General features: G+C 36.2%; 3 protein-coding genes and 1 pseudogene across 5 annotated transcripts; 1 reads left to right on the plus strand and 3 right to left on the minus strand.

Moving 5' to 3' along the window:
- Positions 1-4,893: 4,893 nt before the first annotated feature.
- LOC124099072 (purine nucleoside phosphorylase LACC1) lies at positions 4,894-16,054 on the minus strand. Of its 3 annotated transcripts, XM_046454044.2 has the most exons (8): positions 15,547-16,050; positions 14,485-14,561; positions 13,757-14,372; positions 12,950-13,128; positions 11,946-12,111; positions 8,844-9,069; positions 7,584-7,744; positions 6,449-6,585 (listed from the first exon to the last, which is right to left on the minus strand). In XM_046454044.2, exons 3-7 carry the CDS (start codon positions 14,316-14,318, stop codon positions 7,585-7,587), a joined length of 1,293 nt encoding a protein of 430 aa, XP_046310000.1. In that variant the 5' UTR covers positions 14,319-14,372; positions 14,485-14,561; positions 15,547-16,050; the 3' UTR covers positions 6,449-6,585; position 7,584. The 3 variants fall into 3 exon arrangements, with proteins under 3 accessions (XP_046310002.1, XP_046310000.1, XP_046310001.1); XM_046454046.2 differs by lacking the exon at positions 7,584-7,744 and having other exon boundaries at positions 4,894-6,585; positions 15,547-16,054; XM_046454045.2 differs by lacking the exon at positions 14,485-14,561.
- A 14,167-nt stretch (positions 16,055-30,221) lies between these two features.
- Positions 30,222-31,021, minus strand: LOC131424535 (phosphatidylinositol-3-phosphatase SAC1-like; annotated as a pseudogene).
- A 344-nt stretch (positions 31,022-31,365) lies between these two features.
- On the plus strand, positions 31,366-45,390 carry LOC124099073 (coiled-coil domain-containing protein 122). The gene is made up of 4 exons (XM_046454049.2): positions 31,366-31,678; positions 38,486-38,884; positions 39,628-39,744; positions 43,284-45,390. The coding sequence occupies exons 1-4, from the start codon at positions 31,676-31,678 to the stop codon at positions 43,431-43,433; spliced, it is 669 nt and encodes a 222-aa protein (XP_046310005.1). The 5' UTR covers positions 31,366-31,675; the 3' UTR covers positions 43,434-45,390.
- A 4,604-nt stretch (positions 45,391-49,994) lies between these two features.
- Positions 49,995-50,384, minus strand: LOC124099074 (centrin-4-like). Its single transcript, XM_046454050.1, has one exon. The coding sequence runs from the start codon at positions 50,382-50,384 to the stop codon at positions 49,995-49,997; it is 390 nt and encodes a 129-aa protein (XP_046310006.1).
- Positions 50,385-72,089: the final 21,705 nt, after the last annotated feature.

Consider the following 72,089-nt stretch of genomic DNA (forward strand, 5'->3'; position numbering starts at 1 on the left):
GCATCACAAATCACAATAGCCAAACTATAGAACCAGGCTAGATGTCCATCAATGGATTAATGGATAAAGAAAATGTGGCATACATACAAAGGAGTTTTAGTCAACAATAAAGAACAATGAAATCATGTCATTTGCAGGAGATGTGCATATACTACATACATATTTTTAAATTTTTTTTTGTAGTTGTAGATGGGCAGAATGCCTTTATTTTATTTGTTTATTTTTACGAGGTGCTGAGGATCAAATCCTGTGCCTCACAGATGCTAGACAAGTGCTCTGCCACTGAGCCTCAGCCCCAGCCCATGCATATACTATATTGACAACTGAATGTTGGCCATATCTCTGTAAGAAACTAGGGACACACACTGTATTCATTCCCTTACATGTTTACATTGTATACACATGTCATTGGTATTAAGATGCTAATTTAGTAGAAAGACTAAGTAAAAGTAATCTTGAACAAAGTCTTGATTTCTAAGTGGTCTTTGAATGAAAACCAACCTCTATGAGGCCTGACCTAGGTTACTGGCCCATATTCTAGGAATTGGAAAAGTACAAAATGACTAGAGTAGATGGTGTAGAAAAGGGAGTGCAAAGTGAAGAAGTAAGCAAGGGTGAGCTCATGACTACATTTGCACATTTTAGTCAGAGTGTTCATTTTGGAGGTGGTGGGAAAACCGTGAAGTAATTTAGAAAAATGTCCTGGGACGATATTTGGATTTCAAAATAATCAATAATGGCAGGGTTAGATGCAATTAGAAAGAAAAAAAAAAAAGGCTTATCTAATGACACAGGTGAGCAATGATGACCTGAATGTCTGGTGGTGAAACAGAAACATAGGAACAGATGGTAGACATACCGAGTCATTAGTGTGAGAAAGGAAGGGGAAAGGAAAGGAAGGCATTCGGAGGAACTCCAGGTCTTCTGGCTGGACAACAAAATGAATAATGGTTGAATTCTTTAAGATAACACAGAGCACCAGAGAGAAGCAGGTTTCAGTGAGATAAAGTTTGGAGGATATTGTATTTAAGGGGCCATAAAATATGGCCAATAAGCAACATAGACAAGAATGGATATGTGTTTAAAAACAGAAAACTCAAAGAATGAAGTTCCCTGTGACTATGAAATATCAAGGATGAAAACAAGGTGATGGAGATAAGAAAACACAACCTTAAAACATGTGATTCAGGAAAGCAGTGGGAAAGCATGGTAAGCTATAACTGAAGCAATGTATGATGCAAAATTTTAATTAAGAAAATGAAGGCTATTATAAACTCCATTGCCACCATCAGCAAATCTGTTTTCTACAAATATTTCTCATGAAATGGGAGTACTCATTTGGTGTATGTCTGGGCCCGGGGGGGTGACTGGTTGAAAAGGAATGTGGTATTTTAAGCTATAGAGACTCGTGGAAAATTTAATCATTTAATAAAAGATGGCAACTGGACACTAAGAATTGTCCTGGACAACTGGACAACTGAGAATTTGATGAAACAAATGAGCCTGCTCCTGGTATACAAGGGACATGGTTCACCTCAGACATCTGGCACAAGCCACAGGTAAAGTGATGTAAGCATTTCTTTCTCTGCAAAGAAAATGTATCCAAATAAAGTATGAAAAAACTGTCTCAACACAGTAGACATGTAATTACTGTGAGTTCAAACTAAATGTGTTAATCTGGAAAAAGCTGTACTGGCAGATTTCTTTTTCCTTCATTAAGCAATGACTTAGCGTAGAACAATGTACTGCTCACAGCAGCTGTCTCATTCTTGAAATCACAAGCAAAGTTTAAAAACACTGTCTATAATGGAAATGTATGTGCCCTAGACCAGGTTACCATAAACACATCCAGTAAGCATACCTGTCATGCTTCCTATTCTTTGCTGCACAATTTATTTTTAAAAAATTTATAGAAAAACCTATGATTTCACTTCAGCTAATGTGTTTGTACATATGAACTGACATTAGGTACAGCAATGAGGCTACACACCACACCTAACACGTGCACATTTCTTGTTTGTACTTCAAACACAGAGACCCATGTATAAAACACACAAAAAACACAGATAACTGAACAACGTTTCTTTAAAAGTGCTGGAATCCATTAATTGGTAGCATTCTCTAAGAGTTTACAAAAAAATTAAGATGGATACATTATAAATGTAAATTTAGGAGCCTGGAACTGGATGCTGGGTTGGAGCCTCAGCAGCACCACATAAAAGTAAATAAACAAAATAGGGCTTTGTGTCCATCTACAACAACAACAACAAAAATCTTTTACATATAAATTTAGGACAACCAAGTAAAAACATCTGAAATCCACTTTGAGATTAAAACAATGTAACTCATATATTACTGTCCTCTTATATTCCAGATTTTGAACTCATCAGTAGCTTCTGTTTTTGTTTTGTAACATAGTATATAAGCTTCTAAATTCCCCCAAAATATCAACTCACATAAAAGTCGTTACTAACAATTGTGCAGAAGATTAAGGGTTCCTAAATGCTTTTATCAACTTCAAGTACAATGTTGTGCCTAAAGTAAGAACAATACACTCAGTCATTTTAAACACCATCCTCTCCTTTTTATTTTTTTTCCCACAAGAAAATTGTAGATAAAATAAGATTGGTTCAATTTCATTCAAAGAAACAGCAGAGGCACTCCTAGAAATTCTGCCACCTATTGCTCAAGCGCTCTTTGCTTTATAAAGCACTGGAGTACAGCCACCATGCAATTCTTCATAAGTTGAAATTATAATTAGATAAAGAGGACAAGGTCATCTTATGTGACCTATTAAACTTCAGTTTGATAATTAGTACTTCCATAAAAGTCATCCCAGGAATTCATTTGATTTACAAATTTAATTCCTCTTACTAATAAAATGGCAACCACACAAGCCTCTGCAGGGCCCAGGTGCACAGAGGGCCTGGTCCACCCCTTTCCGGGCAGGGCAGACACTCGCCAGAGCCTAGCCTCTGGTGCAGGACCACCCCTTATGACCAGCAGACTACCATGGGAGGTCAACCCCAGTGGCCCAGATCTACCCACTCCAACTTATGCAGGTCCCAGATCCAGGATGCAGCAGCATCCACTGAGGGACACCAGCAGGGTCTGGAAGCCCAACATCAAGGTGAGCTACAGACAATTTGTAGGGATACTACAAGAATATAGAGAAGAAACTGTAATATCTCAGATCCACACTGCAAGAAAGGAAAACACATAGACATCATGAAAAAACAAGTGAGAAAAATGTCCCAAACAAACCAGGACACTATAATAACAGAACCCATGGATAGTGGAGAAGGAGTTCAGAAGGTTCATCATTAAATTGATCTGTGAATTAAAGAATGACCTAAAAGAGCAAATACAAGCAAAAATTGATCACTCCAACAATGAGATAACAGAGCAAATACAGGTAGCAAAAGATTACGTCAAGGGAGATTAAAAAAAACAGTCAGAAATCCTTGAAATGAAGGATTTAATGAATACAATAAATCAAAAAACTCAACAGAAGGCATAACCAATAGACTAGATCACTTGGAAGAAAGAATGTCAGATAACGAAGACAAAGTTTACAATCTGGAAAATAAAGCTGATCACACAGTGAAGAAATTATAAATATCAAATAAAATTACACACAGGAAAGAATTAGAAAATTATCAAACTTTCTCAAACAGTAAAATTTTTCCTTGATCTATATTGTTACTATTAAACAAAAGAATATTTTGCATGAGTTTGAAATTTCTATCCTGTGCTTTGTGTTCGATGCCTTCCCTGAACTGGTAAGAAATTAGGTGGTTTTTTTTTTTTTTTTAAACTTCACAGTGGGCTATCGAATGCACAGAAAAATTAAACAAAACAAGGTACCCAGTTGTGGCCACCTCCAAACACAGTATTGAAACTTCTGGTCTATTGACCATCAGTTTTCAGGATATGAAACATTTTGGGGGTTGCAACTATATGTTTTTAACCTATCCTAGTAGTACCTCAACAAAATTTTGACTGAATGTATGAATAAATTTGAACATAAAATTTAGATATTTTTAATTAATGATAAATCTGAATGGAGATTTGGAGACACAAAATATGTGCTCAAATCTGATCTTAGGAGAAACAAACACTTCTGTAATTCAAGTGGCTCAGGAGACTGAGGCAAGGGGGTCACAAGTTCAAGGCCAGCCTCAGCAACTTAGTGAGGCCCTAATCAACCTAGTGAGACCCTGTCTCAAAATTTAACAAACAAAATAAAAATGAAAATAGGTCTGGGAATGTGGCTCAGAGGTAAAAGCCCCTCTGAGTTCAATCTCTTCTACCACACACACACACACACAAAAAATCACAAATTACGTGATTTTGAATTCCACCTCAGTGCAGTTTCCCATCTGAAAAAACAAAGGGCAAACACCTATGTATTTCATAGTAGCTGTAAAGGCAAAATAAAGTAATAAATATGAAAGTCCTTTGTATATATTTTTAAAAAATGATATTTGAGCTGGGTGTGGTGGCCCATGCCTTTAATCCCAGTGGCGTGGGAGGCTGAGGCAGAAGAATTGCGAGTTCAAAGCTAGACACAGCAAAAGCAAGGCACTAAGCAACTCAGTGAGACCCTGTCTCTAAATAAAACATAAAAAGTAGGGCTAGAGAAGTGGCTCAGTGACCCAGTGCCCCTGAGTTCAATACACATACCAAAAAAATAAATAAAAAAAGATATCTGCTGTTATTATACTACATTATATACATGTAGAAATACATGCATGAAATTTACAAAATCTAAAATCTTTTAAGATGCAACATGACAACTTACATTTAAAATATTTCCCCAAATTAAATGAAGCTTAACATTTCTCTTTAGCCTACAAATAAACTCAACCAAAAATGTATATATATATATATATATATATATATATCTTTCTTCAAATGTATATATATATATCTTTCTTCAAGCTTTTTCTCTTCTCAAGCAAATATTGTCAAAGAATGGACGCCTATGCCTCCTCTTCCTCAATGCACCAACATCTGACCTGGCCACCACTGCCTGCAGAACAGCTTCAATACAGCCAAGCCATTAATTTTTCTTCTCAGCTTTTGCTTTATTTTACACCTGAAGATTTCTTTTTCAGCACCTCTCATAACTATGTTGGCTTCTGCAAAACCCTATTTATTTCTATAATTATTTTTTGTAACTGGTTCAGCTTCTTGTTCGTCAAATGCAGGTGTTCTATGAGGTTCCATACTTGTACCTCTAGGTTGCTCACCCTATTTTTTTTCTTAGATGATCAACTTGCTCCAACAGACTCAGGCATCCTCTTGACATAGCCAACTTCTAGATCCATGTGTTTGTCTCAAGGTACCTTCGAAATATTTCCATCTGCATGGTCTTCATTCTGTTTGAAGTGAAATTCACTACCTTTCTCCCTTCTCTAAAACCTCCTCCCTTCCTTTGTTACCACTCATGGTAGTTGGTGGAACAAAAATTCTAGAGTCATCAATGACTTCTCCACTCTTGCACCCTTCTCATTTCCATGATCTATTCACATAATCTATTGATTCCATCTCTGAAGTGTCTCTCTAATGCATCTACTCTTTTCCATTTTAATGTCTACTGTCTTTATTGGGGCTTAGTTATTTCTTTTTTGAAATATTTTCACTGCCTCTTATCTAATCTCTCTGGTTTAAGTCTCTCAAAATTTGAATCCGTCCTGTGAATGGATGACAAGGAAATCAAAACACTCCTCTATTTTTGATGCTTTCACACTATCTGGAAAATAAAGTCCAAACTCTTCGACATGGCATTTGGGATCCTGCTAATCTATTTCCAACCTGTTTTTCCACTCCTAATTCTGGCCACTCTGTTCTCTCTCTAGAACATGTTATAAACTTTCACAATTTCATGCCCTGGATCATGGTGTTCCCTCTACTTGTTATGGTTGTTCTTCATTTTGGGTCTATGTATATGTCATTTTCTCTGTAACACTGTCTGTGATTGCCTTCTTTCTACTGTTATTAAAAGTACATTTTAGTTTCAAAAAGTGTTCATCTCCTCTACTGCAGTAGGCCCAAAGGGAAAAGTCTTACTCATTTTGATTCACTTTGATAGCACAATATCTGACAAAGACAGTATCTACTAAATACTAAACTGAGCAGACCTATTCCTCATTTCAATAGGCTATACCAAAGAATCATTTTCATCTGTAAAACATCATACTTATACTGATTATTTTGTCAGTTTCATTATAATGTCTTTCTTTCTTGAACTGAGGATTGAACCCAGAGGTGATTTAACTATATCCCCAGCCTTTTTATTTTTCATTTTGAGACAGGATCTCACTGAGTTGCTAAGGGCCTCACTTAGTTGCTGAGGCTGACCTTGAACTTGTGCTCCTCCTGTCTCAGCTTCCCAAGTCACTGCAGTTAGCAATAAAGTTCAGTGAAAATCATTTGGCTTTGGTAATAAAAGAGAAAATGTACCCTAAAGATGAATTATCCATTGTAATCCTCTTGGTTTTACATAAATCAAATAGTAGTTTTTCTCTTGCATTCAGTTTGGAAGGACACAGGAAGTCATTAAAAAATCCAGTCAAATGTCTGTAAAATACAAAGAAACATAATATAAGACCTTTACTAGCACTATTAGAATACCAAGGTAGGAATCATAATGCCTATCAATTTTTACATATTAAAAACCTAGAGATATTGTAAAGTCTAAACGTAGTATTACTTCAACGAAAAGTAATCTTAGAGAAATTGCATTTATGCTAAAGGGGCAGTGTTAAATCAATGTCATGAAATATTTTTGTATAACTCTGAAAAAAAATCTAATAAATACTATTTTAATGAAATTACTCTATCACTGTGTGTGATATAGTTTGTCAGCAAACTATATCCTGTGGGCAAAATGTGGTTCCTCACCTGTTTTTTGTTTAAAAAAAAAAGTTTAACTGGCACACAGACACACTCACTTCTGTTCTGTCAGAGTCTGCTTTTGCTCCACATTGGCAAAGGTGAGTAATTTAGATAGAGACTGAATATCACACAAAACATAAAATATTTATTATCCGGCCCTTTAAAGAAAAATCTGGTCAACTCTACTATAGATAGCAGTTGGAAATCTAGCTGAAAACTAATTCAATTTGTATATTGTGGATTTCTTTTTATTCTAGAATTTAGAATCTTTATGCAAAGATATCATTTCAACAATTTTTTTTAAAAAGCATAAAGATGATATGATAGGAATGTATAGATATCAAGTACATAGTAAACACAAAGAACTTACATACAGGATTTTTTAAAAAACTAAATCAGTTAATTGTAGTACTTTTATTATAAGCCTGCCCGATTATTCACTAACTAGGAAAAGGAATGGCTCATTTTTATAATAGAATATGTTACTACTACAGTCTCATTAAAAAAATATTCTTTTTAAAGGAATAAAAGGGTAAAATTATGTATACTTAATTATTTTTTTAAATAAGGGGAGAAAAAGGTTGACAGAGGAAGAAGAAGAGAGGAAAAGAAAGAAGGAAAAAGAGAGGGAGTCAGAGAAAGAGGCAAGAGAGACTGGAAAGGAAGGGAGAACCCAGTACCTCATTCTCTAATTGATATGAAGCCAATCTGTGTGCCAAAATTAAGGCCATCTCGGACATGGGAGAAAAATTTGTCAGGATGGCAAGATGTACAAAGGTTGAGATCCTGGTTCAGGTCGTGAATATTCTGTGGAAGAATTCCTCCTTGTTCTAGAAGAATCCTTAGGATAAAGATTTTTTGAAAGAGAGCAAGCATTTATTTTACCAAATGCCCAAGAAATATGAAAATAGTATGTAAAACAATGTAAAAGAGTTCTATAAAAAATCTGGCAGGAATAATGCAAATTGTTACTTATGTACACAACAAGAACTAGCTAAGAAATGGTAGATTTTTATCACCTAAATTTATAAATGAACTGTATGAACTTCTATACTGTCCTGTAGACATAATCTAGTTACAGAATTTTATAATCAAAATCAAGGGCTAACTTAAGAAGAAATTTTTCAAACTACAAGAGTATTTTTAACCAAGATTTATTTGGTTTATAGAGAGTGTGCTTTTTAGTGATCTAACAGTCTGGTCTCCTTTCCTCTTAATTAGCCGTATTTTTCACTGAAAACATGTTTCCCTATAAAACTTTATGATATGAAATATGAATGAAAATTAGTGATATTATTTGACAAGTCAAATCAAGAATTAATTCCAATTCTTTACACTTAGGTATTAAGTGAGTAAGGTTTTACTGACTGGAATAAAAACACAATTCAAATCATCTATCAATTTCCTTTGTAGAAATAACAAATATTTTTCAAAAGACAATAAAAGCAAAATTTTTTAAATTCAAGATGCATGAGACCACAAAAAAATGAAAAGTGGCTGTGTATTTATATTACTTGATATTGTTTTGAAAACATATATCCTTCTAATTAATTAGAAAATATGAACAATTTTAAAATATTAGCTTTCTAAATGTTTTTGTATTCTAGAGAGTTTACCTAAGGAATAACTGTAATGTCAAATAAATGCCAGTATTTCTATATGAAGTAGAAATTGAATCTTTTTCAAGGCCAGCTGTTTCTTCCTTCATTTTCAAATCAATGAGAGACACCAGATAAGAAATTTAATGTCATTTGAACAGGTTGAGAATAGATTTTATATTTAAAATGAGTTTTTGTGTAGTGTAGTGTGTTGTGTAGTGACTGCAGTGTATATCTGCCACCTGTCTTCTTGGAGTTAGCAGTTGTTCTCTAAAATAATTTTCATTTCAGAAGCAATAAACAATAATCAAACTTGCAGTTCCACAGTGAAATCAAACATACCTGGTGGCTTTACGGATGTCAATATGGGGTCTGGGTGAGTTAAAAAGTCGTACGCATTCAGGATGAAGATTATGAAATGCGTTTGCTGATTCCCTGGGAAGAGTAAAACAGCAAGGTCCTACTGAAGGTCCCAGTACAACAATAATGTCTTCTAAGCTACAGCCATATTCTGCTATCATAGCATTCACTGTAGCCATAGCAACTCCTAATAAAGTACCTTTCCAGCCTGGTAAACAGGAAGAAAAAGAGATAAGGAAGATTACAGCATAAAATTTCAACTCAATTTGTGTCTAACTTAAAAATGAATAGATTCAGTTTCTGGTTCACATAATTATTACACAAAGTACTTTTTCCAAAGTGAGATGTACTATTACAAAATACAATGACACAGAATAGCTATTTAATGAGAGTCACTGTCCTCTTCCTTTAAAATTTTCTATATGCTTCATTTATACCATCTTAGTCTTCTCTCTTTACAAAATATTAATTGTGGTAAGAAACATATAAAATGTACCATTTTAAGTGTACAATTCAGTAGTATTAAGTATATTTACCATGTTGTATAACCAACCTCCAGCAGAACGTTTTCATTCTGCAAATCTGAATCTCTATATCCATTAAATAACTAATTTCTCCCTTCACTTAGTCCCTGGTGTCACAATTCTTCTTTGTTTCTACAAATTTTATTACTCTAGATACTCCTATAACTGAAATCACATAGTTTTTATCTTTTGGGGAGTGGCTTATTTTATTTAGCATAACGATCTCAAGGCTCATTCATGATTTAGTATATGTCAGAATTTCCTACCTTTTTAAGGCTAAATAATATTCTATTGTGGTATACCACAATTTGTTCACTCATTCACCTGTCATTGGATGTTTCCTTTGCTTTCACATCTTAAGTATTATGAATAATGCTGCTATAAACATGGGGCAGTATATGTCTTTTAGACTGTGCTTTCAATTCTTTTAAATGTATATTCAGAAATATAGTTGATAAATCATATGACAATTTTATTTTGAAATTTTAAGGAATTGCCATACTGTTTTCGGAGGTGTGAGTCATTTAACATTGTTCCTTTTTTTTTTCTTTTCCTGAGATTGTTGTAACTATCAGGAGCCCTCTGAGATTCCATTGAAATTTCGAGATGGATTTATTTATGAAAAAGTGCCTTTGGGATTTTGTAATTAATCTGTAGACCACTTCAGGTAATACTGACATCAATAATAAGTCCTCCAATCCATGAACATGGGATTTCTTACCATTTTTTTTGTTTCTTCTTTCATTTCTTTCAGCAATATTTTGTAGTTTTCATTTCTACCTCACTTTCTATATGTAAAACAAGTCTATTTCAATTAACCTTCCCTTTTACAAACTTCCCTTTCTCTTTGTTGGATCCTGTGGAATTCTAAGATTAAACCATTCTCCTTCTCTCATCTATTTCTGGAAGACAAAAACTAAACAATGTTGCTTTTTTCCTTTATTCCCTATATTGGGAGTAAGATTCAGCTGATTTAGCTGGACAGTAAGGAGCCCCCTTACTCCTTCCTTCAACACTCCATATGTATATGCTTCTAAAACTAAGCACTCAGGTGAAGAGACCAATCTTTCCAGATAAAGGAAGGAGATGATGAAAGCAAGAAATATTTAGATGATAAACTTCTCCTGGGAACCCACTAGATATGTGGTTTATGGAAAGAACAGAATGAAATATCAGATTCTAGGTAAGTAAGTGGATTATCAGTGGCCAAAATAGGAAACCAATGTGGTAGAGAAGGCATTAGGAAAAACATATTGCATTTTTAACATGATGATTTTCAGCTACCTCTGAAATTACAGGCAGTGATTTCAGAAGAAAGCAACTATAAAAAAGCATTCTGAGCTAAAAAAGAGATATTGTCAAGGCTTTTAATGGATAAGAGCATCTCTCTTCCTTGGAGGCCTTCCTTAATTATTCACACACATACAATATATTCATCTTCTCTCTATTTGTTTCTTTCCTGAAGGACATGCATATGCAAATATATACATCTGGCTGAAGAATTTTTATTAAATTAATCATATAGAAGAATGTTATACTTTCTCTGATATCTGATAAAATAATTTCAAGGTTAAAAATTATAATGTGAAAGTTCACTTTTATAACTTCATTTTGACTGCTTCATCTGAGACACCTTAAAACTAAACATTTCAAAACATTATTATTAAATAATATTTCCTTTTTAAAACCAAGAACTGAGATTCAAAACTTAAACAACTTTTGACAATGTAATATGATACATGTTACTTCTCAACCAATTCCATTAATTTAGTTAGGTCAAAAGAAAAACATGTCACTTTCTTCTTTATAGTCTAAATATCAAAGTAGTCACAGATTTACAACTAATAGGGAATTCAAAACATCATTTCTCATTCCACATAGAACCATAACCACAGGAAAATCTAAATATTATTTCAATACCTTCACACAAAAAAAATTCTGTAACCTTATAGCATCTGAAAGTACATCTGTGCTCTTCAGCAACAGTTATGGTTAAATACATATAGCTTTTTAAACTAAAAGCAGTTTTCCAAACGTGTCTTGTTTTTTTTAACTCCCTACTTTTACATCTGTTGCTACATCTGCGTGAATTACTTTCTACACCTGCCTGACATTCCTACTCTCTGGTGCCTGGATATCAAGGGTCCCAAACAGAGGCAGCACCATGTCCCTAGGCAGTGCTTAGACAAGCATGGAGGGTTGCTATTTGATTATTGCAATGACTGGGGGTACTAATGGGATTAAGAATTGCAAGGGCCAAAGATACTTTCAAGGGCACAGTAGGATTATCTTACCCCCTAATGTTAATAATATCCTTGCTTGCAAACACTGACACTAAAGGATCCTTAGGAATCTACCTAGAGACCATCTCCTTTGGGAATTCTACTCTGATTCATATCATTTGACTTATATATTCCCTTTATCTGCTCCTATAATAAGAGTATGCCGCCCCACCCCTATCACAAAGTAATATAATTAACTGTCACACCCACTAGAAAAATTTATTTCCCTGTATTAAAAATTTAGGAAAAATCCTAAATGCTTATTTAAGTATACTTACCAGAGTGAGCAACCCCACATGCTTTTTTGACAGGATCTGCGAAAACTATAGGTATGCAGTCAGCACCAGGAGCTGCTATTGTGACTCCTCTCTGGTTCGAAGTTATTCCATCAAAAGATTCAGGCTCCTTCCTTCCCATAATCCAGACTTCATTGGCATGATCAGTCTAATACCAAAGATACATTATAAAAAGGTTTTGAAAACTGGGTTTCTCATATCATAAGCTTTTCTGTAAGTACTTATTTGAGTGCAAAATTACATAACCAGCAAAAATTACTAGAATTCAATAAATCTATCATTTCAATACAAAATACTAAATGCAATATCTCTGCATATTTTATTCAAAGGAAACTAGGTCTTAACACTTAAGAGTTTAATAAAATTCATCGTGAAGACCTTATACTTGAAATGGGTACTAGTCTTCCAAAAAGTAGAAATTTAACATTTTAATGAGGAATTTAATCAACTATCAAATTAATTTTGCAATTATTTTTCCTAGACTCAAATCAAGCTAGAATTTTGTAAGGAACAAGACATTATTCCTTAATTATGATGCTAGGTTTTAGAAAATAATGGCTTTTCTTTCCTACTCTTCAGGAATCTTTCTTCTACAACAAAAAGGGCAGTGTTACTATACTAAGAATTAACCATACTTTTAGAATTGAAGAGCTACAGTGGGTTACCAATGGTAACCTACCAATGGTAACCCACTGAATAAAAAAAGTAATCCATATGTGTGTATGTGTGTGTGTGTGTGTGTGTGTGTGTGTATATATATATATACAATGAGATTTATATAAATATGAGATTTATGTAAATATATATTTATGAGATTTATATATCTTATAAAATTGATCTTTAGGCTATGATATATAAATCTAAGAAAACAACTCCTAAAATTTTAGATAAAACACCAAAAGCAAAAGTGAAATACCTTAATTAAAATTCATTTAGTTACTGGTGTGGTCTAAAAATATGGTTCAAACTACGAAACAAAATTTTACCTTTATTTGATAAAATTTTTCCACATTAAATCCTGCAGTATTTGCCAACCTACGTAGATTTTCTTGAACAACCACCTTGGGATCTCTTCGTTTGGAACTACTGAAGAGATTGAAGGAACTAAGAGTTGGTATATAAGATATCCCACCTGTTCTTGTAGTAAATCCATGTATGAAAATATCTGTTGAAGACAAGTAATGAAGATTAAAAAGATTCTCCCAAAAGACTACAAAGCATTACAAAAGCCAGACTCTCCAGCAGACCTCCCTGATCACTTCAACCAGCTCTTATTTATCTGGCTTCTAATTTTGACAGCACTTTGTACCTCCATATGTTCTTATTACCTACTGCTGTTTACCTTCCATATGGGATTACTGCTCTTCAAAGGGTATCTTCTGTCTCAGACCTGTCTTTTTCATACCAACAGCACACAGCTCACAGTAAATACTGTCTAACCAAGAAGGAAGATTGACTATTTTAAATTTCACTCTTCTGGGAAAGTATTAATGAGTTGATGTTTCAGAATTTCTAAATAAAAGATTTCCAGTGTTATAAATCACATTGTAAGGAAGGGCCGGGAAATTTGCTTAAAGCTAAATTTGTTTAGAACAAATTTGTTTATTTAGTATGGCTTTGAAGGAGTTTTCTCTTTTCACCCCTGACTCACAAGGCCATCCATAACACACATTGCAAATGATGCTAATGACCAGTAAGTGAACAAAAGAAAGGGTGGGGAGAGGTGAGCATCCTCTGAAGACAGACTGGATTTTTCACATATACAGAAAAACAACAGAGAATATTGAAAATACCTGGGATCAAAGGAGATGTGATAATAGTTAATTCTCCTTTCAGTGCTGGCAGACTTCTCAAATATGTTTCTATTTCACTCTGGATTTCTTCTAGTTCATGAGCTGTGATTGTGTTTATCTCAGTGGACTGTTTCAAAAGGCCATCCCTCAAAGTCACATGTAAATCTTCAAACTCAAAATTGTAAACCTCAGTGAAGAGACGATCAATAAAAGCCTTCATTAAGGTTTTCCTGTGTGCAGGTACAATTACCTTAATGCTGCTCAGATGTTTTTCATCTATTTTTTGTTTAATGGTATACAAAGAGGCAGCCATGCTGGGATTTCTAATAATCTCAAATTCTCTCATAAGAGTTAACAATCCATTGCTTGTTTCCAGTTCACAATTATCATGTTCACCATCCCTTTCACAGCTCATTTTCCTGCAATCCATTATGCAAAGAAATTTGGCCTTGGCAGCAAGGTGGTATTGGATGACATTCAATGTCTTCAATAATGTCTCATGGAAGTTTTCCTGACAGGTTAACTTCAAACCAAAGAGATCAATCAAAACTGCTTCTGCCATCCTTCAATAATACACAAAGTTTTTCAAAGAAGACTTCTATGCCAAACGAATTACCTGAAAAAAAGAAAAACTGGCACAAGTAAGAATACAAAATGATATCAATTTTCTTACACTTACAACAGAAATTTGTGGTGAATTAAAAACAAGAAGAATTAATTGTCTTTACCTCAAAAAGTAATCAAAATAGGGTTGTGGCTCAGTGGAAGAGTGCTTGCCTAGCAAGTGTGAGGCATTGGGTTCCATCTACAACACCACATAAAAAATAAAACAATACAGTCATTGTGTCCATCTACAACTAAAAATATATATATATATATTTAAAAGTAACAAATTGTACCTATACCCCTTCCAGAAAAAAAACAGACCACTATTAATCATAAGAGAAACATGACAAAGTCATCTTTTATTCTTTTTGTGAACATGTGGATACATCTTTCCAGAACAATAATTCTTCTTCTTTATTTTCTTTACATAGGAAATTTCAGTAGAAAATTACTTTTTGCCTTAGAAAGTCCTGTTTTTTAATTACAGGGTGTCAATCTACGTGCTCTATCATTGGTTCTGCATAATTGTTAAATTGGGTCACATCCCCTCATATGAAACCTAGAGAGGCCTTAAGTTTAAGAGTTTAACCTGAAAATCGAATTTTTGTGGGATGGAAGCTGAGGGACTAAGGGACTTCCCTCAGTGTGTGCCTTCTGGGCAAGGATCACGGAAGCAGCCGCCACTTGGATCCCAGGCGCTTCCTACCTACCTGGTTATTCTGGTTGGCGCCCAACTCCTCACCTTCACGCGAGGTTAAAAGTCCCCCCTCCCTGGTGACGCTTTGGGTGACCCCTTTGCCCCGACCCTGTTCTCCCTCCGCCCCCTCGTCCTCTCCGCTCCCGCCGAATTTCATTTCGACAGCTGTGAGAGGGTGGCCACCCGCCTTTGATGGACACCAGGGATTCCCACGCGGCATGTCTGTCACCGCGGAGTCCCTGTCCACTGTGCGGCGCTCGGCTCCAGAGCATGGGCGGCAGCTCCGCACCCGCCCGGCTGCTCCACCGACCGCTCCCCGCCCACTTAGGGCTTTGGGACCTGCGGACAGACTCGCAGCAGCGCGGTTCCCCTTCTCGCGCCTCACCCTCGGCTGCCTGGCCTGTCTGCAGGCAGCTCGGCCACGACCCGCAGCCTCCCTCCCGACCCCGAGTCCGCCCGAAACCCGGAAGCAGCGAGCCCCACGCACCTACGTCCCTCACCGCGGCCGCGCGGCTCCGACAGCCTCCACTCCGGCTCCGGGTGGAAACCGGACTGCGGGGGCTCGGGGCCGGGGTTCCCGGGACGAGTCGGCGACGAGGTCCCGCCGCCGCTCAGCAGTTCCGGGTCAGGTCCGCCGCTGAGGTCGCAGGCGCAGGAGCCGCAGCCACAGAAGACCCTCCGGCGGAGCCAGGCGGGTCCCGGGGCCGAGGCGGGCAGGCCGGACCCAGAGAGGGGGCTGCGGGAGCGGGGGCGCCGTGGAGTGGTCGCCAGGAGGGAAAGGCGGGTCCTGTGAGGGCCGGGGCGGCGGGAATGGCGGCCGTCGGGCCGCGAGCGCGCGGGGGGCAGGAGTCCGGGCTGCGGGCGAGTCCTCTGAGCGGGCTGGAAGTCCCCGCACTGGCGCTTCCCGATGACCCGCTGAGCCAGCAGTGGGGCGGGGACACTTGGTTTAAGGAGCCCAGGCCCGATCCTGTCAAGTTAGCTCTTAGCGACTTGTCCCCTCCAGGTTCAAGGAATGGGCCTCTAGGGGGCGGTTGGTTAGTGTAGTTTTTGTTTGCCTTTTGGTGATTCTGCCTTTCTTGAGAACAAGCCAATCCTCATGACAGCTCCCTCACTTTTATTGACTGCACAAAGGTCGCTTATGCCCCTATCCCTTTTTTGCCCTTCTTTAAAAATAGGTGCCTCTAATTGGCAGAAGGCACTGATTCTTAGAATCGTGTTAAAGATACAATTAAGCATGTGTTACATTTCCTCCAAGAATATGATTTAACAAATATTGAGCAGGTAAGGATGGAAGGCATGTGCTTTGTTAAAGGAGAAAAACTTCTGCCAATTACAGTCATTTCCTTTCACTTTCTGGTACTAAATTCATCTGTCATCCCATTACTCTACTTATCCCAGTGGTTTTCAGTCCTGGCTACACATCAGAATTAAAGTGGAACTTTAGAATAATAATAATAATGCAGGAAACCCCACCCCAGATATACATTGAATCAAAATCTTCTAGAGTCAGTCCTGGCATGTTTTGTTTTTCTTTCTTGTTTTTTTCTTTACAGTTGATTTAGATGCATAATTTGTTTTCAAAAAATAACAGCCTTCTTCCCAAGCCATTCAGAAAAAGGCTTTATTTATTTATTTTTTTTTTTTTTTGGATAGGCCACATGACTTAATCTTTTCTTTACATTTGCTGTTTGTTCTACTTAGGACATCCTTCTTTTTGTATGCCTGTTTAACTGTTTGCTCCTTATTCAGTCTTCAAGCTCAAACATAGCCTTCCTTGAATTCCCATCCAAGCTGCAGAATTTGTTTCTTTAGCATTTTGTTCACATACCAGAAACCCTCTTTTGATATAGTCCAGACCTCTATCCAAACAATAAATTGAAAAAGTTGGTTAAACATTGAGTTGTATACTGTATACGGATGAACTTTATGTTATATAAATTATATCTAAGCACAGCTTTTTTAAAATAGAAAAGAGCAGTTAAGCCAGAAAATCATGAAAAAGTGTAAAATTATAAACTTTTATTTTTTACCTAAAACAGCTGTCTGCTCATTTGCCAATCTATTCAGAAAGCCCAGGGTCTTTTCTTTGCACATGGTCTACTGATTGGAGTTCTGTATTTTATCTCTTGCATAAGTCATACAGCTAACCCACTAGTAAGATTTCCCGAGATTTTGTTCTTTTAAGAGGAGAATAAAGGCAATTGTGAATTAATCTGAGTGCAATTTTAATCTTCATAATCTTTAATAGTTATCTTACACAGCTTTATTGGATCTTTCCAAAATATTAAGCATAGTTCTTAAAGAAATGAGGAACTTTATTTCCATGCTATTACATTTATGTATATAATATGTTATAAAAGTACAATATCAAATACAAGTGGCCTAAACAGATTGGGAACAAACACAAGTAACTCATAGGACCCCACATCTGGTAGTGCAGAAACAGGCAGCCTCATTGGAGAGTACTTTGCTAGCCATGAGCATTTAGCATGATATGGGAATTAGCCACTTACGATTTACAAAAGAAATAGGGTTAATTGCTTAGAGGTCAAATGTAGATAGGCTAGGAGAGCATCTACTCTGCTTCTCCATTTTAATTATTTGACTATATGTGTTCTTCCTCATAGAGATTTAGAACATTTATTCTGAAGACAGAGATTGTGCCTTTCTTTTCAGGGGAACTGCTGGGGAAATCCCCAGACATTCTTACCCTAACATGTAAATTTTATAAAAACGTGGAATTTTAAAAACTTGTTAACATTGTTTTTAAGGCATTTGCACAACAGTTTATGGATCTTCTTAAAAGCTTGAACTAGTTTCCTGGGGCTTCCATACCAATTACCACAAACTAGATGGTTTAAAATGACAAAAATTTGTTCCCTCACAGTTGTGGATGTCAAGTTATAAAACAGAGGTGTTGACAGACTTTGTACTCTTTGAAGCTTTCCTTGCCTCTTCCATTTTTTGGTGGCTCCAGACATTTCCAGCCTGGTGACTACATGACATGGGGGTCTGTGCCTCCATCTTCACTTGGTCTTTCTGTGTGTCTGAGTCTCAACTCTCTGTCTACCTTTCTCTTATAAAGAGAGCTTGAAAATAAATGGAAGATCAACCAAATGAGAACAAGCAAAGGCTATTTGTTCAGAGATTGCAAGGAATTCGGCTACCATCTGCATTTTAGCTGAGTCAGAGGCAGGAAGTGGAGTGAGTATGACTTGATTGGAGGTATAGACTTAGGGAAGCTACAGGCAGGCTAATTAGAAGTGAGGCATCCAATGTGATTGATCAGGGGTGTATATTTGATGTTCTCTGGTTGGCCCCAAGTTGGAAGCAGAGATAAGAATTAGGGAAAATATCATCATTAATCAGTAGTGACTATTTGGGGAGTTCTTGTTATATGTGGTTTCCTAGGTTGTGTTACTAGAGATAGTGTTCTGACTTTCTACATGTCTGATTTATAAATAACAAATTGGCTTCCTGGACTGCTTACTGTAGATAGTGAGTCGGTTTCCTGGGTAGGTTGCTGCAGATTGTTTCTCAGAGTTCTGATTCTTTTTTTAATGGTCTGACCATTGTATGTTTACATATTCATTCTTACACCTTCCATTGAATTTAGGGCCCACACAAAATCCCTTAACAAAACCACATCTGCAAAGATTCCTTCTTCTTTTTTCCCCACTTAGGGTCACATTCATGGGTTTTGAGCATTAAGACATGGACGGATGTATCTTGGGAGCAATCATTCAACCCACCAAAAATTCTTCTTGGTTTAGAAATGATGCCTGCTTGTTTAGAGAAAGAAGACAGAAAGAAACAAAAACCTTATCCCTTAGTGTCATAAATAGGCAGGTAGGTTATGACTAGATTTCGCCAAAGACCTATTATTTCTATCACAAAGGCAGGGACATTTTGCAATGGTTGCCTGGGCATTCCTTAAAGCTTGAATTGGAGTTTCAGACCAACCCTTTGGTCTACACTCCCAAATGAGATGTTTTGGTAGGCACTAACAAAACATGTCTATATATTCAGAGAAACTCCACCTTTGGTAGAAAGCTTGAAGCAATGTGGATAACATGAATACTGCCTGCATTATCTTAGAAAGTTAAGGAACAAAACAAACTTATCTAATTTTTTCCGTTTTCAATATCCTGACATTTTCATTTCAGTGCCTGGTTAGAAAATGGAAAAAATCACTAGTTTCAGTAGATTCTAAGGCACTGGGATATAATAGGTATATAATACAATTTTCATGATTTGATCTATTAATTCCTTTTGGACGAAGGCTGGATATGTTCTAACTTCTAAAAACGTGGTTGAAAGTTCTGGGCTAGGGCTGTAGCTCAGTGATAGAGCGCTTGCCTAGCAAATGTGAGTTGCTGGGTTTGATCCATAGCACCACATAAAACTACATAAAATAAATATTGTGAAAAAAATTCTTTTTAAACTTTTTATTGTTTTTATTTATATATGACAGCAGAATGTATTACAATTCTTATTACAAATATAGAACCCAATTTTTCATGTCTCTGGGTGTATACAAAGTATATTCACATCAATTCATGTCTTCATACATGAGCTTTGGATAATAATGCCCATCACATTCCACCATCAGTTTTAACCCCATACCTCTCCCTTCTCCTCCCAGCACTCTGCCCTATCTAAAGTTCATCTATTCCTCCCACGCTCCCTGTCCCTACCCTACTATGAATCAGCCACCTAATATCAGAGAAAACATATGGCATTTGTTTTTTGGGGATTGGCTAACTTTACTTAGCATTATCTTCTCCAACTCCATTTGTTTACCTGCAAATGCCATAATTTTATTCTCTTTTATTGCTGAGTAATATTCCATTGTGTATATATGCCACAGCTTTTTAATCCATTCATCTATTAAAGCATCTAGGTTGGTTCCACAGTTTAGCTATTGTGAATTGTGCTGCTATAAACATTGATGTGACCGTGTCCCTGTAGTTTGATGTTTTAAGTCCTTTGGGTATAGACTCAGGAGAGGGATTGCTGGGTCAAATGGTGGTTCCATTCCCAATTTTTCAAGAAATTTCCGTACTGCTTTCCATATTGGCTGCACCAATTTGCAGCACCACCAGCAATGAATGAGTAGACCTTTTTCCCCACATCCTTGACAACACTAATTGTTGTATTCATAATAGCTGCCATTCTGACGGCAGTGAGGTGAAATCTTAAGAGTGGTTTTGATTTGCATTTTTCTAATTGCTAGCAATGATGAACATTTTTTCGTATATTTGTTGATTGATTGTATATCATCTTCTGAGAAGTGTCAATTCAGGTCCTTGGCCCATTTATTGATTGGGTGATTTGGTTTTTTTGTTGCTTAGCTTTTTGAGTTCTTTATATACCCTAGAGATTAGTGCTCTATCTGATGTGTGTGTCGTAAAGATTTGCTCCCAAGATCTAGGTTCTCTATTCGCCTCACAGATTGTTGTTTCTTTTTCTGAGAAGAAACTTTTGAGTTTCAATCCATCCCACTTATTGAGACTTGATTTTAATTCTTGTGTCACAGGAGTTGTATTCAGGAAGTTGGGGCCTAATCCCACATGATGGAGATTAGGGCCTACTTTTTCTTCTATTAGACGCAGGGGCTCTGGTTTTTTTCTAGGTACTTGATTCATTTTGATTTGAGATTTGTGCATGGTGAGAGAGAGGGGTTTAATTTCATTTTGTTGCATATGGATTTCCAGTTTTCCCAGCACCATTTGTTGAAGAGGCTATCTTTTGTTCGATGCATGTTCTTGGCACCTTTGTCTAATATAAGCTAATTGTAGTTTTGTGGGTTAGTCTCTGTGTCCTCTATTTTGTACCATTGGTCTATGACTCTCTTTTGGTGCCAGTATCATGCTGGTTTTGATACTATAGCTATGTAATATATTTTAAGGTTTGATGTGATGCCACCTGCTTCACTCTTCCTAATAAGGATTGTTCTAGCTATTCTGGGTCTCTTATGTTTTCAGAAGAATTTCATGACTGCTTTTTCTATTTCTATGGGGAATGTCATTGGAATTTTGATAGGAATTGCATTAAATCTGTATAGTGCTTTTGGTAGTATGGTCATTTTGATAATATAAATTCTGCCTATCCAAGAGCAAGGTAGATCTTTCCATCTTCTAAGGTTTTCTTTGAGTTCTTTCTTTAGGGTTCTGTAATTTTCAGTATATAGATCTTTTGCCTCTTTTGTGAAATTGATTCCCAAGTTGAAAGTTCTAGGTTGGAATTGTAGCTTAGTGGTAGAGCGCTTGCCTAGCACATGGCAGCACTGGGTTCGATCTACAGCACCACATAAAAATAAATAAAATAATGATATTGTGAAAAAAAAATCTTAAAAAAAAACACTCATTCAGTTTTGGGTCTGAAGTTCAATTCCCATTGATTTATGCAACTCCAATGAATTATCAGTAGATGGCAGTACATTGTTTTTATTTGTTTCCATTCTATTGTAGAGATACAGAAAAAGCTCACATACCCAATTTTACAGCAGATATCCTTTCATGATTAGTTGGTATAAATAAATTACATGCACGAGTTCTTCAGCTTATGTTGCTTTAGAAAAAGATAGTCAAGAAGTAGCAGTTATTTGATTATTTTCATTGTATAAATCTAATTGGCTTCATTCTTTAAGTTACTTCATCAAATATTCTAGGGAATACAAAAATGAATAACACATTGTATTTGCCCTTTTGCAGTTTATAGTCGAAGGGGAAAGATAGTGTAAAATAATGGAATTAATAAGAATAAATGTGTTGAATACTCACCATGTGGTAGGAATTTGCTAAGGGCTTTATATGCATTATTTAATTTCATGCATTGTCCTTGTAGTAACACTAATGAGGCAGGTACTGTTGTTCCCATGTATAAATAAGGATTCTGAGGCTCAGGTTAGAAATAATTTACCTAATAAGCTATGAAGTGGCACAACCTGGAATCAAAACTAGCTTTGTCTTACTCTAGAACCTATAATGTTATCTATCATCATATGAGGCAGAGAAACAATCATATTAAAGGAGCTCACATATTCCCAGAAAGATTAAGAAAGGTTTCTTTAAATGCCACCCAAAGTAGAGTTTTTTTTTTCTTTCAAGTATTTTTTTTTTTATTGGTTGTTCAAAACATTACAAAGCTCATGACCAAAGTAGAGTTTTAAGATTGGTTTTGATGTTGACATTACAAGAAAGTGTGTAAAAGCCATATTCTGTCAGAACAGAGTAAGTTGGAGTACAGATAGACCACAGTTAGACACCTATTCTGGGCCAGGCAGTGCTCTTCTCTCATGGAGTTTACATAAGTTGAAGGATACAGAAAAGATATAAATCTAAAAGATGTCAGTGGTAATAGATGTCAGTAATAATAAATGCTATTAGGAAAGCAAGGAAACAGAAGATGAAAGAATAAGGTCATGTTTTTAAGAGTGTTATCAGGAAAGCTCTGCTAAGACAGTTATTTGGGGTTGGGTGAGGAAAGATTACATTCCAATAGAATTTAAAAATACAATCAATTAATGAAAAAAATTGCATTTAGTATGCATGATAATAAAAGAATCAAGATACTAGATTGTCTCTAGTATAAGACAACTATTGGGGGCAACATCCTTGGGCATCCTACCTATGAGGTGTCTTCAAATGTTTCCCAAAGGGCCTATGAAGTGACAACAATGAGCTCTCCTTTATGACTTGCTGGGGCAGGTCTGGTTGAATTGCCCTGGGGAATCTACCTTTCTAGAGACCTCTCTGCTAATTAATCTGGAGGTTTGGCTTGAACAACAAGAAAAATGAACTTGTAACTTACTGAGATGAATAAAAACTATGAAAGAGTAGTTTTAGTGGTGGTAATTGAATGGAAAAAGGAACCAGAATTCAATTTGGTACATATTAATTTGAAATGCCTTTTAAATTCCAAGTGGAGATATGAAGTAGGCCATTTCAAGACTCTGTACTTGAAGAAAGACATTCAGTCTACAGATATAAATTTGGGAGTTGTTAGTCTATAAATGGATTTTCAAACTGCAGAACTAGATAGTGGATGGCATAACCAGTAATATGTGTATGAGAAAAGTAGATGAGAACTGAGCCCTGGAACATTCCAATAAGTGAGAAAGATGAGAAGGAAGCGGCAAAAGAAACCAAGTGTGGTTTTTCAGAGAAGGTGGTCAGTTCAAATGTGTCAAAAGATGCCATCAGGTCAAGTAAAAGGGAGACAGAACTTATCCATTGAATGTGACAACATGGAGGTCAGATAAGAGCTTTAAGAGTAGAGTGGCAACTGTTTGTTCTCATTGGTTGAAGAAGAATGAAGGGAAAGGAAGTGAACATCATGAATTGTTGCCTATAAATGGGAACAAGAAATGGTTGAGTAGCTGACGGGTTTCAGAATCAAAGCAAGGGTGGTCGTGTTGGTAGGTGGTGATTTATCAGAGTTATTTAGGATGACACATACAGCTAAATAAAGAGTGAATTATGTTGAGAGAACATTGAAATAATGTCTTTGACAAAATGAGGAAGTCCAAGAGCAGATTATTGGCCTTAGTTATGAGCAAGGATGCTTTATTCATTGTAAGAAAGGATAAATTAATATATGGGTACAGGTTCAGAAAGACTAGTAGATGAATAATTTAGTAACCTCTGATATTTTCTACTATCTCAATTAAATAAGAGGGTAGGTTATCAGCTGAAAAGGGAAAATATATGTGGGAAGTTTGTTTGTTTGTTTGTTTGTTTTTTAAAAAACATATTCAGCTACTTGAGCATAAGTGAAGCAACAGGTTTGATTTTTCCAAGAAGAAGGTCAAGGAAAGAGCTCTAGGGGAAGTGGGATGAATGCAAAGGAATCTAAGCCAGATAAAGAAGTAAGAATATATGAAGGGCTGAAGAATCATGTAAAGGTAGAAGTGTTAATGGATTGGAAGTCTTGGTGTGGTTGAACAACCCTTATAATCAAAATACTGAAAAGAACCAAGCCAGAAAATTAAAATATAGTTTGAAACTGAAATAATGTATGAGGTACTATTATTCCTGTGGGTGCCTGAGGAGAGTGGATGAAAGAAGACATCAAGGAACTCAGAGGCCAGGGTATTAGATTTATCATCTATGTGGATGTAGAAACTCCAGAGAAATGTAAAGGGGAAAATGATGCAGAAACAGAAGTTATAATCTAGAAGTAAGGAGGAGAGAACTAAAGATCAATTAATAACAACAAGGACAGGTAAAGCTTAGTCTGATGGCACGAACCTCAAAGAACCAGAGGTTTTAAATAGAAGAGAAGGATACTAGTTTTCTAGTGCTGACAGGGAACAGGAACAACGCCTTATCTCCAGATTTAGTAGTGATTTGAGGATGAAGAAGCGATATTTTTGGATTTCAGTTAGAGGCAAAAGATGAAGGGAAAGTTCACTGAAATTGTGAAAGATAGGATTTTTCAGAGACCACAATGGAAGGATTATAAAATGTTTGAGGAGTAGGTGAATATGGATGGGTCTTCATGACCAGGAATGAGCCCTTGGGAAATAGAGTATAATGGGAACAGTGATCACAGTGTCTTTGATTATGGAAATGACACTGATTTGGAGGAAAGAGAAGGGACTCACTAGGAAGGCAATTTAGCTAGCAAGAACTTAGGAGGAGCCTGCAGAACTCACAGGGTTCCCTCTTCAGTCATGCAGATTATGATACTGAGGCCAGGGGAAGTCTCCAGGAGCTGCTCCATCAATGTTTTTTACTTGACTATTTCCCCAAAGAATAAAAGGTGATAGTAGGAAAGGGAATAGAAAGAAGGAATTTGGGGGCTGGGGATATATGGGGATGTAGCTCAGTGGTGGAGTTATGTTCTTAGTAGGCACAGAGGCTGCAAGTTCAATCTCCAGTACTGGGGTGGTGGGGGGGAACGGACATTAAAGCAACAAAATGACTACAAAAGTGTAGTTTAATTTGATTCTGGAGGGATAAAGATATACTTCTGCCCTTAAAATATAATCTTGGTAGTTTAGTTTGGAGCCCAAATACCTGAATTTAAATCACATCTCAATAGCTAGCTGGCTTTGGTTAACTTTCTTGATCTATTCGTGCTTCACTGTATTTTTCTATAAAATGAAAATTATAATAATATCTACCTCATAGAGTCAAATGAGTTAGTATCTGTAAACTTCTTAGCATACTGCCCGGCACCACATAAACACTAAACAATATAGATTTTATTGTCATTGTTGTTGTTTTATCTAAACCACTCATAACAATGTCCTGCATAAAGCAAGCACAATATAAATACTTAGGGAGAGAACTGTCTGAAAGTATAAAGGCATGCAATTTTACGTTAGGTAGGCAGAATAAGATGTTGTCTGTGAGCATGAAAGGCAAACTAAAGAGCTCGAGAGAAAAATCAGATTTGGATCTGTTAGCACTGATCTGGGACAGTTCTGTGTGATAGGAAGAAAGGACTTAGAATAATGACATGAACGGAGTAAATGGACTCTGCATCGGGGAAAACTTAAGGAAAATGGTACATTTGAGGTGAGATTTGAAGGAAGTGACCTGAAGAGACAGGAAAGAATCATAAATTCTCAGGGGTGATTATAACAATCTGCTAGTTAAGCTCTCAGGCTTTCTTTTGCATGGTAGGATATTCTGGATAGGCTTAAGTCTCCTCAGATAGAAGCAATTTAACGTTGTTTTAAGCAATTTAACGTTGTTTTTCTCTTTTTGTTTATCATATTTTAATCCTTTAAAATGTGTGACTAATACATGAGTACTTTGTTTATAATATTATGTGCCTTACTTTATAACATTTTTTCTTTCTTTCTTTCTTTCTTTCTTACAAAGCTTGTAATCACTTGAGTACAATTTGGGAAGATGCACAGGTTCTATATAAATCAATTAAGAATTTTTTAAAAAGGATCAGTCATCTGAATAGAAAAATCCTTATGTTTAATGGGAGATGGCAACTTCCAGTTTCAAAAGTACTTATTGACATTGGATTCCATTTACATATCATAAAATCTTAAACCATTTTCTCTGCATAGGAATGGACAGGCAGATTTGGAGACCTATTTTCCTAAAGCCGATAATGCCCTTACTTCTGCCAACTCAGTATTGTTATGTTGGAACAACTTTATCTTCATCTTTCAATGGAGAAAAATATGTACTCCTTCATCTTATCAGTTATTCCTAAATCAAGTACATTGGCACACGATTTTCAACCTACTTGGGTCTTACTCTGACCAAAATAACACTGACAAGAGTGCTATTTCCCTATATCCAAATTTGTGGTAGAGATTGCTAAAGCATTCTTAGAACTGATTCTCACCAATTGTGTGTGTGGTTGTTATAATTATTACAACAGCCCTATAGGGTGTAGAGATGAGGACACAGTGAATCAAAGAAGAAACTTACTCAAGGTCATAACAGCTAAAAAGCAGGAGAACCAAGATTCAAATACGGTTCAACTTTTCTTCCAAAATCTCTCCCTTACTCATTGTCTTTTAATTACTGGTACCAGTGGTGAAATGTCATTGCATTCCTGTGACATGTTTGACAATTTATAACAATATAGATGTTTTTGTAGGAGTAAAGAAGGTGAGCCAGACAGTGGAAAAGAGGAGATTACAGACAATGAGAATGTCAGGCAACAAGGAAAGGAAGAGTGAAGAAGTTCCTAAAGATGGTAATGAATCAATCTTAAGAAATAAAAAATTAAAAGAACATCAACAAAAAGTAGTACCAAAAGATAATTATGTTAGAAGGAATAATAAATTAAAGTAGAAGGAAGCAGTTATATTTCACTAGGAAGAAATGTACTCAGTGTTTAGAAAAGCCATAATAACCTGAAAATACAGGCCTATATTGAAAATCCATCAACTGTAATTGCTATTGAGTTGTTGTGGTGACGCTATAGTATATGTGCAAGTGGTCCAGATTAAAAAAAAATTAGGTCAATCAAAATATTTATACTCTTCCAGAAAAGAACAGTTATGGCATTGCAGAAGACAGCTTTGAGTTGCCTGAATTGCCTACTATTATTGCCTTTGATTTTGATTTTGTCTAGAATCAGGGAGGATTACCAATCCAAAATGTACTTTTCTTTTATATCAGAAAAAAACACCTAATTTTTCATGTTCCAGTATAGAAACATAAGTGTCTTAAAATGTCTGCATTTAGTTTTTATCATGAACTTTATTCTTTTGTCTAGCTGTGGGTAAAGAAGATACATCATCATTAACTGAAGTTGTAAAACAAGTTGCAAAACAACAACAATCACAAACATCAGAAATAGAAAGAAACAAAAAAGTTCTGTTTCATTTACAGGTAACTTATTTCATATAATCTTTTAAATGTCTTCAAAATTTAATAGTGACAAAAAATTTTAAAAGAACTTCATATTGGGAATCAATTTTAATTACACTATACTATCAGTCAACAAATATATGAAAAAATGTTCATTATTGCTAGCAATTAGAGAAATTCAAATCCAAACTACTCTAAGATATCATCTCACTCCAGTTAGAATGGCAGCTATTATGAGACAAACAACAATAAGTGTTGGCAAGGATGTAGGGAAAAAGGTATACTCATATACTGCTGGTGGGGCTGCAAATTGGTGTAGCCAATATGGAAATCAGTATGGAAATTTCTTGGAAAATTGGGAATGGAACCACCATTTGATCCAGCCATCCCTCTCCTTGGTCTATACCCAAAGGACTTAAAAACAGCATATTACAGGGACACAGCCACCTCAATGTTTGTAGTAGCGCAATTCACTATAGCTAAACTAGGGCCCACTTTCTATTGAGAATTTTGCTAAACATTTTTCTCAACATTGTCCTTACCCTTGCATTGCTCATGATTTATTTGGGAAGGAGTCCAAGTAAACAAATAATTGCACTCATGATGGTAGCATCAACAATAGAGGTAGTAGCCCAACATATTTAACACTGAAGAATGAGTGATTGCAAAAGAAGTGATTTTTCAATGTTGGGTATTAAAAGACAGTTGGAATTCACTGATTGATTGGGTATCTTGGTCAGGTATAAGATTAAGGGAACCTGGGATAAGGAGGATGATATTCCAGATTGACAGAATCTGAGAAATTCACAGAAGCCTGAAACAGCATTGTACATTCATAGAACCCTATGTAGTTTGATAATGGTATAGTATAGAGTATGTTTTGAGAAGAGGTGGAAGGTATATACTATGATTAAAAATTTGGACTTTATTCTAACAGTGATGAGAAACCTTTGGTTTTTAAACAAGAAGCAAATTAAAAATTGCTTTTATATAGAGAGAATTCTTTTTAAAAATATATATAAAGTGCTTGTTATAATTCAACATCCATTCATGACAAAAATGTCTCAGAAAATTAGGATTAGAAGGGAACTTTGTCCATCTTAAAAAAAAAAAAATCCTAAAGTCAACCATATACCTAAGGTTGGAAGACTGAATGTTTTTTTTTTCTTTTGTTATTTTTTTAGAAAAGTATATGACATTTTATTTTCACTTATGGATGTATAGTACACAAATTAAGAAATAAAATCATTACAGGGTTCTGAAATATTGATAGCTTATGACCTAACATACCAATAAGTCCATTCCCTGCAAGCAGCCACATTAGAGGTTCAGACTTGGTCTTTGATGCAGTAGTTTTCACATCATTACCATGAAATGCCCAGTAGCATTTGGATAATAAATTACAGTAGACATGAGCTATGTGTCAATATTCCATCTTTGGAACAAATTATGCTTATTTACATGTTAAGAATAGGTGGCTCTATCTACTTACCCTACTATGAGTTTTAATGACTGATTTTAAGCTACACAGGGTTTTCCAAAATATTATTTCTTTCAGAGCTTCTAAAAGCAACAATTCTTATTAATGTTTGTAAAAGATTATATTGGAAAAGATAATGTTAAAATGAAGGCGCTTTAAGAAACATTTAAGGACAACATAAGGTACTACTATTGGGAAAAAACCTGTACATATTTTCAAGCAAAACACTGAAATATAGTAGCAGTGTTTAATTGAATTGTTTCAAAATAGTAGTAACTACACTACCTTACATACTGTACTATTATTGAAACCTCATAATTACAATTTGAATATACAATCTGACTTACAATTTCAACTATGCACAGCTTCTGAAGCATATTTTTCAGGTTTGTTTTTGCACATGAATTGAAGTTGAAGTTGGTCCTTGATTTGGAGAACTATAACTACCTGGAAGCACTAAATTTTAGACACAGTTATTGATAGCCAACAAAAAAACGTGACAGAGAGAAAAGCAATAGTAACATGCGTGGAAAAGCAGCCGTTGCCCTAAGTGCAATATCAGATCTAGAGAGGCCTCTGGGTCTCAGTGAATAACCCCCAAAGAAACCAAAATATACAAGAGGAAGCATCTGGCCAGTCAAGGGTATTTCCCACAATGGGACAATCCTTAAAAAGTAGAGGCTTTGGACCTTTAGCATAAGAGAGACACTTTCCATTCTTTGATTCCATGCACACCTGGTAAAAAAGACAGAAGTCTGTCTTGACCCTTCATCACACGTAAACTGCTGGTGCACTGCAGCAGCTCAAGCTGACTGAGGTGGAGGCAGCCAACCAGAAACTGAAGAATCCAGACCCCCATCCTCCTCCTCCTTCCCGTGAAGTCACAGACTATTTCATCAAGCCATCTGATGTAAGTAAGAGACTTACATTTTATAGACATAGTAGAGTTAGCTCATTGTTAAACTTCGAAGAAAAGTCCAAAGGTGTGGAAAAATATGCTTGCTAACGGTGACTGCATCTACAATGACAATAACGAAACAGCTAGAAAAATAATTGTACTGTTTTAAATAATGAAAGAAGCTAATTTTAAAAAATATATTACTAATCTGCAACAGCTGATTAACTTAACAATGAGTATATTCCTTTTCTGTGAGCTGAATTTGGGTTATTTTTCAATTATAATATAGCTTCAAATTATAAATATAACCATCCCAACAGTAAAGAGATCATCAAGGCAATAACATCAGATCAATTTTACGTCATTACTTCACACAGAGCACAAGAGGTGCTTTTGGATAAAGGCTTTAAAAAGACAGTGACTAACTGTAGTAAAGACTCCAGTTCTACATCATGGAATCTTCCAAGCCAAGACACTTTCCACAAACACAGATTCAGTTTATCTTTTCTTTCTGGACCAATCTAGCAGTATCAACAAAATCTTTGCCATTGTAAAGAATAATAAAAAATGTTCCAATGCTTGCAACTCCCCAGAAGAGTACATAAGCCAGTGTTTCTGTCCAAGTGTCACCAGCCATAAGCAAACAGATAATGCACATTGAAAAGGCAACAACCATAATAATAGGCAAAGCCTGGAATTTCCAGTCCCTTGGAACACTTAAAGGACTAAGAGATTCTAATTCATCCACTAAATAGTTCCCAAGAAATAAGTCTATGGAATCCTGTCTGAATCCATCAGAAAAGTTGATCTTGTAATATCATTTGAGTGAGTTCCAACCATCCCTTATGAGTACTGAGTTCTCTTCTCAGTTCTGCTAAAGTCAGTCTTCAAGGTACCGGTTCCAGCATATTGTTTGGCACAAGCATTTGCTTTGTCAGCCCAGACATTTTTATAGATCTTCTCAAATTCATCTTGTTCTTCGAGCTTTTGTCCCACGTGCAAAACACCTGGTCTCTGAAGCTGGGCCTGAAGAGACCGACGAGCTAACAAACTCAGGATCACATTGGTTCTATCCTAGACAATCCATACAATTGCTGGGGAACACACCTTCCTGGTTTGTCACCACTTTGCCGGCAGAGTCTACTAGAAAATAACTTAATTCATCTTGAATTTCTGATACCTGATCCAATAAAATACTTAGTTGATCCCATCTCATACTTTTACATACCTTATGGAAGTCAAAGGCAATGTATCTGATCATTCCACTTCCCAAGGAAGACACCATTGTGCACAATTTGTTCTGTTTCTACAAAGTTAGCTGCATGGCCTTCAGAATCAATTCCTCTTATATAATAATCCACGCCAGCTCTGAAACAACTCCTCCTGGAGATGAGAATCCAATTGAAGTATTTTCCATTGATAGAACATGAGTGCATAGTAATAAAACCATGTGACACTGGAAGAGCAAAATGATGAACCTCAGGCTGAGCAGACAGTTCTCTTAGAAGATGACCATTCCATACAAATCGCTGATCTGCCCGTTCCAAGAGACTCATTTCTTGCAATTCTGGACTAGTGTTGGACAACTGCTGCAAAGTATGGGTCAAATCATATGTTGTTGAAAAGTAAAACCCATCCACACTCAAGACATGGTTTAGCATCATTTTTATTATTTTATTATTTATCATTTTTATTATCTTGTAACTGAATATCAGTTAAGTGCAACATTATCTTCTTATAAGAAAGGACATCAAAATCTGTTGCTTTCCAGATTACATGATTAAAAAATTCACCTATTTTTGTATTTTTGGTAATGATGATAAGATAATTACCTGCCACCAGATGGATTGTGCCCAGTATACGAAATATTGGTCTTGTGACAGCTGAAGGAGGAACATCTTTCGTGGCTATAAGGGTGACCTCTGTGGACACAGGGTCAATGGTAAGTATGTCATCTGCTTCATTATCACAAGCTTCCACATAAAATTTTTCAGGTATAATTTGCAGCTTCAGCCGCTCGTAAGTCATCGCCGCCATCCTACACCACCACTTCTTCTTCTCTGCCTCGCTGGCCTGCCCTGAGCCTCACCACCACCTCTGCTAATGCCTACCTGTCACCCTGGTACCCTAGCAACCGTGCCCGCCTCACCCCATCCCTTTGCCACCCCACGGAAAGAACTGAATATTTTTTTCTTCACATGAGTAGGAATGCAAGGATATCTGCCCTTTTTTCTATTCAGGAAGTTACTGGGAGTTGGAGCCAGTACAAACATGTAAGAAAAAGAAACAAAAGGTATCCAGATGAGAAAGGAAGAATGAAACTTTCTATTCACAGGTAGCATGATTATTTTCAGAAAATCCCAAATAATCTACAAGAAAGCTCTTAGTACTAAAACGTAAGTTTAGGATAAAAGATTGATATACAAAAACGAACATTGATATACAAAACAAAACACTGTATTTCTATATATTGGCAGAAACATATAGAATTCTATAATTTTCAGAAATTCTATAATTCTATAATTTTCAGAAATTAAAAATTTTGAAGCAATATCACTTACAAAAGTACCAAAACTATGCAATACTTAGGGATCATTTTGATATAAGGCTTATCAAATCTATATGTTGAAAATGTAAAATGATGATGCGAAAAATTAAACAACATTTAAATAAATGGAGACAGTATGTTGAAAATCAGCAACCACTGCGTTATGATGTCAGTTCTCCCAGGTTTACTTATAGATTAAAAGCAGTACTAGTAAAAATCCCAGAAGGTTTTGTTGTTGTTGTTTGCTTCCTTTTTGCCGCAGTCTGGCTGGGCACAATTCAAAAGCCACTTATCAAACAGAAACTAACTTTATTTTTAGAACACACACACTGTACCACAGAGTTCTTCAGGAATTCCCTCAGAGCCCAACTGCCACCACCCGCTTCCCACAAGCCTCTCAACCCCCACACTTCTCCTGCACTTGAGGCCGATTGGCTGGGTCGCATGGGCAGAGCTAAAAGAGGCCCCCAATGAGCAGCTCTGTGGTCTGAAAGGGCAAGGAAACAGCCCAATGAGCATCACTGCAGAGGAGCCAATCAGCTGGCAGCTGGCAGTATGCTGGGGCTGCTGTGAGCCAATCATCAGCTGGCAGCTGGAAGTTTGCTGGGGCCCCTTCACCTGTGGCTCTCAATACTTTTTGAGTAATTGACAGACTGATTTCTACAAGTTGTATGGAAATACAAAAGAGGACCTAGAACAGCTAAAATAATTTTGAAGAACAATGTTGGAAGTCTTATACTACTTTGGATATTTTCCAACACCAACAAACAATTTTCTGATTCTCGCAATGCCAACTTCATATTGAATAGTTCAATTAAATTCTGATATTATTTGAGGTTAGCATCAGATCTCACAAGTTAAAGGAATCATCCCCACAAGGCTTCCCGATTTCCAATGTCAATGATAATTCCCAGACCACTCATACTTCTGACCAACTGACTATAAATCAGGGGTATTTTAGTCAGTTTTTTTTAATCACTATCATAAATACTTGAGAAAAATAACTTAGAATAGGAAAGCTTTGTTTTGGCTCATGGTTTTAGAGGATTCAGTCCATGGTCAGCTGGCTCCAAGGCAGGAATGTCATGGAAGAAAGTGTGGCAGAGGAAAGGTCCTTATCCCATGGCAGTCAGAAAGCACAGAGAAAAGTAGGCTCCTAGGATGGATAGTCCCCAGAGCGTGCCCCAGTGATCTATATCCTTCCAAATGCCTCATCTTCCTTTAGTTCCTGCCACTTCCCAGTAGTCCATGCAGCTGTCTGTGGATTATTCCCCTGATGACATCAGAGCCCTCACCATCAATCATTTTCCAAAAGGCCACCTCTGAACCTTCCTGTACTGAGGACCAAGCCTTCAAGAAATGAGACTTCAGGGAAAATACCAGATCCAGACCACAACGAGGGTTTCTCATGTCTACCCCCCATCCATACTCAAGGCTTAATAATTTGCTAGAGTGAATCACAGAACTCAGGAAAGCACTTTACTTACTATTACTAGTTTATTATAAAAGATACAATTCAGGAACAGCCAAACAGAGAAGATGCACAGGACAAGGTGCTGGGAAGGGACTTGCATAGAGCTGCCATATGGAGCACACCACCTTCCCAGAACCTGGAGGTGTTCACCAACCTGGAAGGTCTCCAAAATTCATCATTAAAATTTTTTTTTATGGAGGTTGCATCATGTAAGTTGACTGATTATTAGCCTCTCTCCTCTCCCAAAAGGTGGGGGCAGTGTAGATAAGGACTTTAATCAAGTCTCAGCCTTTCTGATAGCCAGTCCCCATTCTGAAGCTCTCTAGAAGTCCATTGAGAGTTACCTCATTCCAAAACAAACAAACAAAAAACCCAAATTTTTAAAAAATTAGATAGTAGAAGAACACTTGAAAATCTTCATGCCAGGAAAATTCCTTGGAAGGAAAATTCCTAGGAAGAAAGGAAGATAGGTAGGAAGGAAAAGGGGAGAAAATGTTTGGGGTAATGGATATGTTTATTATCTTAATTATTGTGATGACTTTATGAACATAATAATATTAAAACTCATCAAATTGCAGCTTCAGTATGTGTAGTTTCTTTCATTCTACTTTGCCTCAAAAATCTAGAGCAAAGGAGCATACAAGACTGAGAAAAGAGAGAAGAGAAAGATAAAAGAGGAGGAGAAGGAGGATGAAAAACAAGAGGCTGATTAAGAGGAAGAAGAAGAGGAAGGAGTAGTGGTAGTAATTTAAAGTTGGAAATGTATTGAAGGAAAAAGATATTAAAGCTAGTAATAAAATTTAACAGCCTGTTACATTCGATCAGAAAAGAGAGGGGATGATAACCAAAGTAGTGTTCATCTCCTCTCCCTGTATTAATAAATAGAGTTGATATCCTAATGTAACTGACAGAACACTTGTCTCTTTCCTGACCATGTGCATCACTCACTTAATAAACACTGAGTACTTACTTTGTGCTAGTACTAGCGTAAGCATTGGGAACATGGTGATAAGGACAGAAAAGATTCCTGCAGCCATAGAGTTACTTTACAGTTAGGGGAGGCAAAAATTAAAGAAGTTTTCTTAAAAAATAATAAAATAATGGATAATTTTAGACACTGATGGGTTCCAAAAAATATAAAGGAGGGCAATGTATAGAGAGCAAATGTGGGAGGGGAAAGGGGGTTAAATTATATTTTGAATCTGAGAAGCCTATTTGGAGGAATAGTAATAAAGCTGAATTGTGACAAGACCCAGCAGTGTTAGAGAATTTTTTTAATGTCATGCTGGGGATTGAACCCAGGGTCTCATGATTGCCAGGCAAGTGCTCTACCACTGAGCTGTATCTCAAGCCCAGGATTGAGAATATAAGGTAGATGGAAAAATAAACAATTACAAATGCTCTTGGGAAGGAATTAGACCTATTTAATAAACAGAAAGGAGGCTAGAAGAAGGGAGAATTATAGATGAGAAAGATAGCAAAGTCGATAGGTACTAGAGCATATAAAGCCATATAAGCCACTTTGGTGAATTTGAATTTTATTATTAATGCAATGGGACACCACTGGAGATTCTTGAGCATGGAAGTAGCATGACATGATAAATGTCTTTCAAAGATCCTTCTTCCTGATAAATGGAGCCTAAGAGAAGGACAAGAATGAAAATAGGAAGATGATTAGAAATTAGGCCACACCACAAAGATTGGTCAGAAGTAAATGTGGGGATTTATGTTAGAGAACCAATTCTCACATTTTGGTGGGAAGTAGGATGTGGGATAAGGGAAATGGGAAAGTTAAGAATAACTTTATGGCTTTGGATTATCCAGGTGGAAAATGGTGTAGTTTGTTGGAATCAGAAGAAGTAAGGAGGAACATGTTTGGTGTGTGGTGCAGTTTGTACATAAGGTGTTGCCTAAAAGCTCCTGTGTTAGTGCAGGAATGTTCTGATGTGCAATGATTGGATTGTGAGAGCTTTAACCTTCTAATCAGTCCATCCTAGTGTGAATGTACTGGATGGTAACTGTAGGCAGCTGGGGTTTGGCTGAAGGAAGTAGGTCACTGGGGAAGTGCCCTGGAAGGGTTCATCTTCCCTGTGACTTCCTTCCTACTTTTCTCTGTCTACTTCCTTGCCTCCATGTCTTCCACCACTCCCTTCAACTATGTTGTGCTGCCTCACTTGGACCCAGAGGAATGGACTGGACCTCTGAGACTATGAGCCAATATAAACTTTTCCTCCTCTCCATCGTTCCTGTTGGGTATTTTGGTCACAGCAATGAAAGGCAAACAGTGTGTAACTTAAATATTTTCTGAATATATCTAACTGAGGTGTCCATTAGACACCCAAACCGAAATGTCAAGTGGGCATTTGAAATATTAGCACTGAAGACAAAAATTGAGTTTCACCAGCATATTGTACTTTTCAATGTACTTATCTTTTTGGTCTTTGTCAGAAAAAGGATTGAAGGCCTTTGTCTTTTTAATACAATACCTTCCTCCAAACATTAAAACTTTATTTAAAGAGAATGACCATATAGATAGAAAAAAGGAATGGAGATAGCCAGCAATTATTTTGGTGGGAGGATTTATAGAATTTGATGTATAGTTGTTTTTTTTTTTTTTTTTTAAAAAAGCCATACTGTTAAGTACTTTGGGGAATATAGAGTTATGTTAATTTGCATTTTTGTTCCCAATTTTTCATCCCTTTCTATATTGACACCCTTTCCTATATCATTATAATGTTCTCACATCATGGGTAGACATACTTCCACTACTTGACTCTTGAGTTTGATCATGTGACTGGCTGGGGCGGGCATTAGCAGATATGATTCCAGCAAAAGCTTTTTAAAAGCTCTTAAATAGTTGAGCTTTGGCTTTTCTGTATCTGCTATCATCATGAGAAGGACATGCCTGGGCTGACCCACTGGAGGACAGGAGACAGATAAAGTAGTAGCAAGACACCCCTGCCAGCTCAGTTCAAAGCCAACCTAAATTGTCTTACAACCAGCCAAACCACAGACATTTTTTTCTTTGGTAAATACATAAATACTTAAATTTCAGATGTATCTGTATGTTTAAAAGACATAGTACTTATAGTACATAGTATCTGTATACTAATGTAGGAGAGAAACAAAAAAATTACAAACTGCCTGACTAGAGTTCAAAATTCAAAACCAGTATTTGACACTTACTGGTGAAATGATGAATTATCTTTGTTATTCAACATCTCAGAACCTCAGTTTCATTATCATACAGAGGGAATAACAATGGCAACTGATGAGGGCACTCACCCATACCATTCCTTCTCATTTCTTAGTTTTACTTGGGAAACTGGATACAAAACTCTGTGGTTAATTCATATTTTCCTTTTTAAAAAATTCCAAGAGAAGAAACTAAATGAATATGTTTCCTGAGTAAGGGGACTTAAAATTTCTGCCTAAAAGCAATTTTGAAAGTAAGCCGCCCCAGGGCAGGGATGTGACTCCAGTGAGCACTTGCAAGGCCCTGGATTTGATTATCAGGTACAGATACACACACACACACACACACACACACACACACACACAGGTGTTTGAGATGTGATTAGAAACACCTAGCCAAGCTAGCCAATCCCCACTTCTCCCAGTCATATGAATCACCTAGCCAACCCCTTCTTTTCCCAGTCATGTCAGTCATGAACACGTATTTATTGTTGTATCACTGAGGTTTTGTGGTTCTGGCAATAGATAATTGATACAAGGGGAAATAGGCTAGGAAGGGAGGAAAAATTAGTCTTTTGGGGACATGAGTTTGCCATGGCCAAGGGCATCTGGCTATGGAATTCAAAAGTCACTTTTATTCTCCGTATCATCAGTAGATGCATAGCTGAAAATTATAAGTATGGGCAAGGTAACCCAAGGGTTATGTAGAGAGGGAGAAGAGGGAATGATGAATTACTGAACTCTGAGGAAGACCTGTGTTTGAAGAAATCACTGAGATTAAGAAGGAATGCTCAGAGATAGCTAAGGAGAATGAGGAAGAGTGGTGCTAGAAAAACTCCTTTTAAGGAGGCACCAGTTAGCTATGCCCAATGCCCTAGAGAGATAAAATAGATATTGTAGATATCTTAATACTCATTTTACAAGTGAAGAAAGGGAGGTGGGATGGGTAATTAAATTTGTTATGCATGATCACACAAAATAGTGAACAGCAGTAAGGGCTGCTGGAACCTAGGTCTAGGTCTTTTATTTTATTTTATTTTTTAGTGCTGATGGACCTTTATTTTATCATTTATTTATATGCAGTGCTGAGAATTGAACCCAGTGCCTCACACATGAGAGGCAAGTGCTCTACCACTGACCACGATCCCAGCGGGTCTTTTAATTCTTGAGTCAGGGTTTTATCATTTTTATTATATTGTCTTCCTTGACACCCATAAATATATTATTAAAATATATTATTAAATGGTTTTAATATTTTTATACATAAAATATCAAAACAAAATGATGAAATTTAACATTTAGAATTAGATGACCATTAAAAAGCAAGAAATATATAATTCTGGGAACTTTCTGAGAAAGTAGTTGTTACATTATTGCATATTTCCTTCTATTATGCATCAGTTCTTTTCTGTATCTGATTAATGTATTTATTTATGTTAAGTGATTTTCCTATATGCATTATGGATCAAAACAATTTTCCTCTCATGCTGAGTACCATGAATTAATAATGATAATGTTGAAATATATTACAGAATGAACTTCATGAGCTTGAAAAGCAAATAGCAGCCATCTCTGCAGAAACTAAAGAAACAGAAAGGCAAATTTATCAGAAGGATGCTGCCATAGAGAATTCCAGACTTCAATGTGGAAGCCTGGAATCTCAAATCAAGTCCTTATATACAGAGAATGTGAAGCTTAAGTTTGATATCGAAATGGCCCAAGAAGATTTTGAGGAACGCATGATAAAATATAAGACTTACTATGCAAAAATAAAAGCACATAAAGACAGTTTGGGGGAGATAGAAAGCCAATGGTCATTTATGATTGAACTCTGTGAAAAACGAGATCTAGTAAAAAAACTAAAGACAATGAAAGAGGAACTTATACAAGATCTCCAAAATCCAGAAGGGAACCAAATGACACAAGTACAGGTTTGAATTGTTACTTATCAAAACTTTTTCTTTCATTCTAGTATGTATTAAATAGTACATTCATCATTAAGTTAATAAAATGCTATTTTATTACATTCAGAAACTATTTTCACAATTTTTAAGAACTTGGATAAGTGCATGAATTTAGATAACAACTACCTCAAATGTGCAAATGCATAAAGGAAATATTTACAAATACATTGTGGATTTCTAAAAAATATATAGTTAAACAAAATCACAGTGAACAGTTAATCCATGTGTTACAGAAAGTATATATTCAGAGAAAGGTTGAGGCTCTAGCTTCTATGCCAATGCATCCAGACCAATTCCAACCAATTTAGTATGCTGTTATGGAAAGAGTCTGAATTAAGAATTGCACTTTAAACATCTTTTTATTTCTCTTACTATTCTTTGAAGTCAATAATAAGTACAAATTTAAAATACCATTTTTTTTTTGCTATTGAATTAAGTATCCTTTGCATTGTTGTCAGGCAAATGCCATCATAAATACCACTTTCCTTTGTCTTAATTTGTTTTTACTTCTGAGTTTTCAAAGTAAGGTAGCTTTGTTTGAATAATAGTTATTTATCCAGTATACCTATAGAAGTCATAATCTAATCCTATGTATCAAAATTAAAATTTAATTTATCTACTTTTCTTAAAATATGGCCACACTGAATGTTGCAGGTTTATATGAACCATGCCTTTCTGACTTGTATATTTTAAATTTAATAACTATACAGGAAGACATTTCAAAGCTAAAGAATGAAATTATAACTGTAAAAGAATCTATCATTGAAAAAACTTGTTTTCTTGAGGAAGAAAAAAGGAGACATGAAAAATTAACAAAAGAAATAGAGGTAAGTGTTAATTATTGAGATTTCAATGTTTTGTAAGATCAGGTTTTAAGCATATGCTACATTCATGTTTCCATAGTTTACTCTCAATTATCAAAACACCTAGAGAACAAAAAATTTTAAAATTCACTAAATAAATGCATATTATTAATAGATAGACTCCTCACTCAAAGATGTTCAAATATGTTCAAGCAAAGGAATTACTACTATTTAAATATGGCCTAGAATTCTTTCAGGTTTCATTGCACCCACAGCTTGATATCTGCTTAATGGCAAGACAGCAGAGGCTATAGTCATAGAAGATGACAATTCCTAGACACCAGATACTCCTAGAAATAAAGTGAAAGACAATGGGAATCATCCTCATTCTAAATCTCTCTGATTACGTATTTGTAATTCTCAAGAGCCAAGTTTTTTAAAAAGCAATATGTAAAACCAAAAATGAGACAAAATTCTCATCAAAAACCTGCAGACTTTTACAGTGAATTATTATTTACATGAATGGAGACAAATATGGTAAAGAATAAGCTTTTAATAGTAAAAATGCATTCCACTATGACAGCATTAATATGAAAACTAAGAAGATACCTATTTTCACTTGATTATGACTAATCTGACACAATATAAAAAGCATCTGAAGTATTAAAGATAAAATACTCACCTTTTCATGTTCTCTATAAAGAGATACCATGGAAGTACACCATAACAATAGAGAAGACAAGACTCAACTCTTAAATTTTTTTTGAAGCTGGTAAGGTGTAGAACACCTGAAGTTTTAAACACTATTTGTGTCTGTATACATTGTTAAAAGCATTTTGGAGAGGAATTTGAGATTATGTAGTACTTTTCTTATGCTGACATGTTTTATCAAGGCACAATTGTCATAAGTCCATAAATTGTAAATGTTTGATTTTTTATTTTTATGTGTTCTTTTTAGTTACACATGACAGTAGAATCCACTTTGATATATTTAGACAAGCATGGAATATATCTTATTCTAATTAGGATCCCGGACTTGTGCATGTATAGGATGATGAGATTCACTATGGTATGTCCATATCTGTACATAGGAAAGTTACATCAGATTCATTCCAGTGTCTTTTCCATTCCCATCTCTTTCTCCCTTCACTTCATTCCCGTTTGTCTAAAGCAATGAACTTCTTTCTTCCCCATCCCATTATTGTGGGTTAGCATCCACATATCAGAGAGAACATTCAACCTTAGGTTTTTGGGGATTGGCTTATTTCACTTAGCATGATAGTCTCCAGATCCATTAATTTACTGGCAAATGTCATAAAGTAATTCTTCTTTATAGCTGATTAGCATTCCATTGTGTATATATACCACAATTTCTTTATCTATTCATATGCTAATGGGCATCGAGGTTGTTTCCATAGCTTAAGTATAGTGAAATGTGCTACTATAAACATTGATGTAACTTAGTCACTTTAGTAGGCCAATTTTAACACCTTTGGTTAAAAATTGGATAGTGAACTAACTAGATCAAATAGTGGTTTCATTCCTAGTTTTTTGAGGACTCTTGGTACTGTTCAGAATGGTTGCACTAATTGTAGTCTCACCAACAATGTATGAGTGTAGGCTTTTCCCCACATCCCACCAACATTTATTGTTACTTGTATTCTTCATAATTATCATTCTGGTTGGAGTGATGTGAAATCTCAGTGTAGTATTTGCTTGTTTGTTTGTTTTTGAATTTCAAAGTGTATTTTGACATTTATTTTCTATTTGATTTATAGACGTTGAACATTTTTTCATATATTTTTTAACTATTCATATTTCTTCTTTTGAGAAGTATCTTTTTAGTTCCTTTGACCACTTACTGATTGTGTTATTTGGGTGTTTTTGGTTTTGGTTTTGGTGTTAAGATTTTTTAGTTCTTTGTAGATCCTTATGTGAGGTGCCGGTGGCAAAGATTTTTCTCCCATTCTGTAGGTTCTCTCTTCACACTCTTGGTGTTTCTTTTGCTGTGAAGAAAATTTTTTGTTAATGTTCTGTAATTTTCATTATATAGATCTTTCACCTCTTTCATTAAGTTGATTCCCAAGGTTTGTTTGTTTGTTTGAGGCTATTGAGAATGGGGTAGTTTTCCTCACTTCCCTTTCTGAGGATTTGTCACTGATATACAGAAATGCCTTTGATTTATTAGTGTTGATTTTATATTCTGCTATTTTGCTGAATTCATTTACTAGTTCTAGAAGTTTTCTGGTGGAACTTTTAGGATGTTCCAGATATAGAATCATATCATCAGCAAATAGTACCAATTTGAGTTCTTCTTTTCCTATATGTATCACTTTAATTTCTTTCATCTGTCTAATGGCTCTTGCCAGTGTTTCAAGAACTATGTTAAATAGAAGTGGTGAAAGAGGGCATCCCTGTCTTGTCCAGGCATTTGCAGGTAAATGGATGGAGTTACAGAAGATAATGCTAAGTGAAGTTAGCCAATCCCAAAAAAACAAATGCTGAATGTTTTCTTTGATATAAGGAAGCTGATTCATAGTGGGATAAGGAGAGGGAGCTTGGGAAGAATATAAGAACTCTAGATTGGGCAGAGGGTTAGGAGGGGAAGGGAGAGGGCATGGGATAATTGGATGTGATGCTCATTATTATCCAAAGTACATGTATGAAGACACGAATTGGTGTGAGTACACTATGCATACAACCAGAAAAATTGAGCTCTATATGTGTAATAAAATTGTAATGCATTCCGCTGTTGTATATAAATATAAATAAATAAAATTTAAAAAGAAACTTTTTCATGTGATACCAACCCATTTATTGATTTTTTATTTTACTTCTTGTGCTTTAAGAGCCTTATTAAGGAAGTTGATTCCTAAGATGACATGTTGAAGTGTTGGGCCTACATTTTCTTCTAGTAGTTCTGGTTTAATACCTAGGTCTTGATCCACTTTGAGTTTTTTGTGCCGGGTAAAGATAGGGATTAAATTTTATTTTACTACATATGGATTTCCAGTTTGTTTGAGTTGATTTTCATTTTGATTAATGTAAACATGCATCTGTGTTACCATCATCTAGATCAAGACATAGAACTTTCCCACCATGTCCAGAAAGTTGTTTTGTGCCCCTTTCATAGGCAAACTGCAATTTCATCAGCTGAGTTTTGAAAAGAGATTTACTGAGAAATAACTCATGTTCTATTCACCATTCAAATTATTTAATTCAGTTGCTCTTAGTATATCTACGGATTTATGCAACCATCATCCAAATTAATTTTAAGAATTTTCTTTACCTCAAAAGAAACCCATTACTTTCACTGTGACTTCTCCATCTTTCCCTGTTTTATCCCTAATTTTGTTCCACCCTGCTTTTTCTGCTTTCCTGATCTCCTAAGATTCTGTCTTTTATCATTTCCTTTCTTGCTAGAAAACTTCTTAATTCATTATCCTAGGGTAGGTCTGCCAGTGACAAATTCTTTTATTTTATTTATTTAGAGTAGGCAAAAGATCTTTCATGGCTGTTGTGTTCTTCTCAAGCCCTGTTGATGTGTGCTGTTCTCTTCACAGGTGCAACATAAGAGGTATTATGCAATTCTTAAGCGTTTACATTGTCAGGTGAACAAGCTTCAATCAAATAGAAGACAATGGCAATGGAACATTCAACAGCTGGAAAAAACTGCAGCTGAACTAAGAAAATGTGTTGGAATGAAAGAGTGACATTGCCATCAGGCAATGTGGAACACAGATCATGACAACAAAACTTTGGGGACAGAATTTTAAGAAAACCCTTTGGTTACTTAACAACCAGCTTCTACTGGCAAAGGCCTGTCTAAATGACAGATGCGTTTTCTCTTTTTTGAATCAGTTATCTGTTGGTTAAAGTACCTCCCAACCTTACAATGGATGGCACTAGATAGACAAAAGCAATGCTTACAAGAAAACAGTGGAAGGACCTTTGTGAATATTTCAAATGTGAATACTATATTATGCTTACATCTTTTTAAATACATTTATTTTATGTATTTTTATGTAGTGCTGAGGATCGAACCCAGGGCCTCACATGTGCTAGGCGAGTGCTCCACCGCTGAGCCACAGCCCTGACCCCCATTATGCTTACATTTTAACAATGTTGTATTCATTACCCTACAAAGTAAAAAATTAGAAGAAGAGAAACAATCGGATTTTCAGTAATTTAAATTGGGTTGTTTTCAAAGTTTTTATTAGATCATGCTTTTTACGACTGCCTTCATAGTAGCCCACAAATATTATTATTCACAATAATGTTGTTATATATTTAATGTTCCAGATATTTCACTCAGATTTCTCTTTTATCCAGAAGGTAACAATCATTTTTTCTTTCTTATTAAATAACATATTTTAGAGTATTGCAATACGTAATATTTTTGTTCCTTTTTCTGTCTATACATACTTTATTCTACTGTGACTAAATTAAAGTTACAACATCACGTAAAGCAAAAATACAAGCAAGTTCTTGAAAGAAGTTAAATAATATAGACAAACATTTTCATTCACTCAGGAAACATATTATGTCCATGGCAATAGGTCAAATGTTAACTTTTTCTTTTAAAATAAGTTATGGCTATTTCATGGCTCCAATGAGCCAAATACTTGGTGGCAAAAACAAAATATTAATTATTGCAGGGACTGTTTTAAATATTCTCTAGTAGGATTAAATGATTTCAAACCAACATCAACAAGTCATTTCAAATCCTTTTTCTCCTCACCTTTCTATGTGCCTGAGATTCATACTAAGTGTAGTTGATATAAAACTTGATATAAATAATCTCATTATGTCTTATCATGGTTCAGCCTGGCTTACTGTGGTTAACATTTCAAATAGCTTATTCTGTAACATAATCAGCTTTGGTCCATGACTCAGAAACACAGCTACAAATGAAAATGGTTAAACTTACAGATTGTAGACAGTACCCACTAAAGTCAGCTAGAGATAAGGCTGATATAGATTCTGATCATATAAGTATATTTTAGTATAATTTGTAGGTTAAGAGTTCTTATATTGACACTTCATAATTTTAGCTATACCTTGTAAGAGAAAAATTTTCTAAACTTTTTAAGTTTATCATGAGATTAAAAATATTTATACATGATAAATAACACCTTGAGTTGTAGTTTCAAGAAAATCCAGTGTTTAAGAAGTGACTGCACTAGTTGAGAGTTGTCAAGAGACCACAGAAAGGGGCAAATTGATCCCAGATTGCACAGAGTACAAGTTACTGGGGACTTACTGACACAACCATGGTCAAGAGTGACAACAAGACTAGTGGATCCATATCAATGTGGGCTTAAAAAGAGTGGCTTTCACCCAAGTAGAAGTATACCTGGACTTATCACAAGCTAACATCAAAGATGTCAGGCATATTCCTGGAGCTGACAGTGCTAGGGTCTGGTCGTAAAGCTCCACATACCTCTCTAATGATTTTGTTAATCTCTCATAGTCTCGGTAACTATAAGGCAAACAGGCCAGAGGTTTCTCAGAGGCACCCATGGTGGCTACAATTCAAAATGGTTGCATTCAGGTTCACTTTTAAACTAAGATAAAAAAATATATAGAGGTCTAATATACTTCAGATAATGTAGTTTTTAAAAGTATCAGTAATAATAAATGCAATTATTTTCAATATTGAGGAAGTTCAATTATTTGAGAGAAAGCATTTTTCTTTTCTCTTTCTAATCTTTAACATGATTTCAGATAGTGGAGAGTTTAATATTAATCAAGAACTAAAATATGAAGTGACCTCAAACCTAGTGAATTGGTAGATATGACATTTCAGCCCCATCATAAAGCCTAAGGTTGGAAAATTGAAGTTTTTTTATTTTTATTTCCGTATAACTGAATCTAGCTTAGAATATGAGACCTTTAGCCTAGTGTTCGGATAGACTCTCTTTTGTTACTATAACAGCATAACTGAGGCTGTTTAGTGATCAAGAAAAGAATTTAGTTAGCCCATAGGTTAGGAGGCCGAAAGTACAAATAGGATACTTTGGCACCAGCTCTGGCAAGGGCAAGGGCCCCTCTTGCTACATTACCTCATGGCAGATGGCATCATGGTGGGAGCATGTGCAGGAATGACAGATCATATTGCAAGATGGGAATCCAAAGAGCCACTGGGGACTACTTGAGGTTCTAGGAGAACTATGCAATCCCTGAGGACCTAAGGACTTTCCACTAGTGCCCACCTCTTAAAATCCCACCACCTAGACATTACCACACTGAGGACCAAGCCTCCAATATATCAACCGTATATATACAAACCATCTCATGGTCTTTCTCATGTGTTTCTTGTTTAAAACTCTCTTTGGGGTTACCACTCAGTTCATAATTCTTGTCCTCATTTTCTTCTCCTGGGAAATGGTAAGTTCCTGAGGAGTTTAAATTGCTTTGTCATCAGAAGCAAGGCTGTGGCCCAAGTGCCATTCTCTGACATCACTGGCCTCTGCAGAAACAGAATCCATTCTTCCTGGTCTTAAGTATCATCTCTGTCAATGTTATACCTGCAGTCTTTCCTCTGATAAATGAAATCTACTTCCTTGTCCAATCACAATTCTTCAAAAGCTATGATTTAAAGAATATTGTTTTTAATACATACTTTAAGAAGTATCTGTCTTCACCCTGGCCTGCTAGGTGCTACTACCGAAATGATAGGGAAAAGGTAACTAATGGAAGGAAGCAGAGGGAGGAAAAAACTCACAGTTAATATCTTAAAATATTACATATGAAATATATGTGCAAATTAGAGCTGATATCTCAAAATATTACTACAAATGCAAGCTGTGGGCAAATTAATGGACCAATGTTCAGAAATTCATATCTACTTTGCAGCCATATCTTAACAACATAGAAAAATTTTACATATTAAATCCAGTCACATTAACCATCATGGATCCTTGCATGGTGAACATAAAGTACCTACATGTTATCTTTTCAGCCGTGTTTCTTCTAGTCCATTTATTAGACATGCTATTTTCCAAAATACTACTGATATGAAAACAACACTAAACAACAGTATTGTGCTCAGAAACTGTGATATTTCATATTTGGCAAATTTTGTACTTTATTTCATTGAATTCCTAAAATAATGGTATAAGGCATACGTAATTATCCCCGGTTTATTGATGGAGGAAATGAGGCTAGACAGGTAATGCAACTTTCCTAAGACCTAATCACACAGCTCATGAGGTGGAGATAAAATTTAAAGTCCTATTTTAGTTACATGGCAATACAAGAAAAGGACTCTAAGGGTAAGTACAACTGTACTATAAATTAGAAATAATTCATGTTTATATTTTACCTGTCATTTTCATAGATTGTAAAGCATAAATGGATTTAATCAAAGAGAAATTTTATAGTTAAAAATAATCAGCACTAAAATGCATAGGTAATTCTACATTGGTGTCTGAAAAAGCATTTTGGTTAAGGAAAAGAGCATTCTGTTTATAAAAAAAAATGCTTTGGAAACTTTTGAAATTCACAAAGGAAATTGCAATTGAATTGAAACTAAGTTCCTTGTCATCTTATAGTGAATGTGGGCTTCACCACTCATCCATAAAACTTATTAAACTGCTAAATGAATAATACAGTGATTTGGTGCTATCAGAAGTGGCAGTCCTTGTTTCATAAGAATGTGTGGTTTTGATTTGTTAGTTGCTCGTATTTTACTTGCTCCTATTTTCACTATTGTACTTTATTTTTCATTACCAAGGTAATGATTACTAAAGCCAATGATCAGAATCTAGAAGTTATGTGCCTATCACAAATGACCTATGTGATTCAAATTCTAAGGGAAGTGTTTTTCTTTGCTGATAAACTTGGCATTGTAAGAAACAGGTCTTCTATATGCTATTAGCTACTATAAATAGTTTCTGTTGAATATTACTGAAAGTATGACTAAAACCAAGAAAAGTACTAATAGCATAATAGATTTAATCAATACATAGCTAAGAATGGGATGCTTCAAATTGCTTTTTCTTTTTTATAATGTTCCATTTAAATGATGGCTGTGAGCTTTAAAACTTTGGGAATTCTTTTTTTAAAAAGCATATGAATTGAGTTACTGTAATGACAGGGTTGCTGTTTACATAATCCAGTGAAGTCTGACATGCAGTAATTAGACTTCAACCTCTTAATTAATGAGATGGTGTATTCCAAAAGCAAAAACCAGAGTTTGAGAGAGAAATCATTTTTAAAAACTTCTTACCCAGAAAGCTCTGTGGCATAAAAATCATGTCAAAATTGGAATAAACACTGAAATTGCAGAAATTTGCCTGCATTGCTCAATCTCATAGCACAAGGTAATTTAGAGGCTGTGATAATACACTGTCAGTCTAAGATATAAATTTTCCAATATTTTTTCCTAAAGTAAATAAGTCAAGACACATCATCTACTTCATTTGCTAATATTTATTGTTCCCCTGACATTAGTCTACATAGAATAGACCCCTGTGATCCCTGTGCTTGTGTTGGAGAAGCCTCCTTAAGGTGTTTTCAAAACCTTTTCTCCCTGAATCTACAATCCTTCTTTCTATATGTGACATGCAAAAAATAGCAAGCCAAAAATTTGCATGGGTTGTTTGTCTTCCATGACTTAGCATTAACTAGCTGATGCACAGATCTAGCCCCATGTCAATATATATACTTGGCAGAAAATATCACAAAATTTTCTCTTTGTGCACCTTTTCCAGAGACTGACAGCCACTTCAGTTGTCTATCAATCCTTAAGGTGAGAACTATCCAAGAGCATCCCCATCCCTTAAATGTACTATTGACTTTGCTGGACAGCTAGATAACATAGGTATTATTTTAATTTGTGGTTCATACAAATTTGCATAAAACTCTCAATTCTCAGAAAGACCCATTTTTCCCTAACCCATAACTTATTTAGATTATTCATCTAAGCCTTTCAGTCTCAGTCTGTGCATGTAGTTTACCCATGCACAGGTTTAACAATTGGTGTAATTCCCTCATGTTTCTTTTATCTATTTGCATCAAAAATACCACTTCCTCATTCAGACTCTTCCTTTTTCTGTCCTTGAACATCCATAAATTGCATTACCTTCAGGCTTCAGTTCTCAATTTTTGGAACTCCAAAGCTTCATCTACTGTTCTAAAGTGAGATCCCAAACATTGAAAACAATTTCTTCATTTCCAGCTGCCTTATGCAAGAGAATCTACCGTTACTTCAAAATGCTTCACTAAGAGAAGCTTTCTCTGGAACATTGTACAATAGACACAGTTAATGTTCTGCCCAGATCCTCTCAGACCTTGTTTTCTCCTTCCCAAGCAGCCCTCTCCCTTTTGAGGCATGCTTTTACCTCCAATTGCTCTTATCTGAGACTTTCCTTGGAAGGTTTGCTATCCTCAAAAGGACTTTGCCTGGTACTACAGTTTGGCTTTGTCCTTTTTTCCTTACCAGACTTGCTTCCCATTCTGATCTCTCCTAGGAAGCCTTTAATAATAAACAACTAACTCAGGAATCTCCATCTGAGTCCACTTCCAGGAATCCCTAAGTCACCTGTGGCAATAATCACACAATGCAATCTTCATTTTCTTTTCTTTCTTTTTTTTTAGGCGCCAACTAGTTTTATTTTTTACATATTTGAAGAAGTGATTAAAAAGACAATGTTAATCAGCTTTTTTAGTCGCACAATAATAATAGAGAAAGTAATGGTTTGTTTGCAAGTTTCATTTGTATGTGGGGCCAATTGCAATAAACTTCAAGAAAAATTCTAAGTCTGTGGAACATGGACTTTAAAAAAAGCAGTTGGGCTGGGGATGTGGCTCAAGTGGTAACGCTCTCGCCTGGCATGCACCAGGCGCTGGGTTCGATCCTCAGCACCACATAAAATAAAGATGTTGTGTCCACCAAAAAACTGAAAAATAAATATTAAAAAATTCTCTGTCTCTCTTCTCTCTTCTTCTTTTTCTTTTCTCTCTCTCTCTCTAAAAAAAAAAAGCAGTTGGAATTAACACTGCTTTTACATTCATGGCTCAAGGAAGCTGTCGTGTTTTGTTTCTTTGTACGGCAGATATAACCATATTGGTAGGAGCACGTAACTTTTCACATAGACACCAAGAGACCAATCTGTATACACAAACTAAAAATTGAAAATGGATCTATTCAGACCTTACATTATTGAATCATATATAAAATCATAATGTGAATTTGTTGACAACTTCCCAGAAGACAGAACAGTATTAAAAAGCGGTCTTCTTCATCATTCTCAAAAATTCTTCCTCATTTACTTCTCCATCCCCATCACAACAGCTTCATCAAGCATTTCCTGCAGTTCATCATGGGTTAAATTCTCCCCAAGCTCCTTGGCAGCTCTCCTGATATTACTTAGTGTTATCCTCCCAGTATCATCATCATCAAATAATTTGAAAGCCTTCAATATGTCTTCTTTTTCATCTTTATCACCCATTTTTACACTTATAATGGCAAAAAAAAATTCAAAACTAACGGTGCCAATTCCTTCTTTGTCCATTTCAGCTATCATTTGTTTAACTACTTTTTTCTTTGGTTCAAATCCTAAGGCCCGCAATGCAATCTTCAATTCTTTCACATCTATGGTCCCAGAGCCATCAGCATGGAATAAGTCAAAGGCCTCTTTAATTTCTTGCTTCTGCATTTCCTTCAATTCAATTTTTGCTGCTCTTTTCTCTGAACACGTCGCCCCTCTCGCCACACCCCCCCCTCCACGCCCGCATTGCTAGGGCCGCCCCCAATCTTCATTTTCAAGAGATGACTATTGTTCTATTCTTCTTTCTCCCTCACCCCAGATCAATTCCACTCACAGCAACAGCCAAAATTAAAAAGCAAAAGAAAAAGGACGACATGATAAGAAATAAATGAAGGAATAAGTTAGGAAAAACTTCAGTACCTTGGAAAACTAATCACGGTTCCTCCCCCATTTGCAGAAATTTGATAAAATTTATTTACTTTTTTAAACAAACATGCCAAAAGACCCAAATTTTATTACATGTGTTTAGTCCACCAAAGTACATATTACCTATCAAAATAATAAATCACTATTTTGTATTATGAATCTTTTTTATGTTAATGCCCTTAGGAACCACCACGTTGCTACAAACAACACATTCAATAAATAAATCTTGCTTCTGTAACTCAGGGGTGAAAGCTTAGAATATTTTTTCAACTGTGTTGAGGTCATATGACATTAAACAATTTACTAGAAGACCCAAACAACCAGACAAAAAGTTTATATTTGAGGAAAATCTTCTGGCTGCTTTCAATTCCAACTAGAAGACAAAGACAGGGACAGGGACACGAGTAAATCATGTGCATATCCACAGAACTTATGTCATAATCTAATCATCCTCTTTCTCACAGACCATTCTGTCCTATCTTTTTTATGTTTAAAAATTAGCAGTTCCCCCTTTTCTCATTCATGTTCCAGCTCAAGAACACTAGAGTAACCACTTGATACAGATCAAGAGCTATGAACTCAGAAAATGACAAGGAAAATGGAACTACAGGACAAAACATTGTAAAATATCATAGTATGACTATGCAGTTGTCAGCATTTATCACCACAGTTACAGACAATTTATAGTAACTTTAAAAGCATTTGTTATTGGGCTGGGATGTAACTCAGAGATAGTGTACTTGCTTTCCATGGGTTCAATCCTTAGCGCCACAGAGGTGTGGAGGGGAGAGTTCTTATTGTCAATACCAAACACTACCTTCCTGAAATCTTTATGCTGTCAAAACTTAATATTAGTAATAATTTATCAAAAACAACAGTGATGTGAAAATCGTTTTATTTTTTGTGAACATCAATTTAACTTTTTTTGCTCAATTTAACTCTTTCTCCCTCATCCCAGATCAATTCCACTCACAATAATCATAAACATTGATGTTGCTAGCCCTCAAAATTTGTAGCTTATATATAAATAATTTTAAACTGCTACACAACGTCACATACATGCAAAAGTAGGGGACAGCCATAGGAGAAGATTTTTAATATCAACTTTTGTTATATAGCCTCAAAAAGTTCACTAACCATGAATTAGGTTTGAAAACAGAAAATTGATGATGAAAACCTCTTAAACATTTCACGTTATAAGTCCTCTGTGTTAGGTATCTGCAGAAATAAGAATGAGACGATTCTTTCCATTCTAGAGGCCAACTTAGATGCCAAGAGAGATACACTCATGTATATAAAAGATTCAAATAAATTGTAGAACTTCCTGTAACAGAAGAATAAACCAAGCCCTTCTTTTATTTTGGAAACACAAAATAAGGAGCAATATATTCCAAGTGGGGAGGGGTTGATTAAAAGAAGAGATGACTTTTGAAGTTTGCTTTAAAACAGATTCTCATTCTTAAAGTTCTTATAGTAGATGTTTCCACTCATTAGACTTTGAAAGTTCCTATTTTATTCCCATATATCTGTGCCAGCTAACAGACAACTGGCGAAGAATAATGTTCTGATGTCTGCTGAGTGAATTCATGAATAAGATAACCAAAAAAAAAACAGTCATTCAAACACAGTTTCTACCAAAATCTCCCAAGCTTTCTAACTGAAATCTCTCCTAGATATGATTTTATTGGTGTAGTATTTCCTGATTAAATTTCTTAAAAATTGAGCATGTAATGCCTTTTTCTAAAAAGAAAGAAATTTTTAAAATCTTTCCATGGCCACAAAATCAGTTCCATGAGTGAATAGTAAACATTTTTTTTTAAATTAGAGTGTTATAGTTATAAATAGAAGTTGGGTTTATTTTGACAAAATTACACATGCATGGACTTTGATTTCCTCCATTGCAATAACCTTTTCCTCCCCTTCTCCCTCCCCCTATTCTACGGATCTTTCTTTCATTCATTTATTTATTTTTGATTTGTGTTTTCTGAATGTACATAAAGGTGCAATTCCCTTTGCTGTGTGTGTGTATGTATCAGATTTTGTTAAATTGATTTCTCATTTTCTCTTTCCCATCCTATCCCTCTTCCCTCCCTCTTAATTTTGTACTCCACTCATCTTGCCTACATCTTTATAATATCAGATCCTCCCATCACTTCTTTCCCTTCTTTTGCTCTAGCTTCCACATAGAAAACATTAGATCCTTGATTTTCTACATTTTGCCTATTTCACTTAGAATGATGTTCTCCATTTCCATCTACTTACCGACAAACACTGTAATTTCATTCTTCTTTATGACTGAGTAAAACTCCATTGTGTATGTGTTCCACATTTTCTTAATCCATTCACCTATGGATGGGCATTTGGGCTGATTCCATAATTTGGCTCTTGTGAACTGTCCTGCTAGAAATATTGAAGTGACTGTACCTTTACAATAAGTTGATTTTAGTTCTTCTGAATAAATACCAAAGAGTGGGATAGATGGATCCTATGATATGATGGTTCTATTCTTACATTTTTGAGGAATCTTTATACTGCATTCCTGAATGATTACACTAATTTGCAGTCCCACTAACAATGTATGAGCAACCTTTTGTCCCACATCTTTGCCAACATTTATTGTTACTATTCGAAGTTGATCATTGTCATTCACCACATTGATGCTAAACCTTACTGTAGTTTTGATATGTATTTACCTGATTAATAGAGATGTTGAATATTTCTCTTCTTCTTGGCATCTGACCATTTTCTCTCTGGTAAGGATCTTCATAACTCTCTTGCTTGCTTACAATTCTAGTTCCTTATTTCAATTATTCAATTATTCACCTCTCCTGTGAAACACTACAGCACAGGGACCAAAATCCCCTCATTTAACATTGAACTACATATTGTTTGGCACTGGCTTGACTATCCACCATTATCTGAAACTCAGTGTATTCAAAATGCCTGAGCTCTGTCTCCTCTCCAGCTTTCCTGATTCCTTCAATATTCTGCCATTTGCCAAACACTCAAACTAGAAACGTCCATAGTATCTGCCTCCGTGACCCACACTCAGCCAGTCTCCATCAGCTCACACCCAGTCATTATCTCAGCTTCATAGTTGCCCCACTTCACTGGGGGGGGAGGGTCTTTCCCCCACTATCCACCTCTCTTAAGTCCACCTTCCTAATACAGCCTGAGCATCAAACCTTTCCTATGCAATGAGCTTCAGCAACTGCCAGTCTTAGGGAACATGAAGACCTCACTGGGCTTTCACACAGTCTGCTTTCTCCTCTGCCTGTAGCTCCTTATTGAGCCACTGCCCAAAGAGACCTTTGCTTTGGTCAGGTTCCTCGTACAACAGACTAAAGGATGCACTGAGGACAGAACAGTGTTGCCTAGAAGGCGAGTTTCCTTTGCTTTTTTTTTTTATTTTTGATACTAAGGGGTGCTTAATCACTGACCCACAACCCCAGCCCTTTTTTAATATTTTTTTAGACACAGAGTCTCACTGAGTTGCTAAGTGCCTTGCTGAGGCTGACTTTGAACTTCCTCCATCAGCTTCCTGAGTCCTTAGGATTACAGGTGGGTGCCATCACACCTGGCTCCTTCACTTTTAGAAATGCCCCGTGTCAGCAATTCTGTGCTGAAACTAACCAATACTCTATTTTCTGCAATTTGCTAGCCCACACGTTTCTATGCTTAGACTCAGAACTCACCCCCACCTCTGCTCTAGCATGAGCTCAGCTACCTCCTTGGGATGGTTGGTGTTGAGCCTGGATTTGCTCTTGGGGCTTTGTGATTAGCTGGGTTTTCTTACTGCTCCTGTGGCAACTGCTCCCAGGTCATCACTGTATTTGTGGTGATCCAAGCTGTGGCACAAATCTTCCTTTTATTAGGGAAACACATCGTGATCATTCTTTTAGGTATGTTTGCAGTCGTGTTTTTTGGAATGCAATGCTGGAATGCCTCTCCCTCATCTTTTAACTATCTAAGTACATCTATTTAAAAAGCACAGCCTAAGCTTCAACTCCTTGGCTTATAAAATTCATCAGCACAGACACCTCTCCTGTGAAACACTACAGCACAGGGGCCCAAATCCCCTCATTTAATATTGAACTATACATTGTTTGGCACTTGCTGCTAGTTCACAATTTTCAGCTTTGTCTCCCCAAGTATATAGTCTAATCTCGTGAAGAATAAAAACCATGATGGGTATTCTGGTATTTCCCTGTAGGGCCTACCTTGGCAGGTCCACAGTAAGTGCTGCACCAGAACAAGCTGGCTAATGATTTTCAAAGGACTCAAATATCTATTATTTGTCCAGAACCTCTTGAATTCAATAGATGACAACTTGCCAATGACACAGCTTGGATCACCATCATCTCCCTAGGAAATTGTGGTTCATTAATCTTACTGGAGCCAGGCCTAGATTATAAACACTGTTGTTATATACTTATAAATAAACTAGAAATACTGGGCCAGGGGGAACCAACAGAATGTAAAGAACTGAGATTCTAGATAGGGCAGAGGGGTGGGAGGGAAAGGCAGGGGGCAGGGGGTTAGCAAGAATGGTGGAATGTGATAGACGTCATCATCCAAAGTCCATGTATGAAGACACGAATTGGTGTCAACATACTGTATATACAACCAGAGATATGAAAAATTGTACTGTATACATGTAATAAGAATTGTTATGCATTCCACTGTCATTTATTTTTAAAAAATCAATAAAAAAGAACTGAGATTCTAAAGATAAAACCATAGATTAAAAATATGATGACATGACAGGAAAACTTATCCACCAAAAAAGTATTTGTGATGACAAACAAATGTAAATATTGTTGTTCTTTATTTTTTTAATTTTTTTGTGCTGGTCCAAATCCAGGGCCTTGTGTGTGTTAGGCAAGTGCCCTACTCCTGAGCGACATTCCTAGCCCATGTGAGCATACTGGATGCATAGGCATTAATTACGGCTTGGGACTGCTGGAAGGCTATTCCCTAGTATAGAATTTTCATTGAGATTGTAGTTAAAAGTTTATTCATATGCAGAGTATCAATAGTAATTCACTTTTTAATGTCACAGTTATTTCATGGGTACACAAACATGGCTGAAATAAATAAAATGAAAATGAAACCATGGAAACAAAGCAGTTTGAGAAAGAAAAGCAACTCTAAGTGAATGAGATGCCAGCTTCCTCTGGGACAGACCAGCCAGTCTAGTTTCCTGGCTTTGTGCCCCAGCCAGGCTTCTGTTGTGCCCAGCAGCTCAAGGGCTTCACCTTTCCATTTTATTTTTATTATTACTTTTTTTATTTTTTTTATTGTTGGTTGTTCAAAACATTACATAGTTCTTGATATATCATATTTCACACTTTGATTCAAGTGGGTTATGAACTCCCATTTTTACCCTGTATACAAATTGCAGAATCACATCAGTTACACATCCATTGATTTACATATTGCCATACAAGTGTCTGTTGTGTTCTGCTGCCTTTCCTATCCTCTACTATCCCCCATCCCCTCCCCTCCCCTCCCCTCTTCTCTCTCTATCCCCTCTACTGTCATTCATTTCTCCCCCTTGTATTATTTTTCCCTTTCCCCTCACTTCCTCTTGTATGAAATTTTGTATAACCCTGAGGGTCTCCTTCCATTTCCATGCAATTTCCCTTCACTCTCCCTTTCCCTCCCACCTCTCATCCCAGTTTAATCTTAATCTTCTTCTCATGTTCTTCGTCCCTACTCTGTTCTTAGTTACTCTCCTTATATCAAAGATGACATTTGGCATTTGTTTTGTAGGGATTGGCTAGCTTCACTTAGCATAATCTGCTCTAATGCCATCCATTTCCCTGCAAATTCTATGATTTTGTCATTTTTTAATGCAGAGTAATACTCCATTGTGTATAAATGCCACATTTTTTTTATCCATTCGTCTATTGAAGGACATCTAGGTTGGTTCCACAGTCTTGCTATTGTGAATTGTGCTGCTATGAACATCGATGTAGCAGTGTCCCTGTAGCATGCTCTTTTTAGGTCTTTAGGGAATAGACCGAGAAGGGGAATAGCTGGGTCAAATGGTGGTTCCATTCCCAGCTTTCCAAGAAATCTCCATACTGCTTTCCAAATTGGCTGCACCAATTTGCAGTCCCACCAGCAATGTACAAGTGTACCCTTTTCCCCACATCCTCGCCAGCACTTGTTGTTGTTTGACTTCATAATGGCTGCCAATCTAACTGGAGTGAGATGGTATCTTAGGGTGGTTTTGATTTGCATTTCTCTGACTGCTAGAGATGGTGAGCATTTTTTCATGTACTTGTTGATTGATTGTATGTCCTCCTCTGAGAAGTGTCTGTTCAGGTCCTTGGCCCATTTATTGATTGGGTTATTTGTTATCTTATTGTCTAATTTTTTGAGTTCTTTGTATACTCTGGATATTAGGGCTCTATCTGAAGTGTGAGGAGTAAAGATTTGTTCCCAGGATGTAGGCTCCCTATTTACCTCTCTTATTGTTTCTTTTGCTGAGAAAAAACTTTTTAGTTTGAGTAAGTCCCATTTGTTGATTCTAGTTATTAAATTTTGTGCTATGGGTGTCCTATTGAGGAATTTGGAGCCCGACCCCATAGTATGTAGATCGTAGCCAACTTTTTCTTCTATCAGACGCCGTGTCTCTGATTTGATATCAAGCTCCTTGATACATTTTGAGTTAACTTTTGTGCATGGTGAGAGAAAGGGATTCAGTTTCATTTTGTTGCATATGGATTTCCAGTTTTCCCAGCACCATTTGTTGAAGATGCTATCCTTCCTCCATTGCATGCTTTTAGCCCCTTTATCAAATATAAGATAGTTGTAGTTTTGTGGATTGGTTTCTGTGTCCTCTATTCTGTACTTTTGGTCCACCCGCCTGTTTTGGTACCAGTACCATGCTGTTTTTGTTACTATTGATTGCTCTGTAGTATAGTTTGAAGTCTGGTATTGCTATACCGCCTGATTCACACTTCCTGCTTAGCATTGTTTTTGCTATTCTGGGTCTTTTATTTTTCCATATGAATTTCATGATTGCTTTCTCTATTTCTACAAGAAATGCCATTGGGATTTTGATTGGGATTGCATTAAACCTATAGAGAACTTTTGGTAACATCGCCATTTTGATGATGTTAGTTCTGCCTATCCATGAACAGGGTATATTTTTCCATCTTCTAAGATCTTCTTCTATTTCTCTCTTTAGAGTTCTGTAGTTTTCATTGTATAAGTCTTTCACCTCTTTTGTTAGGTTGATTCCCAAGTATTTTATTTTTTTTGAGGATATTGTGAATGGAGTGGTTGTCCTCATTTCCATTTCAGAGGATTTGTTCCTGATATACAGGAATGCCTTTGATTTATGCGTGTTGATTTTACAGCCTGCCACTTTGCTGAATTCATTTATTAGCTCTAATAGTTTCTTTGTAGACCCTTGCTAGGTATAGAATCATGTCACCTGCAAATAGTGATAATTTAAGTTCTTCTTTTCCTATTTTGATGCCTTTAATTTCTTTCGTCTGTCTAATTGCTCTGGCCAGTGTTTCGAGAACTATGTTGAACAGAAGTGGTGAGAGAGGGCATCCCTGTCTTGTTCCAGATTTTAGAGGGAATGTCTTCAATTTTTCTCCATTCAGAATGATGCTAGCCTGAGGCTTAGCATAGATTGCTTTTACAATATTGAGGTATGTTCCTGTTATCCCCAGTTTTTCTAGAGTTTTGAACATAAAGGGATGCTGTACTTTGTCGAATGCTTTTTCTGCATCTATCAAGATGATCATATGGTTGTTATTTTTAAGTCTATTGATGTGGTGAATAACATTTATTGATTTCCGTATATTGAACCAGCCTTGCATCCCAGGGATGAATCCTACTTGATCATGGTGCACAATTTTTTTGATATGTTTTTGTATCCGATTCGCCAGAATTTTATTGAGGATTTTTGCATCTAGGTTCATTAGAGATATAGGTCTGTAGTTTTCTTTCTTTTAAGTGTCTTTGTCTGGTTTAGGAATCAGGGTGATGTTGGCCTCGTAGAATGAATTTGGAAGTTCTCCCTCTTTTTCTATTTCCTGAAGTAGCTTGAAAAGTATTGGTATTAGTTCCTCTTTAAAGGTTTTGTAAAACTCTGCTGTATACCCATCCGGTCCTGGGGTTTTCTTAGTTGGTAGTCTTTTGACTTAGTTGGTTTCTTCTATTTCCTCAATTGATATTGGTCTGTTTAGGTTGTCTATATCCTCCTGACTCAGTCTGGGCAGATCATATGACTTAAGAAATTTATCGATGCCTTCACTATCTTCTATTTTATTGGAGTATAAGGATTCAAAATAATTTCTGATTATCTTCTGTATTTCTGAAGTGTCTGTTGTGATATTGCCTTTTTCATCCCATATGCTTTTAATTTGAGTTCTCTCTCTTCTACTCTTCGTTAGCATGGCCAAGGGTCTGTCGGTTTTATTTATTTTTTCAAAGAACCAACTTTTAGTTTTGTCAATTTTTTCAATTGTTTCTTTTGTTTTGATTTCATTAATTTCAGCTCTGATTTTAATTATTTCTTGCCTTCTACTTCTTTTGCTGTTGTTTTGCTCTTCTTTTTCTAGGATTTTGAGATGAAGTATGAGATCATTTATTTGTTGGTTTTTTCTTTTTTTAAGGACTGAACTCCAAACAATGAATTTTACTCTTAGAACTGCTTTCAATGTGACCCATAGATTCCGATATGTTGTGTCTGTGTTTTCATTTATCTCTAAGAATTTTTTAATTTCCTCCTTTATGTCTTCTATAACCCATTGATCATTCAGTAACCTATTGTTCATTCTCCAAGTTATGCATGATTTTTCCTTCCTTCTTTTATGGTTGATTTTCAGTTTCATTCCATTATGATCAGATAAGATGCATGGTATTATCTCTACTCCTTTATATTGTCTAAGAGTTGCCCTGTGACATAATATATGATCTATTTTTGAGAAGGATCCATGTGCTGCTGAGAAAAAAGTGTAACTGCTTGATGTTGGGTAGTATATTCTATATATGTCAATTAAGTCTAGGTTATTAATTGTGTTATTGAGTTCTATAGTTTCCTTATTCAACGTTTGTTTGGAAGATCTGTCCAGTGGTGAGAGAGGTGTGTTGAAGTCTCCCATGATTATTGTATGGTGGTCTATTAGACTCTTGAACTTGAGAAGAGTTTGTTTGATGAACATAGCTGCACCATTGTTTGGGGCATATATATTTATGATTGTTATGTCTTGTTGGTGTATGGTTCCCTTGAGCAGTATGTAGTGTCCCTCTTTATCCCTTTTGATTAACTTTGGCTTGAAATCTATTTTATTTGATATGAGTATGGACACTCCTGCTTGTTTCCGAAGTCCATATGAGTGATATGATTTTTCCCAACCTTTCACCTTCAGCCTATGTATGTCTTTTCCTATCAAATGCATCTCCTGTAGGCAGCATATTGTTGGGTCTTGTTTTGTGATCCATTCTACTAGCCTGTGTCTCTTAATTGGTGAGTTTAAGCCATGAACATTTAGGGTTATTATTGAGATATGGGTTGTTCTTCCAGCCATATTTGTTTATTTCTGTTACTAAACATGGTTTGTTTTCCTCTTTGATTATTTCCCCCCCCCTTTACTGTCCTACCTCCCACTGTTGGTTTTCATTGTTATTTTCCATTTCCTCTTCCTGTAATGTTTTGCCGAGGATGTTTTGAAGAGATGGTTTTCTAGCTGCAAATTCTTTTAACTTTTGTTTATCGTGAAAGGTTTTAATTTCATCTTCCATCCTGAAGCTTAATTTCGCTGGATACACAATTCTTGGTGGGAACCCATTTTCTTTCAGTGTTTGAAATATGTTATTCCAGGATCTTCTAGCTTTCAGAGTCTGTGTTGAAAGATCAGCTGTTATCCTGATTGGCTTACCCCTAAATGTAATCTGCTTCCTTTCTCTTGTAGCTTTTAAAATTCTCTCCTTATTCTGTATGTTGGGAATCTTCATTATAATGTATCTAGGTGTGGATCTCTTATGATTTTGCACATTCGGCATCCTGTAGGCTTCTAGGATTTGGGATTCTGTCTCATTCTTCAAGTCTGGGAAGTTTTCTCTTATTATTTCATTGAATAAATTGCTCATTCCTTTGGTTGGAGTTCTATACCTTCCTGTATCCCAATGACTCTTAAGTTTGGTCTCTTGATGTTATCCCATATTTCTTGGATGTTCTGCTCATGGTTTCTTAACAGTCTTGCTGAGCTGTCTATGTTCTTTTCAAGTTGAAATACTTTATCTTCATTGTCTGATGTTCTGTCTTCTAAGTGTTCTACTCTGCTGGTAGTATTCTCAATTGAGTTTTTAAGTTGGTTTATTGCTTCCTGCATTTTTAGGATTTCTGTTTGTTTTTTATAACCTCTATCTCCCTGTATAGTTGATCTTTTGCTTCTTGGATTTGTTTATGTAATTCATTGTTGAAGTGATCTTTCATTGTCTGATTTTGCTGTCTGATGTCTTCCTTGAGACTCTAGATCATCTGAAGCATGTATATCCTGAATTCTTTATCTGACATTCCATCTGCTGCAGATATTACCTCTTCTAACGTTGAGTTGACCTGCATTGCTTGTGGTCCTTTCTTTCCTTGTCTCTTCATACTGTTCACGTTTCTTTCTGCTTAGTGAAACTGTTGTGCTATTGAATTTTCCCCCTATATATTTATATTGCTCTTGTATAGTTGCAAAGTCTCCCTCGCAGGCGCGGGCTGTGACTCTGCCCCTCCTCCAATTGGGGCAATGTGCCTACCACGCCGGTAGGCCACTGGGCCTGTTTTGCCGGTCGGTAGCAAGTCCGCCTACCTTGCAGGCGCGGGCAGCGGCTCTGCCCCACTGCGGGCCGCTGGGCTTGTTCTGTCAGTGGTCGCAGTTCTGCCTACTTTGCAGGTGCGGGCAGAGGCACTGCCCCTCTGCAGGCCACTGGGCCTGTTCTGCCGGTGGGTCACAGGTCCGCCTACCTTGCAGGTGCGTGGGGGGGCGGCTCTACCCTTCCGCAGGCCGCTGGGCCTGTTCTGTCTGTCGGTTGCAGGTCTGGCCTGTTCTGTTGGTGGTTGCAGGTCCGCCTACCTTGCAGGCACGTGGGGCAGCTCTGCCCCTCCGTGGGATGCTGGTCCTGTTTTGCTGGTGGGTTACAGGTCCGCCTACCTTGCAGGCGTGGGGGGCGGCTGTGCCCCTCCGCGCGCCACTGGGCCTGTTCTGTCGGTGGTCACTGTTCCACCTACCTTGCAGGCGCGGGGGAAGGGGGCAGCTCTGCCCCTCAGCAAGCCGCTAGGCCTGTTCTGCCGGGGGGTTGGAGGTCCGCCTACCTTGCAGGCGTGGTTGGCAGCTCTGCCCCTCTGCGGGCCACTGGGCCTGTTCTGTCTGTGGTCACAGTTCCGCCTACCTTGCAGGCATGGGGGGAGGGGCGGCTCTGCCCCTCAGGAGGCCGTGGGCCTGTTCTGCCGGTGGTCACATTTCCGCCTACCTTGCAGGCGCAGGGGGAGGGACTCACCTTTCCATTTTAAATGCATTGCATCTTTCTCTCTAAGAGCCAATGTTTTCTGCTGTTTTTAGATATGAGCAGAGGGCAGGGGTGGCTCTGATATTGGGCTATAGGCTCTAGAAGAAATTTGTGTGCTGTGCTCTGCCTGGAATGTGAGCAATAATTACATCGGGGAAGACCATTCTCATACCTCCATCTTCCCACCAGAAAATTCTGCAGAGGTTCAAATAAACCAGTTCTAGAAAATCATCTTAACGCCTGTCAGGCCTTGTTTCTTGTTATCATTTGAATGTCTGTTCCCTCTAAAACGCCTACTGAAATTTAATTGCCACTGTAACTATATTAAAAAGTCAGATATTTGAGAGATGATTAGGTCCTCAGGATTCTGCCCTCATGCCTGAGGCTACTATTACTATAGAAGAGTAAATTTAGTTCTCTTTTGTCTCTTTGTCCTTCAATCTTAGGTGATCTAGGGATAAATAAGGGCACTACCTGGGAATCAGAATTGCTAGACCCTCTGGAGTCTTGATATTGGACTTCCCAGACTCCAGGTCAGTGAGGCAGTAAGTTTCTGTTCTTGACAAATTATCCAGTCCATGGTATTCTTTCAAAGGAGCACAAATGGACTAAGATGTGTCTCTTTAATCACTTGTGTGAAACTTTAATTAAAAATTTTAATTTTGCATATGTATGAACAAAAGAACAAACATTAGTATTATTTTAAAATTCATATTCCTTAAACTGAGGGTAGAGATCAGTGGTCAGGAGCAAGGTTTGAAACAATTTCTGGAAAGCTGATCAGTAACAATGTTAGTTTCACAACCTTGATATCAACAGGGCACAGAAAGGTGAGTTCTTTTCCTACCTCTCTGGGCATAAACATATAAGAAGGTGGATGCAGTTAAGAAAGATACCCTTAAAAACAGACCACCAGGGCTGGGAATGTGGCTCAGTGATAGAGCACTTCCCCAGTATGTGCAATACCCCAGGTTTGATCCCTGGCACCACATACACGTGGGACACAGCAGACAACTTTTCTACAAAGATTATTACTTAAAAACAAAAACAAAATAAAGTGATTTAACTTCTGTGATTCAACTCCATCCTTGAGGAGAAGCTACATACCTGTGGGACCTATCCTCCAATGAGCAACCTTGTGTCCCATCATCTGTTCCTAGCCCCTAAAGGCAACTGCTAAAGCTCTGCTTACTATGACTTCTGCTATTTACTCCCATATTTTGGAATAATATTTTATTTATTATTACTATTATTATTATTGTTATTATTTTATGGTACTGGGGACTGAACCTAGGGGTATTCTAACAGTGAGATATATCCCCATCCCTTTTAATTATTTTATTTTGAGACAGGGTTGCCTTGGGTGACCATGAACTTCAATCTTTCTGCCCTGTCCTCCTGAAGGGATAGGTATGCACCACCATACCTGGTTTATGTTATCTTTACTTTTCAGACATAATCTATTGACTTCTTACTATGAGAAGTAAGGATTATTTTACCTTTTCACCTCAAATACATATCATTTTTCCTCCTCTCATCTTACTAACAGAGTGGTATCATAAACAATAAAGATTAATTATTTAACTTGTTACTACATAAGTATGATAGTATGCTTCAGTGTGTAAAGAAATGTGTAATTATATACTACTATATATATATTTCCATTAAAATAATATGCATTACTATATAATTAATATACTATTTTATATAGATATATATTACTACTATGTACTTTACTTTTTCATTTTCCCCACTAATCAATGTACTATTTAAGGACTCTTCATTAATTCATAACTCTATTTTATGTATCTATCTCTAATTGTTCCACAATTCTTCACCAAACCTGTGAGCTCTTCTCATGTCACCAGTCTATCACATTACTAGTTCCTTTCTATTGTTAAAAAAGACATCCAACTGGGCACCATGACACACACCTGTGATCTCAGGGACTTGGGAGGCTGAGGGGGGAGGATGGCAAGTTTGAGGCCAGCCTCAGAAACCTAGTAAGGCCCTAAGCAACTTAACAAGACTCTGTCTCCAAATGAATGAATGAGTGAATAGGCTGGCTGGAGATCTAACTCACTGATAGAGAACCCCTGGATTCAGTCCCCATACCAGGAGAAAAAAAAAGATATCTACTCTTTCTAGACCCTGTGTGAAGGGGGCCTGGAAAAAACCTCTTCATTTTAGAGAGGTTGTTTCCAGGCCCCCTGAACAGCTAGGACACTCTGTCACTATCTCACTGGGAATTTATTACATTTGCCTCTTTCCTGGTTAAAGCCACTCTGTACCCATATCTTCCTCTTTGTTGGCTACATCCTCTTATTGTACAGTGAGTTGCTTTCTGAGAAAGAATGCAAGTTTTTTTTTAGATTTGCACATTTGACAGTGCTTTTACAATATTTCCTACCTGCACACATGACTAACAGTGTGCAGCTAGATATAAACTCTAGGTTGGAAATGATTTTCCCTTTGACTTCTAATGCTGCCAAGAAGGCCAGTGCCATTAGGATTTCTTTCTTTCTTTCTTAATATATTTTTAGTTGTAGATGGACACAATATCTTTATTTATTTATCTTTATGTGGTGCTGAGATTCGAACCCAGTGCCTCACGCATGCAAGGCAAGTGATCTACCACTGAGCTATAACCCCAGTACTCCCATATTACTCCCATTAGGATTTGAGACATGATAGTATGGAATTTTCTAGCACATTTTATATGACCTGTTTTCCACTGCCTCCAACTTTGAAGATTTCATCATTTCTTCATTATCTATGAGGCTCTAAAATTTCAGGTGGATATGCTTTCCCACTTGTTACACTAATACCTGTTGTTCCATGAAATTTTCTTAAATTACTTTTTGTGTGCTTTTCTGCCCTCTTGTTCTCTTCCTAGAGTTCATATTAGATACAACTTCCCCATCTTCTTTTTTTCTATTTTAACTTTCTTTGGGTTTTGGAAGTGTTCTCTAATATCTAATACCTCATATCAACTTTTCTTAAACTTCTATCACTTTTTAATTTTCTAGAGATCTTCCTTGTTCTTTGAAGATTTCCTACATTAAAATATTATCCATTTTCAGTTCTTGATTTTAATATATTTTCTTACCTCTCTGAGAATATCAATTGTCCTATGTGAAATGTTTTTCTACTATATGTATCACCCCTATATTTCAAAGTTCTTTTTTTTCTGTTTGTTTTGATTCCATCCATCATGTAAGAAGGTACCGATTAATATTTGCCGCAGTCTGGCTGGACACAATTCACCAGCCACTTGTCAAGCAGAAATGAACTTTATGTTTAGAACACACACGCCACACCACACGAGCTCTTCAGGAATTCCCTCAGAGCCCAACTGCCACCACTGGCTTCCCACAAGCCTCTCAACCTCCCCCACTCCTCCTGCTCTTGAGGCCAATTGGCTGGGTCGCATGGGCGGAGCCAAAAAAAAGTCCCCCAATGAGCAAATCTGTGATCTGAAAGGGCGGGGAAACAGCCCAATGAGCATCACCACAGAGGAGCCAATCAGTTGGCAGCTAGAAGTTTGTTTGGGCCGCTGTGAGCCAATCATCAGCTGGCAGCTGGAAGTTTGCTGGCAGCTGGAAGTTTGCTGGGGCTCCTTCGGCTTTGGCTCTCAACAAATATTTAAAGTTACTTGTAAAAAAAGTGGCATTTTTGCGCTAGGGTAGGGCTGGTGAACAGGCAAGTCTTTGTAAAGTTTTAGGGAAAGAACTCGATGGTCATCGTTATCCAAAGTACACGTATGAAGACACGAATTATTGTAAACATACTTTGCATTCAACCAGAAAATAAAATATTTTATTTAAATCAAAACAGAAAAAAGGAAATCTTTCTAAAACTTTTGCCCTGTATCTGGAACTAGCCAGATGACTTAATCTCTAAGAATGTGTTTACATCACATTTAGACTATATTTTTTCAAAAGAATTAATGGGAACTCTACTTAGAATGTCTAGCAACCTGTATGTATTGCCATTTAATGAATGAATTTTCTCTCACTAATTATTTAATTTTCTGTATGCTCTCTGTGGACACAGATAGAAAGATAAATAAAAATTATTCCCTCTCACAGTGATAAAAGGTAATTAAAGGGTTGCTTAATTTTCCACTGCCTTCAGGAAAAAAATCTCATGACCTTGATAATATGATACAAGATTAATCTTCTGCCTTTTCTCCAGCTTTCCTATACAGCCCTCCTACAGTATCTAACCAAACTGAGCTGCTTTCTATGATCCCCAAACTCTCTATCATAATTTCAATTCCATTGCAATACATTTTACTTTTCTTCTCCTTTAAAAAAAATATATTCTTGTCTTGGGCACGGTACTGTACAAAAAGACTTTTGCTAATTTCCTGCCAAGAAGTGTATATGTGTATACATACACACACACACACACACACACACACACACATACACACACACACACAGATGGCAGCTTCCTTGGATCCAAGTAAGGAAAGGGGTAGACTTTAATTTCATCTCTTCCTTGTATGGTCTCACTCCTGGCCTATCATAAGCTGTAGGAGTCTCCATTACAGCTCCTGCCTTTTGTATGGTAGGGGAGTTCTGCTGTCCAGGAGCACAAGATAGAGGAGAAAGCCAAGTTGCCTAGGCGGCCTCTGTACAGACTTTTAACTAATCTTCCAAATTCTTGTGCCACCCACACATCAATTTCTAGGGCTACCCAGTGCCTTCAAGTCCTAAAGCAAAGGAAGGCAAAAAACTAAACAAGAAAAGCGAAGAAACACAGCACCAAATTTGACTTGCTCTTTACTGTTCTCAGGACTCTGGCTCAATGATGTATGTTTTGCTGTGTGTTTTTTAGTCTTCTTCTAATTTGTCTTTAGAATAGGCTTAAACACTATAATCCTCTGCTGACAATTGTCCTATCATTGATTTCCTGCTTTTCTTCAAGTTGACAAGTTTAGGCAAAGGCCATTTTTTCAATTCCATTTTTGGGCTTGACAAAACTTTCTCCAAACAGGATTACAAACAAAGCTTTCATTTTAACACTAGGATAGATGATGAATTATGTAATTCATTGGGTCATGATTTAATATTGGGTATTTAGGTAACACTGTTTCATTTTAATTTGCTTTGTTTCCATGTAAGCATTAAAGTATTCTGTAGCCCAATATTACCTAAATCCTGTTTCTAATTTTTATTGTTTACTGAGGATTCACTCTGTGTCAGGCATTTATCATATATTTTTCTTATATTATCTTTATATTATGATTAGAAAATGAGGTTTTGAGGGCTGGGGATGTGGCTCAAGCAGTAATGTGCTCTCCTGACATGTGCGGGGCACAGGGTTCGATCCTCAGCACCACATAAAAATAAAGATGTTGTGTCCACCGAAAACTAAAAAAATAAATATTAAAAAATTCTCTCTCTCTTTTTAAAAAAAAGTAAAGAAAATGAGGTTTTGAAAGAATAATTCATTTGTCAAAGATCCCATACAATGTTCAAAAGGGATTTGAAACCTGGTATGACCACTCCGAATTTCATGCTCTTAAACAATATGCTATACTGCTTATGAATAAAAATCATAATGTTTGTAAACATAATAAGTTTCTTTCTATAGTCATTGTGATGTGTTGACTATACATATTATGCACCAAATAAGTTCAGCATTGTAAAAATTGTAGAGCCATTGAATATAAACCTATTTATGGCATTTGACACCTCAATTTATAGTAGGTATATTCCTGAGTTAATTTACTTTCCTTATATAAGGAAAATTGCCTTAAATATTTTTTCTAAGATTGCCTTTTTATTTATTTATCATATTGCTCAACAATATGTGCTGAGGATATGGTAACATTCAGCATAATGATCTTAAAGCTTGTCATGAGAGAAGAGAGCTAAAATATTCCTACTGATGATTTGAAAAAAAAATTTCTCAAGGTTAGGCCTTTCCTAGAGAGTGAAAGTTGACATTTCTATTTTTAACCTTAATTTAAAAGTCTATAAACCCCACAATTTTCTTAGTTTTCAGGGATGTCAGTCTCCTTGTATTGCCCAAAATGTTAATGAAAATACAGTTTCCTAAAATCACAAGCTTGCTGATTTGCTTGTCTTAAGGAGGTGGTTACTGATTTAATTTTAGTTGTATTTGACAATTTCAGATAATCTTGTTATCAACGGAAGCATTACTTCTGGAAAGAATGCAATATCAAGTGGCAGGTTTTCTTTGTTCTGAAATACAATGGATATAAGAAAGGAGGCCCCTACACATGAACCCAGGGGCATCATCTCACTTGAGGACAGACTTCTCTCCAATTCTTAGCTCAAACCAAGCTCCCAGTTCAAGAAGGGCCCTGCACACCTGCAACTAGTACAACTCTAGGCAACTACATTTCCCAGAGACAGCATGACACCATCTAGTCTGTGTTCTCAGTCCTCCCTTCCCTTTTCTTTCACCTCTCTCTTCCTATTCACATTCCTTTGCCTTGTTTCTCAAAATCCTCACTCTTAGGTAACTGTCATCCTTCTCCTCAGGCAGTTGGTTGATAAAGACTTAATTAAGCCAGTGGCATGCTGGAGCCAAATGGTACCAGCTTGTGAGAGATAACTGCTCAATATTCAGGAATTTTACAAGCAAACTTTCAACTTTTGGTAGCTAGTCATCAGCCTTGGAGGAAATGCTTATCCCCAGGAAATCGGCATTGTTAACACTCCCTACTGGCCTGTGAGGAGCTGGCTTATCTGCACACCATTGGGTATTACACTGCCCAGGGGACTTGCAGTCTTAGTGGGTACTCCTGAAAACCTTAAAGATTCAAAACGAACTTCCATCTCTGAGATTTCTCTAACAGGGAATATTTTCTAACAGGGGTAAGGGATAAAAATAATAGGTAACATTGCCAAGGGTTACCACATAGGCACAACCCTAGATCATCTTGGTAAAAGTCGGCTCTATAGATATATATCACTAGGAGATATGGCAGGAAAAGGTCAGAAAGGCAATGCCTTTCTGGGTCAAGAAAGATTCCCAAAGATACATGTACATGTAACCATTATATAAAACAATTCTGTAACACTGACCTGCTGAGAGACAGTTTTCCGAGTTACTGACCAAAACAAAGAATGAAGTATGCTTTCCAAGAGAGGACCATGCTTCTTGCACCACCACAAAGGATGTGGAGGTAACTCAGCCTGTGCACTGAAAAACTAAATTTACTGAATGCCAATTAAATAATTTAATAATTTCTAAAACTGAAAATGGGTCTTAATATTCTACTGAGATCTTCAAAAGTCAAAACTTCTGGACTAGTGCCTAAAGAAAGGCCAACCTTTGTTACCTAAGTTGCATTGAACTGCACTTATTCATAGCCCCAGAATATTTTCTTTAAAAGAGGGAATAGAACAATGGTGCTTAATATAAATTAGTTATCTTTTCCATGTATTTCTTTCCATGCTTCTCTAAGAATTGATTGTGTGCTAACTCTGTACCAGTCACTGTCATGGCTATACACAAGAACATTTAAGTTGTAGTCCCACATTGGGTTTCAGAAGATTCTGTGCATTTCAAAAATAGATGGTGAAGGAAGTACTACAGAAAGCCCTCATAGAGATTCTACCAGTAATATACAGAGAAAATGACATTTGAAAGATAACCTTTTACCTTTTTGGTCCCACAATAATAGTCATCAAAAGCCTTTGAAAGTATATGACTTTATTTCTAAGGAAAAATGTGATGTAGCTTTATAGCATTCTTGAGAGGAACATAAATGTAACAAATTAAAAATATACTTTACAGGGAACACCATGAAATATAGCAAGAAAAATTTTGGTTTATAATTAACCCATGTTTCTGAAAATATAGAGTCACATTTTAATAAAAAATGGATTTTAAATAATGGGTTCTAGGAACTGCAGTTGTAGCAACACTTTGATTTATTTTTATACTTGTTTGCTATTGGAAAAACACATGTTTCTGTCAAAGCACATCAAATTCATGAACACATTTTACATGGAGAGCTCAATAAATATCGTCTTGCAAGCTTCACTCATTTTAAAATATGATCAATAATGGAAAAGATTCCATGAGCTTCTGGAAAAAGGTAAATTCATTTCAGCTGTTTGGGGGTGAAATAGTGTGTAGATGTCTATTAGGTACATTTGATTTATAGTATTAAAGTCAGAAAAATCCTTATTAATTTTATACTTGGATGACCTGTCTGCTGGTGATAGGGGTTCTTGCTAACAACATTTAGTTGCATTTTGTTTTTTGATCCAATCCATTAATCTGTGTCTTTTAACTGAAGAGTTGAGGCCAGATGCATTCAGGGTTATTATGAATATGCGTTTGTAATTTTTCTGATATTTTGGTTTGTTTACTACATTTAATTCTGTCTTAATTTTCATTTAGTTGGTTGCTCTTCTCATGGTCATCATCTATTTAGGAGCTTTGGGAGTTATTTTTGGGTATATCTTTGTGCAGTTTATCTTTGAGTATTCTTTGTAGTGCTTCTTCGGTGATCATAAATTCTTTTAGCTTATCCATGTCATGTAAAGCAATTCTTTCTACATGGATTTTGAAAGAGCTTTGCTGGATTTAGAAATCTTGACTGACAAAAATTTTCTTTAAGAGCTTTCTTGAATATCTCATTCTGGGCCTTGTTCTTCTTTAGTATCTGAGTTCAGAAGCCAGAAGTTAGCCTTTGTGGCTTGCTCCTAAATGAGACCTGATAGTTTTCTCTTGCAGCTTTTAGTGCTCTTGTCTTCTTTTCTATGTTAGGTATTTTAATTATCATGTATAAAAAAACAAAAAGTTGAATCTGAGAGAAAATTTTTTTAAAAGAAATAAAAAAGGAAGAAAAGATGATATATATTTATAGCAACCAGGTATTTTGTCTTCCCTTTTTGATTTTTGTAAATTAAGAAAAAAGATAAATCAAAAGTTACCAGCCCAAGCTAGGTGAAATCGGAGAAGAGAAAAAAGCAGATCATACAACAAATACCTTTCTGACACCTGGAGCTTCCAAAACCACTAAGAACACTTTCATTAAAATTAATTGTATGAAAATTTATATTAAATTATGTAATGAATATTAATTAATCAGATTTATATTACATTTTATTTAAATTCATTTCTTTACATTTTATTAAATTAATTTAAATAAAATTTAATAAATTTTTAAATATAAATTATGTTATAATTTAATATAAATTAATTTTATTAAATTAAAAAGCAATACAAATAAAATTTTAAGTGCTACATCAAAAAAATAAAGTTAAATTAAATGTAATAAAACTATCATAAAATTAATTATTAAAATAAATTTAAATTAAAGGTAATAATATTAATTTATATTTAATTATAATATAATTTATATTTAAAAATTTGTTTCATACTAAATTAATTTTAATAAAAATGTTCTTAATGGTTCTAGAAACTACGGGTGTCAGAGAAGCAATTGCCACATAATCTGCTTTCTCTCCTCTCCGACTTTCACCCAACTCAACCTGGAAACTCTTGATTCATCTTTTATCTTAATTTACAAAAATAAAAAAAAGATTATTTTAAATACGCTTTTTGATAACCCAGAGAAGTGTTTAGATAAACAGTCCAGATTTTAATGATACATTCTTACAAATTAACTTTTCCATTGGAAATGATTGATGTATTAAGACTTTTGGTTTGACTCACACTTAACGTGTAGAAACCATTTTCCTTATGGACATATTTAACACCTAGAAAATTGAATTTAACCTGAAGTGACTTTGTAGCCAATTGAAATAGTTAAATGAATAGGTTTTGATTAAAGAATTTTGATAAAAAGGATCTTAGAATTGAACCACTAAATTTCATATTTGGGCCCTCCAAGTGTAATTTTGTTTTAGTAGTTGGACAATGTTGAACAAAAAGTCCTCATAAAGAACTATTAAGCCT

Source organism: Marmota monax, unplaced genomic scaffold, assembly GCF_021218885.2.
Source record: "Marmota monax isolate L192 unplaced genomic scaffold, Marmota_monax_Labrador192_F-V1.1 WCK01_AAM20220418_F8-fsc00011, whole genome shotgun sequence".
Taxonomy (NCBI): domain Eukaryota; kingdom Metazoa; phylum Chordata; class Mammalia; order Rodentia; family Sciuridae; genus Marmota; species Marmota monax.

What these genes read in the sequence shown, in the direction of transcription:
- LOC124099072 (XM_046454045.2), bottom strand. Translation starts at nt 14,318, where the DNA reads ATGGCAGAAGCAGTTTTGATTGATCTCTTTGGTTTGAAGTTAACCTGT. An exon ending in CACATCTCCTTTGATCCCAG is followed by an intron (nt 13,129 to 13,756) that starts GTATTTTCAATA and finishes TGTCTTCAACAG; the next exon opens with ATATTTTCATACATGGATTT. An exon ending in AAAAATTTTATCAAATAAAG is followed by an intron (nt 12,112 to 12,949) that starts GTAAAATTTTGT and finishes CTTTGGTATTAG; the next exon opens with ACTGATCATGCCAATGAAGT.
- LOC124099073 (XM_046454049.2), top strand. An exon ending in ACCAAATGACACAAGTACAG is followed by an intron (nt 38,885 to 39,627) that starts GTTTGAATTGTT and finishes ATAACTATACAG; the next exon opens with GAAGACATTTCAAAGCTAAA. An exon ending in AATTAACAAAAGAAATAGAG is followed by an intron (nt 39,745 to 43,283) that starts GTAAGTGTTAAT and finishes TTCTCTTCACAG; the next exon opens with GTGCAACATAAGAGGTATTA.
- LOC124099074 (XM_046454050.1), bottom strand. Translation starts at nt 50,384, where the DNA reads ATGCAGAAGCAAGAAATTAAAGAGGCCTTTGACTTATTCCATGCTGAT.